The 62,998-nt window shown below is 51.0% G+C and overlaps 1 protein-coding gene across 3 annotated transcripts; it reads right to left on the bottom strand.

Moving 5' to 3' along the window:
• Nucleotides 1–7,954: 7,954 nt before the first annotated feature.
• On the bottom strand, nucleotides 7,955–39,254 carry LOC140393043 (interferon-induced protein with tetratricopeptide repeats 5-like). Of its 3 annotated transcripts, none has more exons than XM_072478991.1 (2): nucleotides 39,115–39,254; nucleotides 7,955–11,095 (listed from the first exon to the last, which is right to left on the bottom strand). In XM_072478991.1, the coding sequence occupies exon 2, from the start codon at nucleotides 11,083–11,085 to the stop codon at nucleotides 9,649–9,651; it is 1,437 nt and encodes a 478-aa protein (XP_072335092.1). In that variant the 5' UTR covers nucleotides 11,086–11,095; nucleotides 39,115–39,254; the 3' UTR covers nucleotides 7,955–9,648. The 3 variants fall into 3 exon arrangements, with proteins under 3 accessions (XP_072335092.1, XP_072335090.1, XP_072335091.1); XM_072478989.1 differs by lacking the exon at nucleotides 39,115–39,254 and adding an exon at nucleotides 36,047–36,148; XM_072478990.1 differs by lacking the exon at nucleotides 39,115–39,254 and adding an exon at nucleotides 11,521–11,631.
• Between the last annotated feature and the right edge of the window lie 23,744 nt (nucleotides 39,255–62,998).

Raw genomic sequence — 62,998 nt, 5'->3', positions numbered from 1 at the left:
GCTTAATAAAACCTCGATTATTCTCTACTGTCGTCGTAATTGATAGTGCATCAATTTATTAAGCAGAGATATTACAGCGATGGAACTTCATGTCAAGCCTGATCGCCTACAGTTGCACCCCCAAGCAGCCAATGCCACGTTGGTCTTCGACCACTGGCTAGCTTGCTTCGAAAGCTACCTCAGATCAGCGACTGAACAACCCTCGGACGCACAGAAGCTCCAAATCCTGTACTCACGGGTGAGCTCCGATATTTTTCCCCTTATCCGGGATGCACCCGCTTACACTGAAGCAATGGAGCTTCTGAAAGGACATTATATCTGGCCGATCAACAAACTCTACGCCAGGCACCTTCTGTCCCCGAGACAGCAACTCCCCGGTGAGTCATTAGACGATTTCTGGAGTGCCCTGCACATCCTGGCGAGGAACTGCGATTGAAAGGCAGTCTCGGCTGTCGAACATACGGAACTCTTAATTAGCGACGCTTTTGTTACGGGCATGGGGTCGGCGTACATCCGCCAGCATCTATTAGAAGGGAGTACACCCGACCTTGCGGTGACCAGGCAGCTCGCCAACTCGCCAATGGTAGCCTCCCGTAACGTACAGTCATACGCCCCCGACCGCTCGGCGCCCTCATGGACATCGTGGGCCCCACCAGCTATCCCCCCCCAGCCCACCTGCACCATGCGGCAGCCAGCCAACCCCGGGGGGCCCAAATGCTATTTCTGCGGGCAGACCAAACACCCCCGGCAGCGCTACCCGGCGCGGAGTGCAATCTTCAAGACCTATGGAAAGAAGGGACATTTTGCTGCTGTGTGCCAGGCCCGGTCGATCAATGCAGTTTCTAGGCCCAGCATTCCTGCACCCCCCATGTGCGACCCGTGGGCGCCGCCATTTTCGGCCCCGCAACCCACGTGTGGCCCGTGGGCGCCGCCATCTTGTTTGCCTCAGGTCACGTGCGGCACGTGGGCGCTGCCATCTTCGCCCCATCAGGCCTCATGCAACCCATGGCGCCGCCATCTTTAACGCCGCTCGCCACGTGCGCCCCGTGTGCGCTGCCATCTTCCCCGCCTCAAGACCCCTGCTCATCGGGCACCTCATCCGGCCGATCATCGCCTGCCGACCAGCCAGGGGCCTTCCAACACCAGCTACAGCTCGCCTCCATCACGATCGACCAGTCCCGGCCACACAACTTCGCAACCGCGTCGACGATGGTAAAGGTCGATGGGCACAAGACATAATGCCTTCTTGACTCCAGGAGCACAGAGAGCTTCATCCACCCTGATACGGTAAGGCGCTGCTCCCTCGCGGTACACCCCATTAACCAGAGAATCTCCCTGGCCTCCGGATCCCACTCCGTGGAGATCCGGGGGTACTGCACCGCCACCCTCACCATCCAGGGCGTAGAGTTCAGTGGCTTCCGGCTCTACGTCCTCCCCAATCACTGCGCTGCCTTGCTACTCGGCCTGGACTTCCAGTGCAACCTCCAAAGTCTAACCCTGAAATTCGGCAGGCCCTGCCACCCCTTACTGTATGTGGTCTCACAACCCTTAAGGTCGACCCGCCTTCTCTGTTTGCAAACCTCACCCCGGATTGCAAACATGTCGCCACCAGGAGCAGACGGTACAGTGCCCAGGACAGGACCTTCATCAGGGTCCGAGGTCCAGCGGCTGCTGCGGGAAGGCATTATCGAGGCCAGCAACAGCCCCTGGAGAGCCCAAGTGGCAGTTGTGAAAACTGCGGAGAAAAACAGGATGGGCGTTGACGACAGTCAGACCATCAATCGGTACACGCAGCTCCACGCTTACCCCCTCCCACGCATATCTGATATGGTCAATCAGATTGCACAGTACTGGATCTTCTCGACAGTGGACCTGAAATCTGCCTACCAGCAGCTCCCCATTCGCAAGACGGACAGCCCGTACACCGCGTTTGAAGCGGACGGCGGCCTTTACCACTTCCTTAGAGTTCCCTTCGGCGTCACTAATGGGGTCTCGGTCTTTCAACGGGAGATGGACCGAATGGTTGACCGGTATGGACTGCGGGTCACCTTCCCGTACCTGGATAACATCACCATCTGCGGCCACGACCAGCAGGACCACGACGCTAACCTTTCCAAATTTCTCCACACCGCCAAACTCCTCAACCTAACGTACAACAAGGAGAAGTGCGTGTTCAGCACCAACCGCTTCGCCATCCTCGGCTATGTGGTGCAAAATGGAGTTTTAGGGCCCGACCCCGATCACATGCACCCCTTCATGGAACTCCCCCAAGGCCCTCAAACGATGCCTGGGATTCTTCTCATACTACGCCCAGTGGGTCCCTAACTATGCTGACAAGGCCCACCCACTCATTCACTCCACCGTTTTCCCCCTAATGGCCGAGGCACACCAGGCCTTCCACCGTACCAAGGCTGACATCGCCAAGGCCGCAATGCACGCGGTCGATGAGACGCTCCCTTTCCAAGTCGAGAGCGATGCATCAGACATCGCTCTGGCTGCCACCCTCAACCAGGCAGGCAGGCCCATGGCATTCTTTTCACGCACCCTCCATGCCTCCGAAATTTGGGACTCCTCCATCGAGAAGGAGACCCAAGCAATCGTAGAAGCTGTGCGGCATTGGAGGCATTACCCGGCCGGCAGGAGATTCACTCTCCTCACTGACCAACGGTCGGTAGCCTTCATGTTCAATAACACACAGCGGGGCAAGATCAAAATGATAAAAACTTGAGGTGGAGGATCGAGCTCTCCACCTACAATTATGAGATTTTGTATCGCCCCGGTAAGCTCAACAAGTCCCCCGATGCCCTATCCTGAGGTACATGTGCCAGCGCACAAGTGGACCGACTCCGGACCCTACACGACCCAGGGGTCACCCGGTTCTTTCACTTCATCAAGGCCCGCAATCTGCCCTACTCCATTGAGGAGGCCAGGGCTATCACCAGAGACTGCCAGGTCTGCGCGGAGTGCAAACCGCACTTCTACCTGCCAGACCGTGCGCATCTAGTGAAGGCATCCCGCCCCTTTGAATGCCTTAGTGTGGATTTCAAAGGGCCCCTCCCCTCCACCGACCAAAAGACGTACTTCCTTAACGTAGTCGATGAATTCCCAGATTCCCCTTCGCCGTCCCAATCCCCGATATGACGTCTGTCACTGTCATCAAAGCACTCAACACCATCTTCGCCCTGTTCGGTTTCCCCGCCTACATCCACAGCGACCGGGGATCCTCCTTTATGAGTGATGAGCTGCATCAGTACCTGCTCAGCAAGGGCATCGCCTAGAGCAGGACCACCAGCTATAACCCCCGGGGAAACGGACAGGTGGAGCGGGAGAATGGGATGGTCTGGAAGGCCGTTCAGCTGGCCCTATGGTCCAAATATCTCCCAGTCTCCCGCTGACAGGAGGTCCTCCCCGACGCCCTTCACTCCATCTGATCACTACTTTGCACGGCGACTAACGAAACCCCCATGAACGTCTCCTTTCTTTCCCCAGGAAGGCCACCTCTGGGGTTTCGCTCCCAACGTGGCTGGCAGCTCCAGGACCCGTTCTCCTCCGCAAGCACGTGCGGCTCCACAAGGCGGACCGTTGGTCGAGAGGGTACAGCTACTCCATGCGAACCCGCAGTACGCCTATGAAAACCCGACGGCCGCCAAGACGCAGTCTCCCTCAGGGACCTGGCACCAGCTGCCCCCCTGCCCCGGTGCCACCCTTCCCCCCTGCAGCGCACCTCACCACAGCCCCCGCTCCATTGCGATCCGTCCTCCTCTTGGTCCCACCCGGGGATGAAGATGAGGTCTACACGCTCCCGGAGTCATCGGCAACAGAGCCGAAACCTGCATCGCCACCGGGACTGCGGCGCTCACAACGGAGGATCAAGGCACCCGATCGGCTGAATTTGTGAACTTTCCCCAAAATGTTAACCTTAAAATGCATGTAAATAGTTTTCCACCAGCCCCGCTAGACTCTTTTTTAACAGGGGGTGAATGTAGTCGTCGTCACTGTTGTATATATCACATACAAGATGTAATACGGTAAGGCTCCTGTACTACAGGTACGGGGGTAGATCCCTGCCTGCTGGCTCCGCCCAGTAGGCGGAGTATAAATGTGTGTGCTCACCGAACTGCTGCCATTTCGGTAGCAGCTGCAGGAGGCTACACATCTCTGCTTAATAAAGCCTCGATTACACTCTACTCTCGTCTCATCGTAATTGATAGTGCATCAACACGTACTTCCTGAACGTGGTCGATGAGTACTCCCAATTCCCCTTTGCCATCCCATGCTCCGATATGACGTCTGCCACAGTCATTAAAGCACTCAGCAGCATCTTCCCCCTGTTCGGTTTCCCCGCTTACGTCCACAGCGACCGGGGATCCTCCTTTATGAGTGATGAGCTGCGTCAGTTCCTGCTCAGCAAGGGCACTGCCTCGAGCAGGACGACCAGCTACAACCCCCGGGGAAACGGGCAGGTGGAGAGGGAGAATGGGACGTTCTGGAAGGCCATCCTGCTGGCCCTGCCGTCTAAAAATCTCCCGGTCTCCCGCTGGCAGGAGGTCCTCCCCGATGCTCTCCACTCCATTCAATCACTACTCTGCACTGCAACTAATAAAACCCCCCATGAATGTCTCTTTGCCTTCCCCAGGAAGTCCACATCCGGGGTTTCGTTCCCAACATGGCTGGCAGCTTCTGGACCCGTCCTCCTCCGCAAACACCTGCGGATCCACAAGGCTGACCCGTTGGTCGAAAGGGTACAACTACTGTACGCGAACCCGCAGTATGCCTACGTGGAGTACCCCGACGGGCACCACGACACAGTCTCCCTCCGGGACCTGGCACCAGCTGGATCCCCACCCTCGGCCCACCACCCGACACCCCCCCTCCGATTGGCCCGGCGCCACCCACCCTCCCCCAGTGCACCTCACTACAGCCCCTGTCCCAGGACGATCCGTCCTCCCACCAATTCCACCTAGGGATGAAGATGAGGACAACACGCTCCCGGAGTATCAGGCGACCAAGTTGGCGCCTGCATCACCACCGGGACCGAGGCGCTCACAGTGGAGGATCAAGGCACCCGACCGGCTGGATTTGTAAATGACACCAAACTGTAAACTTTAATTTTTCACCAAACTGTAAATTTTTCCACCACCCCGCTGGACTCTTTTTTTAACAGGGGGTAAATATGGTAGTCACCACTGATTGTATAATAGTTGTAATGCTGATTATTAGAGGTAATACGGTAAGGCTCCTGTACTCCTGTACTGCAGGGTAAATCCCTGCCTGCTGGCTCCACCCAGTAGGCGGAGTATAAATGTGTGTGCACACCCAAGTTATTTCCATTCTGGTAGCAGCTGCAGGAGGCCACACATCTCTGCTTAATAAAGCCTCGATTACTCTCTACTCTTGTTTCGTCGTAATTGATAGTGCATCAGGGCTGAAATTCCAAACCAGAGAAAACGAAAGCGACAGATAGGAAAGAGAGAGAGTGAAAGAGTCTTCCGAAGAGGAAAGGAAGAACCAGAGGAGTACTTCTTAACTGGACAGCAAGAAATGGAGAAAGAAGCAGCCACGGCTGGCTAGTAAACTGTTCTCCCACTGCATCCGGGATAGTGCAGAGAGGCTGGAGAGTTAAGCTCTGCAAGAGCAGCCCTGCCCCACAGTCAAAAACATTTGCATGATGGGAGTAGTTCTGCTGAGCAGTCTGTGGGTGGAGCCAGTGGCAGCTGCAGAATCTCCCCATTTCCACAGGCGATCATCCACTTGGGTTGTTATTAACAAACTGGCTGCGAGTTTAGACGACATGTTATCAACATTTGAGGAAGGGAACAGACATTGTTCCGAAACGAATATCTTTCTTTATGCCTGTCTGTCTTGCCGCACCCCTCCCCCTCCCCCAAACAAAAATTCTCTTAAGGCAAGAACATTTTTTAAAAAATGAAGTTAAACTTTGACTCACCTGAAAAGAAAAATAAGCAATGCACAAGCAGGTTACCCAGAGTCTAATGCAGTTTAAGGTCATCTGCGTCTCAAAACAGTATAGCAGAGTGGATGTGATTTTTTTTAATGCTTTCAGGGGATGTTGCTTTGTTACTTAGGCCAGCAATATCATTGTCATTCATAATTGTCCTTGAGATGGTGGGGGTGATCTATCTTCTTGAACAGCTGCAGTCCATGTGGTGTAAGTACACCCAGAGTGCTGAGGGGGGCTAGGAGTTTTGACAGTGAAGGAATGGTGATATATTTCCAAGTTAGGATGGTGTGTGGCTTGGAGGAGAACTTGAAGCTGGAGGTGTTTCTATGCATCTGCTATCTTTGCCCCTCCGGCTGATAGAGATTGAGGGTTTGGAAGGAGCCTTGGTGCGCTGCTGCAGTACATCTTGGATTTGGCACACACGACTGCCATTGTGTGTTGGTAGTGGAGGAAGTGGAAGTTGGAGGTGGTGGATTGGGTGTCAATCAAACAGGCTGCTTTGTCCCAGATGGTGTCGAACCTTGAGTGTTGTTGGAGCTGCACTCAACCGGGCAAGTGAAGAGTATTTCATCACACTCCTGATTTGTGCCTTGTAAATGGTGGACAGATTTTGGGGAGTCTGGAGGTGAGTTACTCACCACAGGATTCCTAGCCTCTGACCTGCTGGGAGTTCAGCTGTTTTGTCCATTTTTGAACTAAGGTTGTAATGAGGCCAGGTGCTGAGTGATCTCAGCGGAACCCAAACTAAGCATTATTGAGCAGGTTGTTTCTAAGTTCATGTCATTTATAATAATAATCTTTATTATTGTCACAAGTAGGCTTACATTAATACTGCAACAAAGTTACTGTGAAAATCCCCCAGTTTCCACACTCTGCCGCCTGTTTGGGTACACTGAGGGAGAGTTTGGAATGTCCAATTCACCTAATAAGCATGTCCTTCGGGACTTGTGGGAGGAAATCCAAGCACCTGGAGGAAACCCACGCAGACACAGGAACAAAGTGCAGTCTCTGCACGGACAGTGACGCAAGCTGGGAATCGAACCCGGGTCCCTGGCGCTGGGAAGCAATAGTGCTAACCAGTGTGTTACTGTGCCATACTGCTCTGTATTTGATGGCAATGTTGATGACCCCACCATTACTTTGCTGATATCATAATTGAGAGGAGGCTGATGGGGTGGTAATTGGCTGGGTTGGATTTGTCATGATTCACGTTGACAGCGCACACCTGGACAACTTTCCACATTACTGGGTAGATGCTAGTATTCCAGCTATACTGGAACAACCTGACTAAGGATATAACTAGTTCTGGAGCACCAGTCTTCAGTACTCTTTGCCAGAATGTTGTCAGTGCAAATGCCTGGGGTTATTCCGTGCTGTCACATGGAGTGAATCGAATTGGCTGAAAACTGGCATCTGTGATGCTAGGGAACTCATAAGAAGGTTGATAAATGGGTATGTCTGTTATTTTTTATTCTCTTAATATTTGTAAATCTGTAATGAAACGAACATTGAAATTTGAGTTTCATTCCTCTGATGTGGAGGTGTCATGATGATGGGAATTGTGACTGACTTATATCAGCCCTTAACCTATCCAGCGAACCAAACTGTTTAAAAATGACTTTTTAAAGACAAGAAAAAACACTGACAAAGATAACTGCCACAATGCGCCTGATGGCTGGTATTGTAACTGGTATTGACCAGTTTTCTGGAAGGGTGCATTCGCTTTGAACGCCACCATGAGCACCGAGTATGCATCGTCAATTCTGCTGCTCCCCAGTGAGTGACAGTCAGCAGCAGTCGGGACCAAAAATGGCACCTGTCAAATAATCAGAGCAATGTTTTCTCTCCTATTTAAGCGTCAGTCAAAACCATCCCCTTTTTAAACATGTTACAATTCTCAGTTCAGAACGGCAGTTAATTAAATAATTAATTCTGAATAGTGACTTCAATTTTAAAAAGAATGATAGAAATCTCAAACCGTATCCTCTTTATTTTAAACCTGGTTTCAACGTTAAATGTGCCACACAGACATGTCCAGTTCATCGTGGTTTGTAAAGGTAAAGTTGGCATAGTCCCAGATGACCAGAGTCTGCTTTCTCCTTTGAGGGGGCGAGCTGACTGGTGGTGATTTAACCTGAGGATCATCACACCTCAGGTGAGGGGCAAGGTTGAGAAGGCAAGCCTCATCATGGTTTGTATCGGCCACTTAAAATGCTGTTTTTAATACCTTTGAATGCCAGCCTGTGGAATCTGAATTTAAGGAACTATCAGGTGTGTACATACAGGAACCTAAAAATACAAACTGTGATTTGCACAAAAACAGCCCATGCCATCTGCAACTGAATACTAGCACAGTACTCTAATGCTCTTTCCCAAGTTCACCTATTAAAGTAATTTCACACAACAGTCCATTCAGCTCGAGGCAGAAAATATCAGTGCAACCATGGAAAAACTGTACATCTGGAACTTGATCTTTTCTTTTCAGATTCCAACAGACTTGTGTTTTTAATATTTTGGATTTCTTATTTGCAATTTTTCATATTTGAGTTGGCAGCAGACCGTAAAGTGGTCAGAAAAAGGAACTGGCTACATTTGCTTTAGTATTTTATCTTTAAACTAAGCATATAATTTCATGGAAATGTAATCTAAACACACCATTTAACAGCAGGCTTGAGGTCCAGTCAAGAACTGAGGGGGGGAGGGGGGGTCGTCACAAAGTATTTTACTGGTTCTTGTTAAGTGAAACCATTTTCAAAGTCCTCAATGTGTCACAGAGATAATGGGCTGGGTACTCCGCCCCGCCGCACCAGGGGCGTCATTCTCCGACCCCCCGCCGGGTCGGAGAATCGCCGGGGGCTGCCGTGAATTCCGCCCCCGCCGGTTGCCGAAGTCTCCGGCACCGGAGATTCGGCGGGGGCGGGAATCACGCCGCGCCGGTTGGCGGGCCCCCCCGCTCGATTCTCACTCGGCTCTCCCGAGTTCGAGAGAGAACATTGGGCAGCATGGCGGCACAGTGATTAGCACTGCTGCTTCACCTTGCCATGGACCCGGGTTCAATTCCAACCTAGAGTAACTGTGTCAAGTTTGCACATTCATCTTGGGTCTGCATGGGTTTCCTCCGGTGCTCCGGTTTTCTCCCACAGTCCAAAGATGTGCAGATTAGGTGGATTGGTCATGATAAATTGTCCCTAGGGATAGGGTGGGGGAGTCTGCCTCTTTCAGAGGGTCGGTGTAGACTAGATGGGCCAAATGGCCTCCTTCTGCACCGCAGAGATTCTATGATTATTTGGAGAACTTGAATCCTATGCAACCTTCAAGAAAGCAGAGAACACGGTAAGGGAGATTGGTTAAAATACCACAACTCTTACCTCTGTGAACCAGGGATGGATGCAAAGCCTCCAGAGGGACATTTAGTGTGATGTAAATTATGTATTTAATTAATAGGCGTGAGGGGGAGATGTAGTACAGAAGGTTAATGTTAAATACATCATCAGTGATGTGAGATCACATGGCAACAGAGCTAGTAATACGTGAAGTCTTGTGCTACACCTGATAGAATATCCAATAAATGTTAAAGTTCACCAATATGCTAGCTTCTCAATCAATGCAAGTGAAGGGTAACAGATGTACCATGTAGAAACGGTTTACAGGTTAAAGTGGTAATCGTTCATACACCCTGCTTAGGTTTAGTTGGGTAGGTCATTGTCGGCCTGGAGAGAAAGGCGTAATTCAAAAATAGCACTTAGATATTCTTCATTGTCAGGATCAAACTCTAAGGCCATTTTAAAGGAGCTGATAGCTTCACATCTCTCACCATCCAGCTGGTGCAGGAACCCAAGAAGACCGTGGATCTTGCTGTCACTTGGATACTTGCGAAGTCGTCTTTGTATTATCTTGTCTAAGTTTTCACGACACAAGCCCCGTGATTTTGAGACATAGTTTATTTTATATCCTTCCAGAAAATGACTGATGGCATTGGATTCTGATTTCCTGTGATGCAGTTCAAATAATCCAGTCTGTAAACGTATTGACTGCTTATCTTCTTGACGAAGATCTTCCAATTTCAGTAGATTTCTGTAAATCTCCTCTGCTTTGTGATATTCTTTATTTTCTGAAAATATGAATGCAAGATCTACCTGTGCATGAGCAAATGGTTCTTTGAGCTCGATCGCTTTTTTAAAATGATATTTGCATAGATTGACCAATTGATCTTTCCATCGAGTGTTTCTCCAGCTTGTACTTTTGAGTTTGTTTCTGTAACACAAACCTATTTGGTGATGTAGGAAGGCAGAGTTTGGGGTAATTTCCAATGCTTTCTTCAACAGTTCAATAGATTTTTCCACAGCTCCTTCTCTTCTCAAAAATTTTGCTGCGTAGCGAAGCACATATGGGAGATCAGGGGATTTGTGCAACGCTTGTTCAACCAATGTGAATGCTTCCTCGTTTTGATTGCAGTCTTGTAGTTTCAGAGCTAACTGCACCATGGCTTCAGTGTGATCTGGATCAAGCTCCAGCACACGTCTAAACTGCTTCATTGATTGAGTGGGTTCACAATTCTCTGGGGTACCAGAAATTATTTCAAGACGAGACAGGGCCGTCGCATAGCCGAGATTCCATTCAATATTATCCGGATCTTCCTCCAGAGCCTTTTTGAAACATTCCTTTGCTTCTTCATAATATTGAGATGAAGAACTCAGCAGTGCCCAACCCTTCTCCCCGTATACTTCAGGTATCATTGCGGTGTACCGAGAGGCATCAGGAAATGGTTTACAGATCCTCTCCAGTTTGTCGAGGTAGGACTGAGCCTCTGTCAGTTGTCCCATGTGATAATATACCCAGGCATAGTTTCCATAGGTGACGATGATTCTTTTATCAAATTCATCTTCATGATTCTCCCTCAGAATCTTTTCAGCTTCCTTTAAGTTTTGAACCGCCTCCTCACAGTTTCCTTGCAGACAGTTTACAAAAGCGAGTTGGTTGTAAAACCTGCCTTGATATTTCACATTCGTCTGAATTGAATCTTCAAATCTTTGCTTCTTGTCGTCCAAGACAATGTTTTCTTTCTGTAGCCCCCACGTGAAGTGACATTGAAGCTGTTCAAGCTTCACTTTCAACGAAACCATCTCTTGGTCACTGCAGGAGAGAAAAACAAACCCATCAAAATCCATCTCGGATTAACTGAACTATTTTCCAGTCCCTCTATCCAGTTTTATTATCTAACAGCTGTTCCTGACTCTAGGACTCAATGATCCTGAAACCTCTGGTCACACAATGATTATCTCAGCAAAACCTCCCAGCAAAATAAAGGGATTTACTTCATAACCTTGTCTGTTCTTCCACTTGTCTCCTTTCTGCTGATTGATGTATCATCTGGTGGACACTTAACCTTCTCACCAAATCAAGCTCCACTCTCAATAAATCCTTCTGTGTATTGTTGCAAGAGAACAAATCTTTCATAGTCCACCTGAACTGCATATTTGATCATTAAAATTAATCAAAACAATAAAAACCGTGATTTGATGGTCCAAAAGAGATACATATCAATGATATATTACTACCTGTAAGAAAAGCAGTTTTGACTTCGCCTCTGATTAAGATGTTCTGTTGAATTTTGTCCGCCTTGTTAGTAAAATATCAGCAGGCATTGTCTAACCTTTTTTGGAGAATTTGTCTCTGATGAAATCAAATAATTGCCACCAGGGCAAATTTTTAGTTGCAAAGGGGCAGCTGTGCATGCATGTGGTTGGTTAACAGTCCAAATTTGCTTGGATGTTTTGAAGACGGCTGAACCCGCTGCCTTCCACATTTCACCAGTGCTGTTTTGGAGGCATACGGGACAGTCCAAAGCAACAGCCGGGTCAGTGACTGAATGATAATAAAGATCAGTTTACTGCAGATGTAATCGTGCACCCTACCTTTAGCTGTTAGCGAATGATTCCCTGAGCTGTGTGGGTGGGGGGAGGAGAAGACGGAGGGGAATTGGCAGGGTGGTTAATTGGACAGGGTGGAAAGCCTTTACACAATGTTCCAGGACAGTTCTCCCTTTCCCTCAGCGATAGGATTTTGTGCACAGGACTTGTGCTGAGAGTTTGCTTTCACTATTTTGCTGGTAATTTCCAGAATTTTGAGGACATGTCTGCCTCTTCAGACTTTTCTCACTTTACTCTATATTTCTGCAGTTTATGTGACTCTATATTTGTAACACTAATTAGGAGCAGCAGCAACAACACAAGCAGCAGCAGGAGGAACAATGTAAACAGCAGCAGTTGCCTTCTCCTCAGCCACAGAGTGGATAAGGATAGAGCTCCTGCTCATCAGAGGAGATTTCCCCCCCCCCCCCCCCCCCCCCCCCCCCCGCTCCACCAATCTGCACAACACAGCGTAAGGACCCTTCCTGTTGATTCCCATATTTCCCATTTCTTTATTTTTGCTGATATCATTTTGATGCACAGATGCTTAATGGGCATAAATCTTTAAGTCGCGCAGGAGAAGTGAGGAACTCAAAGTTACAAAGAAGTACAATGTGCTAGCCTATGGACAGCAGGACTCAGACTTACAGCAAGACTTTTAGGCCCAACAGATCGATGGGACTCGGTTCAGCCATGGTATGCTGATGGAGAAAGTGAGGTCTCATGGGGTTCAGGGTGTACTAGCTAGATGGATAAAGAACTGGCTGGGCAACAGGAGACAGAGAGTAATAGTGGAAGGGAGTTTCTCAAAATGGAGAACTGTGACCAGTAGTGTTCCGCAGGGATCCGTGCTGGGACCACTGTTGTCTGTGATATACATAAATGATCTGGAGGAAAGTATAGGTGGTCTGATTAGCAAGTTTGCAGATGACACTAAGATTGGTGGAGTAGCAGATAGTGAAGTGGATTGTCAGAGAATACAGCAGAATTATAAATAGATTGGAGAGTTGGGCAGAGAAATGGCAGATGGAGTTCATTCAGGGCAAATGCGAGGTAATGCATTTTGGAAGATCCAATTCAAGAGCGAACTATATGGTAAGTGAAAAAGCCGTGGGGAAAATTGATGTACAGAGATCTGGGTGCTCAGGTCCATTGTACCCTGAAGGTGGTTGCGCAGGTCGATATAGTGGTCAAGAAAACATACGGTATGCTTTCGTTCAGCGGAAGGAGTATTGAGTACAAGAGTTGGCATGTCATGTTACAGTTTTTAAGACTTTGGTTCGGCCACATTTGGAATACTGCGTACAGTTCTGGTCGCCACATTGCCAAAAAGGATGTGGATGCGTTGGAGAAGGTGCAGAGGAGGCTCACCAGGATGTTGCCTGGTATGGAGGGCGCGAGCTATGAAGAGAGGTTGAGTAGATTAGGATTATTTTCATTAGAAAGACGGAGGTTGAGGGGGGACCCCATTGAGGTCTACAAAATCATGAGAGGTATAGACAGGGTGGATAGCAAGAGTTCAATGTGAGAGGGGAAAGTTTAAGGGAGATATGCGTGAAAAGTTCTTTACGCATAAGGTGGTGGGTGCCTGGAACGCATTGCCGGCGGAGGTGCTAGAGGCAAGCATGACAGCGTCATTTAAGATGTTTAGAGGGGTATCTAAGATCGTAGAGTACTATATTTAGCTTTCGCATTTCTATTAGAAATCTAATGCTAGATAGTTAGCAGTAACTTTGAAATTTTTTTGTATATAAAAAATTTTTTTTTTTTATTTTTATTTTAATTTTAATTAATTGACGCAATGTCAGTTAGAGGGGTGCAGTGCTTTGACTGTGAGATGTGGCAGGTCCGGGAGGCTTCCAGCGTCCCGGATGGCTTCATCTGCAGAAAGTGCACCCAACTGGAGCTCCTCACAGACCGCATGGTTCGGTTGGAGCAGCAATTGGATGCACTTAGGAGCATGCAGGTGGCGGAAAGCGTCTTAGATCGCAGTTATATAAATTTGGTCACACCCAAGGTGCAGGCAGAGAAATGGGTGACCACCAGAAAGGGCAGGCAGTCAGTGCAGGAATCCCCTGTGGTTGTCCCCCTCTCGAACAGGTATACCCCTTTGGATACTGTCGGGGGGGGATAGCCTATCAGGGGAAAACAGCAGCAGCCAGAGCAGTGGCACCACGGCTGGCTCTGATGTTCAGAAGGGAGGGTCAAAGCGCAGAAGAGCAATAGTCATAGGGGACTCTATAGTCAGGGGCACAGATAGGCGCTTGTGGACGTGAAAGAGACTCCAGGATGGTATGTTGCCTCCCTGGTGCCAGGGTCCAGGATGTCTCCGAACGGGTAGAGGGCATCCTGAAGGGGGAGGGCAAACAGGCAGAGGTCGTTGTACATATTGGTACTAACGACATAGGCAGGAAGGGGCATGAGGTCCTGCAGCAGGAGTTCAGGGAGCTAGGCAGAAAGTTAAAAGACAGGACCTCTAGGGTTGTAATCTTGGGATTACTCCCTGTGCCACGTGCCAGTGAGGCTAGAAATAGGAAGATAGAGCAGCTAAACACGTGGCTAAACAGCTGGTGTAGGAGGGAGGGTTTCGGTTATCTGGACCACTGGGAGCTCTTCCGGGGCAGGTGTGACCTATATAAGAAGGACGGGTTGCATCTAAACCTGAGAGGCATAAATATCCTGGCCGCGAGGTTTGCTAGTGTCACACGGGAGGGTTTAAGCTAGTATGGCAGGGGGGTGGGCACGGGAGCAATAGGTCAGAAGGTGAGAGCATTGAGGGAGAACTAGGGAATAGGGACAGTGGGGCTCTGAGGCAGAGCAGACAGGGAGAAGTTGCTGAACACAGCGGGTCTGGTGGCCTGAAGTGCATATGTTTTAATGCAAGAAATGTTACGGGTAAGGCAGATGAACTTAGAGCTTGGATTAGTACTTGGAACTATGATGTTGTTGCCATTACAGAGACCTGGTTGAGGGAAGGGCAGGATTGGCAGCTAAACGCTCCAGGATTTAGATGTTTCAGGCGGGATAGAGGGGGATGTAAAAGGGGAGGCGGAGTTGCGCTACTGGTTCGGGAGAATATCACCGCTGTACTGCGGGATGACACCTCAGAGGGAAGTGAGGCTATATGGGTAGCGATCAGGAATAAGAAGGGTGCAGTCACAATGTTGGGGGTTTACTACAGGCCTCCCAACAGCCAGCGGGAGATAGAGGAGCAGATAAGTAGACAGATTTTGGAAAAGAGTAAAAACAACAGGGTTGTGGTGATGGGAGACTTCAACTTGCCCAATATTGACTGGGACTCACTTAGTGCCAGGGGCTTAGACGGGGCGGAGTTTGTAAGGAGCATCCAGGAGGGCTTCTTAAAACAATATGTAGACAGTCCAACTAGGGAAGGGGCGGTACTGGACCTGGTATTGGGGAATGAGCCCGGTCAGGTGGTAGATGTTTCAGTAGGGGAGCATTTCGGTAACAGTGACCACAATTCAGTAAGTTTTAAAGTACTGGTGGACAAGGATAAGAGTGGTCCTAGGATGAATGTGCTAAATTGGGGGAAGGCTAATTATAACAATATTAGGCGGGAACTGAAGAACATAGATTGGGGGCGGATGTTTGAGGGCAAATCAACATCTGACATGTGGGAGGCTTTCAAATGTCAGTTGAAAGGAATTCAGGACCGGCATGTTCCTGTGAGGAAGAAGGATAAATACGGCAATTTTCGGGAACCTTGGATAACGAGAGATATTGTAGGCCTCGTCAAAAAGAAAAAGGAGGCATTTGTAAGGGCTAAAAGGCTGGGAACAGACGAAGCCTGCGTGGAATATAAGGAAAGTAGGAAGGAACTTAAGCAAGGAGTCAGGAGGGCTAGAAGGGGTCACGATAAGTCATTGGCAAATAGGGTTAAGGAAAATCCCAAGGCTTTTTACACATACATAAAAAGCAAGAGGGTAGCCAGGGAAAGGGTTGGCCCACTGAAGGATAGGCAAGGGAATCTATGTGTGGAGCCAGAGGAAATGGGCGAGGTACTAAATGAATACTTTGCATCAGTATTCACCAAAGAGAAGACATTTTTAGATGTTGAGTCTGGAGAAGGGGGTGTAGATAGCCTGGGTCGCATTGAGATCCAAAAAGACGAGGTGTTGGGTATCTTAAAAAATATTAAGGTAGATAAGTCCCCAGGGCCTGATGGGATCTACCCCAGAATACTGAAGGACGCTGGAGAGGAAATTGCTGAGACTTTGACAGAAATCTTTGGATCCTCACTGTCTTCCGGTGATGTCCCGGAGGACTGGAGAATAGCCAATGTTGTTCCTCTGTTTAAGAAGGGTAGCAAGGATAATCCAAGGAACTACAGGCCGGTGAGCCTTACTTCAGTGGTAGGGAAATTACTGGAGAGAATTCTTTGAGACAGGATATACTCCCATTTGGAAGCAAATGGACGTATTAGTGAGAGGCAGCATGGTTTTGTGAAGGAGAGGTCGTGTCTCACTAACTTGATAGAGTTTTTCGAGGAGGTCACTAAGATGATTGATGCAGGTAGGGCAGTGGATGTTGTCTATATGGACTTCAGTAAGGCCTTTGACAAGGTCCCTCATGGTAGACTAGTACAAAAGGTGAAGTTACACGGGATCAGGGGTGAGCTGGCAAGGTGGATACAGAACTGGCTAGGTCATAGAAGGCAGAGAGTAGCAATGGAAGGATGCTTTTCTAATTGGAGGGCTGTGACCAGTGGTGTTCCACAGGGATCAGTGCTGGGACCTTTGCTCTTTGTAGTATAGAAAAATGATTTGGAGGAAAATGTAACTGGTCTGATTAGTAAGTTTGCAGACGACACAAAGGTTGGTGGAATTGCGGATAGCGATGAGGACTGTCAGAGGATACAGCAGGATTTAGATTGTTTGGAGACTTGGGCGGAGAGATGGCAGATGGAGTTTAATCCGGACAAATGTGAGGTAATGCATTTTGGAAGGTCTAATGCAGGTAGGGAATATACAGTGAATGGTAGAACCCTCAAGAGTATTGAAAGTCAAAGAGATCTAGGAGTACAGGTCCACAGGTCATTGAAAGGGGCAACACAGGTGGAGAAGGTAGTCAAGAAGGCATACGGCATGCTTGCCTTCATTGGCCGGGGCATTGAGTATAAGAATTGGCAAGTCATGTTGCAGCTGTATAGAACCTTAGTTAGGCCACACTTGGAGTATAGTGTTCAATTCTGGTCGCCACACTACCAGAAGGATGTGGAGGCTTTAGAGAGGGTGCAGAAGAGATTTACCAGAATGTTGCCTGGTATGGAGGGCATTAGCTATGAGTGAGGAGCGGTTGAATAAACTCGGTTTGTTCTCACTGGAACGAAGGAGGTTGAGGGAGACCTGATAGAGGTCTACAAAATTATGAGGGGCATAGACAGAGTGGATAGTCAGAGGCTTTTCCCCAGGGTAGAGGGGTCAATTACTAGGGGGCATAGGTTTAAGATGAGAGGGGCAAGGTTTAGAGTAGATGTACGAGGCAAGTTTTTTTACGCAGAGGGTAGTGGGTGCCTGGAACTCGCTACCGGAGGAGGTGGTGGAAGCAGGGACGATAGTGACATTTAAGGGGCATCTTGACAAATACATGAATAGGATGGGAATAGAGGGATACGGACCCAGGAAGTGTAGAAGATTGTAGTTTAGTCGGTCAGCATGGTCGGCACGGGCTTGGAGGGCCGAAGGGCCTGTTCCTGTGCTGTACATTTCTTTGTTCTTTGTTCTAGACAGATACATGAATGGACAGGAAGCAGAGGGATACAGATCCTTAAAAACAGTTTTAGATAGAGAATCTGGATCGTCGCAGGCTTGGAGGGCCGAAGGGCCTGTTCCTGTGCTGTAAATGTTCTTTGTTCTTTGATTGGTTGGCTGGTGGCCAATGAATTGGCCAAAACACCATATGCTGCCTGGTAACAGGCAGTGATTGGATCCTATCCAAGTGGGATGATTTTTCAGAGAACAAAGAAAAGCACAGTTGCCTCCTGGATGCTCAAGAGGAAAGAACCTTCTCTCTCTCTATCTCTCTTTCTCCAGAAAAGCTGAATAGCTGCACAGAGACCTGAATTAATCTACAGTGAAAGTCATTACCAATTGGAAGCAGAAACCTCGAACTGTAAGTCTAATTTGAAGGAAGGTGGGCTAGATAGGAGTTAGGAGGTTCATGAGGTCACAGAGTGAGGGGTCTTGATGAAGACACAGAGTGAGGAGGGGGGGTTGATGAGGTCATGGCGTGGGGAGGGGGCTGATGAGGTCACAGCGTGGGGAGAGGGCTGATGAGGTCACAGCATGGAGAGGGTGGGCTGATGAGGTCACAGCGCAGCGAGGGGGGTTGATGAGGTCACAGCGTGGGGAGGTGGGTTGATGAGGTCACAGCATGGAGAGGGTGGGTTGATGAGGTCACAGCATGGCTAGGGGGGGTTGATGAGGTCAGTGTGGGGGCGAGGGGTTGATGAGGTCATGATACTGGTGCCTGAGATGTGTAAAAGGTGCAATTGGATTTGTTTATTGTCACGTGTACCGAGGTACACATTTTTCACTGTACCTCGGTACACGTGATAATAAACAAATCCAATCCAATCCAATCCAATTCTCTCAGGCACTATTTTACACTCAGTAACAAGGTGAACTGTGTAACGTGGCACAGATAAAACTCCTGCAGTCTATAGTTTTACCCTGATGATTATGTTGTGTTAATACTAATCCTGCTCAGAATGAGGGGAATAGCATGTTCAGACATTCGACTTAAGAGCAAATGATGTGAAGCTCCATCTGGGACTATGACTGAGCAGTTCTCAGTCAGAATGACCCCTAAACATGTAACAGTGCTGGATTAGATAGAGAGACAACAGACAAATGGTGTCACCTTTGGATGTTCCGGAGAACCAAAATCACTTGAGTCATTGCTGATTTACAGCGTACATAACACTGGTGAGAGTCCGGCCTGATTTTAATCATTGCAAGATTTTATGGGCCTGTCAGCAGCTGGCATTGTCACAGTGGGATGGGAAAATTTAGAGAGCAGCAAGGCTGCTGGCAGGTCTGGAAAATCCCAGGATTCTGTAGCTCAAAGTTGCCTAAACAGGAAATAAACATGATAATGCTTTCCTGGTTGTGTAGTTCAGTTATTTCCATTTCATTAAAAATGTTATCAAAGGATTACTATTAGAGCAGGAAACAGCTTTCAAATGACCATCAAAAAAATGGAGCAATCCATTACCGTAATCCAGTGTTTTTCAAACTTTTTTTCTGGGGTTCCATTTTTACCAACCTGCCAACCTTCGGGACCCAACCCAGCCGACCTTCGCGACCCATCCGGCCGACCTTCGCAGCCGACGCCGGCTGACCTGCGTGACCCACCATTTTCTCTTACCTTGTTTGCTGCTGACAAAAAAATGGTTGTGGGTCCCTTTGGCCCTCGTACACGCTCCTCCAATTAAACCTGTTGGGTAAAGGTGAAGCCTTCCGGTGTCGGTAAGTATGGAGTCTCCATCTGTCCAAATTTCTGCATTTTTTTCCTGTAAAATTTTTTCCTCCTGACACCCACCCACTACCCATCCGCGGGTCGCACCCCTGAGTTTGACTATGCCTGCCATAATCCATCTGTTGCCGTATCCAATTGTTTCTCGATAGTTTTATCAAGCTATCAGATTTCTGCTTTACAATATTGTTAGTATGTGCTTTCAACCACTTTGGAGAGGGTCTGCGATCAGACAGGGTCGATGGGAATCTAGAGGATACAGTGAGAAGGTCAAACTATTTCCAGGCTAATTTTTTTTTTCCCATTTCTAATTAAGGGGCAATTTTGTGAGGCCAAACCACACACTCTGCACATCTTTGGGTTCTGGGGGTGAGACCCATACAGACACGGGGAGAATGTACAAATTCCACACGGACTGTGACCCGGGACCAGGGTTGAATCCGCGGCACCGTGCTGTGTGGTTAGCACTGCTGCCGCAACAACGACAAAATAAACAATGTACACGAGTCTATAAACATAGTGGAAAAAACCTGCTTCCTCCCTCACAGGTCCCACCTTTATTAACCCCCTACTCTAAGCTAAACTAATGCCACCCCCCTTTTCTGCTGACGATTAATTTTCTGCAAAGAAGTCGACGAACGGATGCCACCTCCGGGCGAACCCTAACAGTGACCCTCTGAAATCAAACTTGATTTTCTCCAAACAGAGAAAGCTGGCCATGTCCGATAGCCAGGTCTCCGACTTCGGGGGCTTTGAGTCCCTCCATGCTAATAGTATCTGTCTCCGGGCTACCAGGGAAGCAAAGGCCAGAACGTCCGCCTCTTTCTCCTCCTGGATTCCCGGATCTTCCGACACCCCGAAAATCGCCACCTCCGGACTCGGTGCCACCCTTTTTTTTAACATCGTGGACATGGCATCTGCAAACCCCTGCCAGAATCCCCTAAGCTTTGGACATGTCCAAAACATGTAGACATGGTTCGCTGGCCCTCCCGCACACCTTGCGCATCTATCTTCTACCCCAAAGACCCTGCTCATTCTGGCCACTGTCATGTGAGCCTGGTGCATGACCTTAAACTGTATCAGGCTGAGCCTGGCGCATGTTGTGGACGCGTTGACCCTATTCAACGCATCCGCCCAGAGACCATCCTCTATCTCTCCTCCTAACTCCTCTTCTCATTTGCGCTTCAGCTCCTCGGTCTGCATGTCCTCTGACCCCATGAGTTCCTTATAGATGTCAGACACCTTGCCTCCTCCCACCCACCCTCAGGAAACTACCCTGCCCTGTATCCCCCTTAGTGGTAGGAGCGGGAAGGTTGAGACCTGCCTACTTAGGAAGTCCCGCACCTGCAGGTACCTAAATTCATTTCCCCTCACCAATCCAAATTTCTCCTCCAGCTCCCTGAAGCTAGGAAATCTCCCCTCTAGAAACATATCCTCCATCCTCTCAATTCTTGCCCTCTGCCATCTCCAAAAGCCCCTGTGCATCCTTCCCGGGGCAAACCGGTGATTATTACAAATTGGAGACCAGACCGATGCTCCCTCCACTCCCACATGCTTCCTCCATTGCCCTCAGACTCTCAGGACCGCTACCACCACGGGGCTGGTGGAGTACCGTGCCGGAGGGAACAGCAGAGGTGCCGTTATCAACTCCCCCAAGCTGGTGCCCTTACATGAGGCCGCCTCCATACGTTCCCACGCCGACCCCCCCCCCCACCCCCAACCCCCCCCCCCCCAACCACTTCCTAATCGGCTATATTCGCTGCCCAATAATAGTTACTGAAGTTTGGCAGCACCAGCCCACCCGCCCCCCGGCTCCGCTCAAGCATCCCCTTTTTTACTCGCGGGGCTTGCCCGCCCATAAAAAGCCGGTGATAACTTTGTTAACCCGTTTAAAAAAGCACCGCGGAATAAAGATGGGGAGACACTGGAACACAAACAGGAATCTCGGAAGGACTGTCATCTTCACCGTCTGGACCCTCCCAGCTAATGACAATGGGAGCACGTCCCACCTCCGAAAATCGTCCTTCATTTGATCTACTAGTCGGGCCAGATTAAGTTTGTGCAACCGTTCCCATTCACGCGCCACTTGGATGCCTAAATACCTAAAGCTTCCCCCTAACACTCTAAACGGCAGTTCCCCCAGTCGCCATTTCCTGTTCCCTTGCCTGGATCGCAAACATCTCGCTTTTCCCCATATTTAGTTTGTACCCCGAAAACCGGTCAAATTCCCCCACAATGCTCATGATTTCTTCCATCCCCTCTACTGGGTCCGATACATACAGGAGCAGGTCATCTGCGTAAAGCAAGACTCTTGTGTTCCACTACCCCTCCGGTCCAGCCCCTTCCAGCCCCTCGAGGGAAGATAGAGGGAAGATAGAGGCTCAGTGCAATTGCCAATGGCTCTATAGCTAACATGACCAACAGTGGGGAGAGGGGGCATCCCTGTCTCATCCCCCGATGTAGCCTAAAATAATCCGATGTTGCCCTGTTTGTCCGTACGCTCGCCACAGGAGCCTGATACAGCAGCCTGACGCAGTCGATAAAGCCCCGCCCAAATCCGAATCATCCCAGTACCTCCCACAGATATTCCCATTCTACTCGATCAAAAGCCTTCCCTGCGTCCATTACGACCACTACCTCCACCTCCCTACCTTCTGGGGGCATCATGATTGCATTTAGCAGTCTTCTTACATTGGCCACCAACTGCCTTCCCTCAAAAAACCCTGTCTGGTCCTCCCGAATCACGCCCGGAACACAGTCTTCAATCCTAGAGGACAAAATTTTGGCAAGTAGTTTGGCGTCCATGTTCAATAGGGATATCGGCCTGCAGGACCCACACAGCTCTGGATTCTTCTCCCGCTTCAGGATCAGCAAGACCGTGGCCTGTGAATCGTCAGGGGAAGCACACCTCTCTCCCTAGCTTCATTGAATGTCCTCATCAGCAGCGGCCCCAATATCCCAGAGAACTTTTTATAGAACTCCACTGGGTACCCATCCGGCTCCGGGGCTTTACCCGACTGCATGGCGTTCAGCCCCTCCGCTATCCCTTCGACTCCGATCAGCCCTCCTACCAGTTCCCCGTCCACCTTCGGGAAATTCAGCCCCCCTCGGAAGTGCCTCATCCCCTCCGGCCCAGATGGGGGTTCCGACCCGTAGAGCCTACTATAAAACTCCTTAAACGCCTTATTCACCCCTGCTGAGTCTCCCACCAGGTTCCCCTCTCCATACTTTACCTTCCCTATCTCCCTGGCTGCCTCCCTCTTTCTAAGCTGCTGTGCAAGCATTCTGCTGGCCTTCTCTCCATGCTCATAGATCGCCCCCCTTGCCTTTCTCAGCTGCTCTACCACCTTCCCTGTGGTTAACAAGCCAAACTCCGCCTGTAGCCTCTGCCATTCCCTTAAAAGTTCTGCCTCTGGGGTCTCCGCATACCTCCTATCGACCTGTAGTATCTCATTTACCAGTCGGTCCATCTCTGCCCTATCTACCTTCTCCCTGTGGGCCCGTAGCGAGATCAGCTCCCCTCTAACCACCGCCTTCAGTGCTTCCCACACCACCGCTGCTGAAATTTCCCCCGTATCATTGACCTCCAGGTAGTTCTGAATACATTTCATCAACGCCCGCCCACCTCTTATCATAGATAATTATCATAGAATTTTCAGTGCAGAAGGCGGCCATTCGGCCCATCGAGTCTGCACCGGCTCTTGGAAAGAGCACCCTACCCAAGGTCAACACCTTCACCCTATCCCCATAACCCAGGAACCCCACCCAACACTAAGGGCAATTGTGGACACTAAGGGCAATTTAGCAAGGCCAATCCACCTAACCTGCACATCTTTAGACACTAAGGGGTAATTTATCGTGGCCAATCCACCTAACCTGCACATCTTTGGACTGTGGGAGGAGACCGAAGCACCCAGAGGAAACCCACGCAGACACGGGGAGGATGTGCAGACTCCGCACAGACAGTGACCCAAGCCGGAATCGAACCTGGGACCCTGGAGCTGGGACCCTGGAGCTATCCACAATGCTACCGTGCTGCCCGCTAAAAGTCAATCATCTAACCTCCAGTGCGGGTGCTGGTTACTGTCTTTACTAACCTGTAGGTCAACCCAGTGCGGGCATGGTCTGAGATTGTGATCGCCGAGTACCCCGTGTCCACCACCCCCATCAGTAGAAATCAATCTGGGAGTACCCTTTATGCACGTGTGAGTAGAAGGAGAACTCCTTCACTCCTGGCTGCCTAAATCTCCATGGATGCAACCCCACCCCCCATCTGCTGCATGAACCGTTTTAGCTCCTTAGCCATTGCTGGCACCCTGCCCATTTTTGAGCTTGACCGGTCTTAACCAGGGTCAGTAACTGTGTTGAAGTCCCCTCCCATGACCAGCTTATGCAAATCCAGGTTCGGTATCTTACAAAGAACAAAGAAATGTACAGCACAGGAACAGGCCCTTCGGCCCTCCAAGCCCGTGCCGACCATGCTGCCCGACTAAATTACAATCTTCTACACTTCCTGGGTCCGTATCCCTCTATTCCCATCCTATTCATGTATTTGTCAAGATGCCCCTTAAATGTCACTATCGTCCCTCCTTCCACCACCTCCTCCGGCAGCGAGTTCCAGGCACCCACTACCCTCTGTGTAAAAAACTTGCCTCGTACATCTACTCTAAACCTTGCCCCTCTCACCTTAAACCTATGCCCCCTAGTAATTGACCCCTCTACCCTGGGGAAAAGCCTCTGACTATCCACTGTCTATGCCCCTCATAATTTTGTAGACCTCTATCAGGTCGCCCCTCAACCTCCGTCGTTCCAGTGAGAACAAACCGAGTTTATTCAACCACTCCTCATAGCTAATGCCCTCCATACCAGGCAACATTCTGGTAAATCTCTTCTGCACCCTCTCTAAAGCCTCCACATCCTTCTGGTAGTGTGGCGACCAGAATTGAACACTATACTCCAAGTGTGGCCTAACTAAGGTTCTATACAGCTGCAACATGACTTGCCAATTCTTATACTCAGTGCCCCGGCCAATGAAGGCAAGCATGCCGTATGCCTTCTTGACTACCTTCTCCACCTGTGTTGCCCCTTTCAATGACCTGTGGACCTGTACTCCTAGATCTCTTTGACTTTCAATACTCTTGAGGGTTCTACCATTCACTGTATATTCCCTACTTGTATTAGACCTTCCAAAATGCATTACCTCACATTTGTCCGGATTAAACTCCATCTGCCATCTCTCCGCCCAAGTCTTCAAACAATCTAAATCCTGTTGTATCCTCTGACAGTCCTCATCGCTATCCGCAATTCCACTAACCTTTGTGCCGTCTGCAAACTTACTAATCAGACCAGTTACATTTTCCTCCAAATCATTTTTCTATACTACAAACAGCAAAGGTCCCAGCACTGATCCCTGCGGAACACCATTGGTCACAGCCCTCCAATTAGAAAAGCATCCTTCCATTGCTACTCTCTGCATTCTATGACCTAGCCAGTTCTGTATCCACCTTGCCAGCTCACCCCTGATCCTGTGTGACTTCACCTTTTGTACTAGTCTACTATGAGGGACCTTGTCAAAGGCCTTACTGAAGTCCATATAGACAACCTCCACTGCCCTACCTGCATCAATCATCTTTGTGACCTCCTCTAAAAACTCTATCAAGTTAGTGAGACACAACCTCCCCTTCACAAAACCATGCTGCCTCTCACTAATACGTCCATTTGCTTCCAAATGGGAGTAGATCCTGTCTCAAAGAATTCTCTCCAGTAATTTCCCTACCACTGAAGTAAGGCTCACCGGCCTGTAGTTCCCTGGATTATCCTTGCTACCCTTCTTAAACAGAGGAACAACATTGGCTATTCTCCAGTCCTCTGGGACATCACCTGAAGACAGCGAGGATCCAAAGATTTCTGTCAAGGCCTCAGCAATTTCCTCTCCCGCCTCCTTCAGTATTCTGGGGTAGATCCCATCAGGCCCTGGGGACTTAGCTACCTTAATATTTTTTAAGATGCACAAACTCCCCAAAAATCGTCTTTATAAACTCCACATCATCCCAGTTTGGTGCATATACATTTACTGGTACCACCTGCACCCCCTCCAATTTCCAACTGACCATAATGTACAGGCCTCCCACATCCAAAACTATTCTTGCCGCCTCAAACGCCACTTACTTGTTGATCAGGATCGTGATCCCTCTAGTCTTCGAGTCCAGTCCCGAGTGAAAAACCTGTCTGACCCAACCTTTCCTTAATCTAATCTGGTCAGCTACTCTAAGGTGCGTCTCCTGCAGCATTATCACATCCGCCTTCAGTCCTCCCAAGTGCACGAACTCGCGTGCCCTCTTGACCGGCCCATTGAACCCTCTTACATTCCAGGTGATCAGTCTAGTTGGGGGTTCATCGCCCCCTCCCCTTCGCCGATCAGCCATCCCCTCTCTTGGGCCAGTCGCCTGCCCGCACCCCATGCCTCCACCGGTCTGCCCCCAGGCAGCCCCCGCCCCCCAACCTCCTCTCTGTCCCTCAACAAAAGTCCCTCCCTCATCAGCAGAACATTTTTCCCCCCTCCCCACCCCCCCAGTAACAGCACAAAATAAATCAACTCCTTTGATAAGCCTAACATCTCCAGACCCCCCCCCCCACTACGCTTCCATAAGCTAGCCTGTCCAGCAATTTGGTAGCCCTTGCCCCTGGCGCCAGACATTCTCCCACCTATTGTTTCCTCCCCACTCTGCACCCCGCTCATACAACCCTGCTTCTGTGGGCACTCTGAAATGAAGTTGGAGACGTTAATATTTCAGTTCAAACATAAAATCCTCAGAATCACACAGCCCCACACTGAGGTCACAGCCAAAAGCCTATTAGGGACAATCCCGGCTGGGGGTGGGCTGGAATATCCCAAGAGTTTACAGCGACAACTTGCATTTATGTAGCATCGTTAGTATAAATAAATGGATGTTTTCAAACAAAGTCCGACAGCGAACCCGCAATAAGATATTCGGGCACGTGTTCAAAGAGGAGAGCATGAGGGAAGCAGTGAGGTTGAGGCAGGTGATTCCAGAGCTTGGAGCCTGGGCAGCTGAAGAGATGACCACCAGCGGTGGGTGAAGGAATTGGAGATGTACAAGAGGCTGGGGATTGAGGAAATCACCATCAACATTGTCACAATAATTATAAACAAAATACTGCGGATGCTGGAATCTCAAACTAAAACACAGAATGCCAGAAAAACTCAGGAGGTCTGGCAGCAGCTGGAGGGAGAGGAATCAGAGTTAACGTTTCGAGTCCACTTCACTCTTCATCGGAACTAAAAGGGGAATGTGTCAGCTATCAAACTGTAGCCGGGAGAGATTGTAGCAAAAATGTAGAAAACATAAGAACAAGAGACAGATGACCAGGTGTGGGAGGGTGGGGGAGAATGGGGCGAGGGGGGGGGATTTGTATTGAGACCAAAAATGTATGGGATATGAAAACAGAAGGGGTTAAGATGGAGGAGAAAAGTCACAGTCTAAAGTTGTTGACCTGAGTATTGAGTCCTGAAGGCTGGAACATTGTCATGGTGGCTTGAAGTCTGCTGCTACCATAAATGTTGAGGGTCTTGATGTGGACCTCAATGGATCTGGTCTGTCTGCGACGTATCCTAAGTGAGATATTGAGAATGACACGGTTTCCTATGCTACAGATGCTGCCAGATCTGCTGAGCTATTCCAGCATTCTCTGTTCTTGTTTCAGATTCCAGCATCTGCAGTATTTTGCTTATATTTTTCTGGCAATATTCATGATGATTTTCTCCAGGAATTATATGAAGTTTATTGCTAGCAACAGCCACATACACAACTCTGCAGATCTTGATTCAGACCAGGTTCGAACAGTTAAATAGGTGAATCAGCTTTAACAAAGAGGCATTCAGACTCGAAACGTTAGCTCAATTCTCCCTCCAGGTGCTGTCAGACCTGCTGCAATTGTCCAGTATTTTCTCTTTTTGTTGTGTTGTGTTAAATAGGTTAATTATCAGACTATATGCAAGACTCATAAGGTATACTTATTGAGTTTTACTGATATAGAGTCACAGACAGTAAGAATCATAGATAATAGTGAACATCTAATATGGAGACTGCACTATTTATCCTCCAGCCTTACACATAGTGATATCCTAGTGTTGACACTATGCAGCTTCTTAAAGCTACTTTAAAAACCCTTACCTTTGCAGGAGCAGCCCTTTGAATTTCGGTGGGAGCGGAGCGCAGGGGCCTTCTGGGAGGTAAGTTTTTGCTTTAAAAACCCTTACCTTTGCAGGAGCAGCCCTTTGAATTTCGGCGGGAGCGGTGCGCAGGGGCCTTCTGGGAGGTGAGTATTTACTTTAAAAACCCTTACCTTTGCAGGAGCAGCCCTTTGAATTTCGGCGGGAGCGGAGCGCAGGGGCCTTCTGGGAGTTGAGTATTTACATTAAAAACCCTTACCTTTGCAGGAGCAGCCCTTTGAATTTCGGCGGGAGCGGTGCGCAGGGGCCTTCTGCGAGGTGAGTATTTACTTTAAAAACCCTTACCTTTGCAGGAGCAGCCCTTTGAATTTCGGCGGGAGCGGAGCGCAGGGGCCTTCTGGGAGGTAAGGTTTTGCTTTAAAAACCCTTACCTGGTCCCGTTTCTGTTTTATTTTTTATATAAGGCGGGAACCGGAAGTTCGACCCGTGGACTTCTGGGAAGGTTCCCCACCCCCAACTAATATATTCTGGTGGAGAGGAAACCCGAGACACTACACGTGTAGTGTCTCCCACCCGCCCTCCTCCTCTAACCTAATAATAAGACCCCTTGGTGTGAGGTAAGTGCCATATTATATTATTATATTTCTTATTTATTTATTTATTAACCAGATCTTGGTTGGAGGTTAGAGGGATGGCAGGGAAGGGAGTGCAATGTTCCTCCTGCAGGATGTTTGAGGTGAGGGATGCCGTTAGTGTCCCTGCTGATTTTACCTGCAGGAAGTGCAGCCATCTCCAGCTCCTCCAAGTCCGAGTTAGGGAACTGGAGCTGGAGTTGGATGAACTTCGGATCATTCGGGAGGCAGAGGGGGTCATAGATAGCAGCTTCAGGGAATTAGTTACACCAAAGATTGGAGATAGATGGGTAACTGTAAGAGGGACTGGGAAGAAGCAGTCAAGTGCAGGGATCCCCTGCGGTTGGTCCCCTGAGTAACAAGTATACCGCTTTGGATACTTGTGGGAGGGACGACATACCAGGGGTAAGCCATGGGGTACGGGCCTCTGGCACGGAGTTTGTCCCTGTTGCTCAGAAGGGAAGGGGGGAGAGGAGCAGAGCATTAGTAATTGGGGACTTGATAGTCAGGGGCACAGACAGGAGATTTTGTGGGAGCGAGAGAGACTCACGTTTGGTATGTTGCCTCCCAGGTGCAAGGGTACGTGATGTCTTGGATCGTGTTTTCCGGGTCCTTAAGGGGGAGGGGGAGCAGCCCCAAGTCGTGGTCCGCATGGGCACTAACGACATAGGTAGGAAAGGGGACAAGGATGTCAGGCAGGCTTTCAGGGAGCTAGGATGGAAGCTCAGAACGAGAACAAACAGAGTTGTTATCTCTGGGTTGTTGCCCGTGCCACGTGATAATGAGATGAGGAATAGGGAGAGAGAGCAATTAAACACGTGGCTACAGGGATGGTGCAGGCGGGAGGGATTCAGATTTCTGGATAACTGGGCCTCTTTCTGAGGAAGGTGGGACCTCTACAGACAGGATGGTCTACATCTGAACCAGAGGGGCACAAATATCCTGGGGGGGGAGATTTGCTAGTGCTCTTTGTGGGGGTTTAAACTAATGCAGCAGGGGCATGGGAACCTGGATTGTAGTTTTAGGGTACGAGAGATTGAGAGTATAGAGGTCAGGAGCACAGATTTGACTTCGCAGGAGGGGGCCAGTGTTCAGGTAGGTGGTTTGAAGTGTGTCTACTTCAATGCCAGGAGTATACGAAATAAGGTAGGGGAACTGGCAGCATGGGTTGGTACCTGGGACTTCGATGTTGTGGCCATTTCGGAGACATGGATAGAGCAGGGACAGGAATGGTTGTTGCAGGTTCCGGGGTTTAGGTGTTTTAGTAAGCTCAGAGAAGGAGGCAAAAGAGGGGGAGGTGTGGCGCTGCTAGTCAAAAACAGTATTACGGTGGCAGAGAGGATGCTAGATGGGGACTCTTCTTCCGAGGTAGTATGGGCTGAGATAAGAAACAGGAAAGGAGAGGTCACCCTGTTGGGAGTTTTCTATAGGCCTCCAAATAGTTCTAGGGATGTAGAGGAAAGGATGGCGAAGATGATTCTGGATAAGAGCGAAAGTAACAGGGTAGTTATTATGGGAGACTTTAACTTTCCAAATATTGACTGGAAAAGATATGGTTGTCGTTTTTTGTACAATGTGTGCAGGAGGGTTTCCTGACACAATATGTTGACAGGCCAACAAGAGGAGAGGCCACATTGGATTTGGTTTTGGGTAATGAATCAGGCCAGGTGTTAGATTTGGAGGTAGGTGAGCACTTTGGGGACAGTGACCACAATTCGGTGACGTTTACGTTAGTGATGGAAAGGGATAAGTATACCCCGCAGGGCAAGAGTTATAGCTGGGGGAAGGGCAATTATGATGCCATTAGACATGACTTGGGGGGCATAGGTTGGAGAAGTAGGCTGCAAGTGTTTCTATAGGTATGTCAGGAATAAAAGAATGACTAGGGTAAGAGTAGGGCCAGTCAAGGACAGGGATGGGAAGTTGTGTGTGGAGTCTGAAGAGATAGGCGAGATACTGAATGAATATTTTTCGTCAGTATTCACTCAGGAAAAAGAGAATGTTGTGGAGGAGAATGCTGAGACCCAGGCTATTAGAATAGATGGCATTGAGGTACGTAGGGAAGAGGTGTTGGCAATTCTGAAATTTGCAGATTGTAAAATAGATAAGTCCCCGGGGCCTGATGTGATTTATCCTAGGATTCTCTGGGAAGCCAGGGAAGAGATTGCTGAGCCTTTGGCTTTGATTTTTATGTCATCATTGGCTACAGGAATAGTGCCAGAGGACTGGAGGATAGCAAACGTGGTTCCTTTGTTCAAGAAGGGGAGTAGAGACAACCCTGGCAACTATAGACCGGTGAGCCTCACGTCTGTTGTGGGTAAAGTCTTGGAGGGGATTATAAGAGACAAGATTTATAATCATCTAGATAGGAATAATATGATTAGGGATAGTCAGCATGGCTTTGTGAAGGGTAGGTCATGCCTCCAAACCTTATCGAGTTCTTTGAGAAGGTGACTGAACAGGTAGACGAGGGTAGAGCAGTTGATGTGGTGTATATGGATTTCAGTAAAGCGTTTGATAAGGTTCCCCACGGTAGGCTATTGCAGAAAATACAGAGGCTGGGGATTGAGGGTGATTTAGAGATGTGGATCAGAAATTGGCTAGCTGAAAGAAGACAGAGGGTGGTGGTTGATGGGAAATGTTCAGAATGGAGTTCAGTTACAAGTGGCGTACCACAAGGATCTGTTCTGGGGCCGTTGCTGTTTGTCATTTTTATAAATGACCTAGAGGAGGGCGCAGAAGGGTGGGTGAGTAAATTTGCAGACAACACTAAAGTCGGTGGTGTTGTCGACAGTGCGGAAGGATGTTGCAGGTTACAGAGGGACATAGATAAGCTGCAGAGCTGGGCTGAGAGGTGGCAAATGGAGTTTAATGCAGAGAAGTGTGAGGTGATTCGCTTTGGAAGGAATAACAGGAATGCGGAATATTTGGCTAATGGTAAAGTCCTTGGAAGTGTGGATGAGCAGAGGGATCTCGGTGTCCATGTACATAGATCCCTGAAAGTTGCCACCCAGGTTGATAGGGTTGTGAAGAAGGCCTATGGAGTGTTGGCCTTTATTGGTAGAGGGATTGAGTTCCGGAGTCATGAGGTCATGTTGCAGCTGTACAAAACTCTGGTACGGCCGCATTTGGAGTATTGCGTACAGTTCTGGTCACCTCATTATAGGAAGGACGTGGAAGCTTTGGAGCGGGTGCAGAGGAGATTTACCAGGATGTTGCCTGGTATGGAGGGAAAATCTTATGAGGAAAGGCTGATGGACTTGAGGTTGTTTTCGTTAGAGAGAAGAAGGTTAAGAGGAGACTTAATAGAGGCATACAAAATGATCAGGGGGTTAGATAGGGTGGACAGTGAGAGCCTTCTCCCGCGGATGGAAATGGCTAGCACGAGGGGACATAGCCTTAAACTGAGGGGTAATAGATACAGGACAGAGGTCAGAGGTAGGTTCTTTACGCAAAAAGTGGTGAGGCCGTGGAATGCCCTACCTGCAACAGTAGTGAACTCGCCAACATTGAGGGCATTTAAAAGTTTATTGGATAAACATATGGATGATAATGGCATAGTGTAGGTTAGATGGCTTTTGTTTTTTGACTTCCCATGTCGGTGCAACATAGTTGGCCGAAGGGCCTGTCCTGCGCTGTATCGTTCTATGTTCTATGTACATGCCATTGCCTACAACACCGTACATACAATATCACTACAAACACTGAAAACATTTTCAAGTTATCCAGCCCATGGGGCGGGATTCTCCACTCCCGCGCCGAAGTGGCCGCGCCGTCGTAAACGCCGTTGAGGTTCACGACGGCCGAAACGGCCCCGATCCCGACCAATTCAGGCCCTGACAATGGACTAGGATCGGGGCCGCGTCATCTACACGCGCCAGGCCTTGTCGCTCGTGTAAAGGCGGCGCCGCATAGATGACGCGGCCAGCGCCGCATAACTGGCGTCATCCGCGCATGGCGGGTTGGCCAGCGCCAACCCGCGCATGCATGGTTGCCGGCCTCTCTAAGTCCGCCCCGCAAGAAGATGGCGGGCGGATCTTGCGGGGCCGCGGAAGGAAGAAGATCCTCCTTCAGAGAGGACGGCCCAACGATCGGTGGGCACCGATCGCGGGCCATGCCACATTTAAGGTACCCCCCCCCGGTGCAGGATCTCCCCTCCCCCCCCCCCCCCCCCCGCAGGCCGCCCCCCCAGCGTTCACGCACCGTTCACGACGGCAGTGACCAGGTGTGGACGGCGCCGGAGGGGAGCCCGCCATTTTGGCCTGGCCGCTCGGCCCATCCGGGCCTGAGAATAGCGGGGGTGCCGGAGAATCGCCATTTTGGGTGTCTCCGGCGATTCTCCGGCCCGCGGAACTCGACGGGGCCGTTCCCGCCGCTTGGGAGAATCGCGGGAGGGCATCGGACCGGCGTCCCAGGAAATCTTGCCGGCCCAGGCGATTCTCTCAACCGGCGCGGGAGTGGAGAATCGCGCCCATGGTATCCCATGCTGTGTTTCCTTTGCATTATAGACTACCCCCAATTCATCTCAATTGGCTCGAAAGCTGGCTCGTGATGCAGAGAGAGGCCAACAGCATGGGTTCAATTCCCATACCGGCTGAGGTTATTCATGAATAACCCTAAATGGGCAGCACAGTGGCACAGTGGTTAGCACTTCTGCCTCACAGTGCCAGAGACCCGGGTTCAATTCCGTGTGGAGTTTGTACTTTCTCCCCGTGTCTGTGTGGGTTTCCTCGGGGCGATCCATCTTCCTCCCACAGTCCAAGGATGTGAACTTAGGTGGACCAATCAGGCTAAAAATTGCCCTTTAGTGTCCAGAGATGTGCAGGTTAGGTGGGGTATGGGGATAGGTTGAGGGAGTGGGCCTAGGTAGAGTGCTCTTCCCGAGGGTTGGTGCAGACTCGATGGGCCAAATGGCATCCTACTGCAATGTCGGAATTCCATGATTGTCTGAAGGCCTGCCTTCTCAACCTTGCTCCTCGCCTCACGTAAATCACCAGCAGTCAACTCTCCCCCTCAAAGGGAAAAACAGCCTATGGTTATCTGGAACTGTGGCAACTTTACTTTGCTTTTCCAACTACCCAAAACCCTGATCAGAAATAATAACTGAAAGTGCAGAATAACCATAGGGCCTGTATTACTGGACTATGAAGTCTGGGAACAATATTCCCAACTGTTCTCAGCTGATCTTAGTCATCATTGCCCTCAGTGAGCTTGTATGTCTCAACTAGTCAAAAGGTTAGTAGCTCAATCGCCAACCTGTAGACTTGGCCACATAATTGAGTCTGACACTGCTGTGCCGCAATAAGGGAGGTGCTCTATGGTTGGAAGCACCATCTTTTGGATTAGACATTTAAAAAAGGCTCCCTCTAATCTCTCCAGTGAAAGGATCCCATGGTGTTATTGGCATAAGAGCAGATGAGTTAGACATAGACATAGAATTTACAGTACAGAAGGAGGCCATTTGGCCCACCAGGTCCGCACCGGAAAAATTGCCCCTTAGGTTTCCAGAGATGTGCAGGTTAGGTGGGGTTATGGGGATAAGGTGGGGGCAAATATTTATCCCTTCATCAACATCCCTAAAATAGATTACCTGGTTATTGTCACATTGTGCAGCTTGTTATGTGCAAACTGTCACCTGTGCTTCCCACAATGCGACAGTGTCAAAGACTTGGAAACACAGTTTGCTGCCTGTTAAACTCTTTGGATGTTCTGAGATTGGGCAGCATGTGATATAATTACAAATCTATCTTTTTATCTAATTGTTAATATCCTCAAACACTATCAGACATAAACCAGGAGATTAGGAACAAAATACTTTGGCTGGGATTCTCCGCTTGCCGACGTCGAAATCTTATTCGGCGATCGGGCGGAGAATCCCTTTTGACGCCAAAATCGGGGGCAGTGCCTGTTTTTAGATGCTCCGCCCCCTCCAAACCGGCATCATCGGTGAGTACGGCGCACACTGTTGGGACAGCCTCAGGACATCACCTGCATGGGTCTCGTCAACCTCGAGTGGTGGCTGCGGACTGTGTCCAGCGCCGTCACAGTTCATAGATTTTCATAGAATTTACAGTGCAGAAGGAGGCCATTCGGCCCATCGAGTCTGCACCGGCTCTTGGAAAGAGCACCCTACCCAAGGTCAACACCTACACCCAATCCCCATAACCCAGCAACCCCACTAAGGGAAATTTTGGACACTAAGGGCAATTTAGCATGGCCAATCCACCTAACCTGCACATCTTTGGACTGTGGGAGGAAACCGGAGCACCCGGAGGAAACCCACGCACACACGGGGAGGACGTGCAGACTCCGCACAGACAGTGACCCAAGCCGGAATTGAACCTGGGACCCTGGAGCTGTGAAGCAATTATGCTAACCACAATGCTACCGTGCTGCCCCAGTTGGGTGGGGGGAGCCCTTCTGCTGACCGGGGAGGCTCGGCGGGGTCTTCGGGGACTGGTGGGGGGTGGTTCAGTGGGTGGCGAGGGGGGTTACACTATCTGGCAGGCCGCATCCACACGCGGCTGACGCCATGTTGTACGGCGCGACCGCTGCAGGTCGTCGCCGTGCATGTGCGCGGCCATGGACCCGGCAATTCTCCGGCCATTTATGCCGGGGGTTTTGCGTGGCGCAGCTGCTAACCCCCCACCGGGCGGAGCATCGGTGTAGCGGCGCCGCCGACTTTTGCATCGTAAAACTGGACACTTCCTCTGGACATAGCCTCAAAATCGGAAAATCCAGCCCTTTGTATTTTAAAAGGGCATTTGTTTCACAGATAGTTACATTGCTTCACTAATATTTTCTGTTGCTTAAAGCACTTGCTAATAAAGAGATGGTGATTACAAGTCTATCTTTTTTATCTAATTGTTAATATCCTCAAACACTATCAGACATAAACCAGGAGATTAGGAACAAAGGTATTTGTTTCCAGATGAATAATATTTACTGTTGTTTATAGCACTTGCTAATGAAGAGAGGGTGGGAGACAAGGAGACTAAAGCAGCAGAACAGTCACTGGAGCAGAGAGCAGGACTCTCCGGCAGCAGAGTATTGGAAACAGGCAACAGTAACTTCCGCTTCCCGGGCTTTTGGCGAAGATCAAACATTGGATCAAGTGGGAGGTCAGGTGCAATGCCTGTCCTGGTCAGTGTGCATCTAGTCTGTCCCTTTCTGGGGGAGCATGAATTGGACTGAATCTGAATTAGTTTTAGGAGCAATCACGGTTTTGGATTAGGGACTTGCCCCATCCAGTCTGTACAATGGCTTTGTAACTCTTAAAGAACAAGAACTGCAGAAGGTTTCCAACACCAGCATCAGCTGACCAGCTGAGTGACCTCTGGAGCCAAATTCAGAATCAGAGATGGTCAATTGAATCCTGCAGTCTAATGTATTCTCTGTTGCTCTGGGAATTATAGTTCTGACGATTTAGTCAGCTCATCAAGATGAGCTGCCAACAGTTCTCCATTAGTTAATAATTCCAGATAGCTATTATCCATAATATCTGCCTGAGGTTATTTACAGGATGCTTGAATCCACAGTGTGAGAGTTTAGAATTGAAGTTTATCTTTGTATTTTCTGTAAAATCTGCTGGGAAAATAAGGCTTATTTTATTTAAAATATCACCTGATACAATATTATAAATAGATCCGCCTTTTGTGTCTAATTTCTTCTGACAATCATTTGTCTCAGTGCGACAGTATACACATATCTGTATGACTCACTGTGACAAATAATCCCACTCTCGTGTTTCAACTCCCGTGTAATTTATACTATTGTATTTCAGAAAACAAGCTCCTTGTCTGCTAGTCTACATGCCTAATCGTCTAACACACAGAATGCCAATGAAATTTACCTCATAACGTTGATCGAAAGCCAAATTCCTTCTTCAACTTTAGCTCCACCGGCGAGTTGTCGATGAACAGTGCTCGATGTGTTCTCATTTCCAGATAATTTATATCCTGAGTGTGAGAATAGAAACTGAATCTAACCTTCATTGTTTTACTCCAGGGAAAATGGTGCCAAAACAAGAGTTGTTTATAACGTCCCAGATCTCCATGGAGATTATATGATACTATATATATGATCTTATTGACAACATGGACCTGCTCACAAACACAGAAACAATCAACAAGCCCAACCTGTTTGATTAATCTCACCTTTGCCTCTTTACCACATTCCCCATATTCTCACCAGGAATCCACTGGCAGGAGATGCTTCAATTACTTTTCCAGGATAAATTGATCCCGGTGTCGGTAACACCAACATCTGGAAATTCGAGTCAGGCTGCTCAGTCGCTGGAATGGGGCTGGGGTAGCACACTCTACCCACCATGCCTGAGCACTGGCACCATTCCCAATCCCAGGGTCAGCGACATCAGTGTGAAGGGGGTGGACACTTTCAGAATACCCACCCCTCCATGTCCCTCATTAAGACCAACGATCTGGGTTCCATCTGGCTGTATTCAAAAATTAAACATACTAAATAATGTTTACACGGTGAGGAGGGCAGGGAACACAAAAGCAGAAACATTAAATTGTCAGCAACGACACTTGCAGCCCCAGACTGGTGAGTTCGAGGTATTGTCAGGGCCACTAACAAGGAATCAGAGTGACTTTCATTAAAACAAGAAAAATAACGGTCTCACATTTGTCCCTTCTAAACCATCATAGCAGCAAAATATGCCAGTCCCATAGGACCTTATGTGAACACTGCTGCAAGTCACACCTTGCAGTGTGCAATGTATTTTCACCCCATTTCAATAAACATACGGTACAATGATTTTTTAAAAATTTAGTTTGGATCAAGTATCAACACATGTGCCTTTGGCAAAGCTTAGAGCACAGAATAAGAATTGTACCGCGTGCCACTGGCTACAGTTCCAGAAAGAAACTTTCACCCAACCTGGTGCACATCTTCCAGCAGTCGCCGTGTCTCAGAGTAACTGATCATCCTATTGATCAAAAGAAAACCCTCCAAAAGCAATTTCACAAGTTGAATGGATTGTATGTAATCATGACAATTAATACTGGCAACCAAACAAGCCATACACAGAGCTACTTTACTCCTGCATCCAACATTTATCTCCTGTTTGTTGTGTCATGTGAGAGTACCTTTAAGAAATGGATGTTTATCAGTGATGTCAGAATGTGGGTGGAGCTGGGTGTCTGTCAGCTTTTTACTTTTGTTTTAGGTTGTTTGCTGCAGGGTGTGTTTTAGTTTCGTTTATCAGAGCTGGATAGCTGCAGTCACAGCCAGAACGTGTATTAGTCACTCTCTCTGTAATCTAAAGACTGTAATCGATTCTTTGGTAATTTACAACTAATAACTGCTTCAATAGTGAATTTAAACCTGATCTTTGTGTTTTAAATGTTTTTATGGATGTTTAAAGGACAGTTTAAGGATTACTTAGTGTTGTATTCTTTGGGGGTTGTATTTGAATTAATGATTGCTAAGATGTTCACTGTATGTTTTAAAAAGATTAACTTGAGTTCATAGAATAAACATTGTTTTGCTTTAAAAAAATACTTTTCCATTTCTGCTGCACCACGCCTGTAGAGTGGGCCGTGTGCTCCCCATACCATAATCTATTAAAAGTTGTTGGTCAGGTGAACTCCGTGATACAATTTGGGGTTCTCTAAACCCTGGCCCATAACAGTTGGCCTTAACTTTACTCTGCCTGATTAGCTCATTGGATTCATGTGACCCACAAAACTGTTCCTCTTTAACAAGAAACAAAATATTGGGGAAGAACAAGAAATTGGGACTAACTGGACTGCTCTGGTGCAATCTTGGTGGGTCAAATAACCTCCTTTTGTGCTGTGACATCAATTATGTTACGCCTGTCAGTTTCGTTGGGCGATAGAATCATTTGACCACAAACCCTTATTACTGCACGAGGGATGTGATTGGTCTGTGGGAAACGGAGCCAAGAGTGGATCAGTGGCTAGATTCTTTATTTGTTTATTATTGTCACATGTATTAGTATACAGTGAAAAGTATTGTTTCTTTATCTGCCAGCAGGGAGTCCACCTTACTCCAGGTTCCACTCCACCTTAAGTGTCACGAATTAGAGAGTGCACGTATTTTCCTCAAGGATCCCGTGCTGCCAGATTCTCTGCCGTGTGAACATAGAACATCTACAGTGAAGAAAGAGCCCCCTACCTAGGCCCACAGCGCAGCCTTATACCCGTAATCCCACCTAACCAGGTCAACGTTTTGACACTAACGGGCAATACACAGCTGTATTGAGAAGGTCACAATGGATCAAGAACTCATGCCTCCTGTTCTCTGTGTCCTCCATCTTGCTCCCCTGCTGTCACCATGGCAACACCTCTGTTCAACCCCAATGCAACTGCTTCACCCAATACTATCCCCCCTGACCATCCTTCCTGACCTATCAGCTACTACACCTCAGTCAGTGTGGCTGTGCCGATGCTGCTGTCATTGGGTTGCATTAAGTAGTTGGTTTGACAACTGTAGTTCCAGTATCTATAAAACCTCCTCGAAGTGCGAGGATTGCTCATCACCATCACTGGCTTGTCTGCTGATACTTTCTGTGACATTAAGGAAAAAATGTTTGCTTAACCTCAAGCACAGGGACATTTCCCTTGAAGTAATAACTGTGCAGTGTGCGGTGATTCTTTGAGAAAGCAATAAAATGATTGAGCATTCGCCATCTCTTACCAGACTCTTCTTTTATAAAGCTTGAGAACCCAGTTCATTTTTTCCAATTAAAAGGCAATTTAGCATGGCCAATCCACCTACCTAATCTTTGGGTTGTGGGGGTGAGACCCACACAGACACAGGGAGAATGTGCAAACTCCACACGGACTGTGACTCAGGGCCGGGATTGGAACCCGGGTCCTTGATGCCATGAGGCAGCAGTGCTAACCACTGCACCACCGTGCCACCCTGACTTACCAGATGTTTCTTATTTTAATTACAGTTTCAACCTCTGGCTCTCCTGTCTGCTGCACATGGTGTCAGGGATCTTCTCTTCCTGAGTTTTCAGGATCTTTTGCTGCTTCCATCGGCCCTATTTCTTTGATTGTATTTCCAACAATGATAAGGAAATAGGGATGGTGGGCATGCAGTCCTTGACTTTACGATATTCAAAATACAATGAACTGCTTTTTCGACCATACAACATTGGTGTTGACCTTCCAATGCCCTGCCAGTGAACAAGCTCAAACATTCAGACATTCACTTCGATGTTCTGTGATGCCCATCACCCTGACTCAAGATGCTCAGTTGCTGCTCCATTTTAACTTGATGAGTCTAAGTGCTTCCAAACATTTTCTTAAAGTTAATATTTCAGCATAATTTATTGCTATGTTACGTTTTATAGTTGATTGAGGACAGAATTCTGGGTTATATGTCCACATTAGCTACAAGAACGAGAAAACACAGATTAAAATTTTGGGCAAGGTGTGCAGGGGGGTTTGTGAGGAAGAATGTTTTTATGCAGGGAGTGGTAATGACCTGGAATGTGCTGCCTCTGGAAGCGGAGACGATGAATGACTTGAAAGGAAAATGAGAAAGGAATTTGAGAAAAACAAACTTGTAGGGTGATAGTGAATGGGACTGATTGGATTTCTCTACAAATAGCCAGCATGGGCTCAATGGGACGAATGGCATCCTGTGCTGTAATGACTCAATGATGTTATCAGATTTCAATGGCTGCTGTGTCAACATACAAGTATTGTCAGTCGCATGCTTATGTGATAATTAACAGATCCACAAATCTCCACACTCAATGACCAGGCATGCCAAGAATTGGCTTATCTTCAATGCCCTCTCTCTGAAACTGTCATTGTGAAGATGGCTGGAGAACCATTTCCAGATCTTCATCGCTACCTTGTGCTCTCTGTTCTCTTTTCCTGTAAGGAGAGGAAGAAGAGACCAGTAGGTGTGAGAAATAGAACACACTGAGAAGATATCCTTTGTGGAGGGACACTGTAAGGGAAGGTGTGACATTGAATTAAGATGATGGCCAATGTCAATTGTGGATGCTCAGATGGGGATGTGAGTAAATGCCCAGAGAGTGAGGATAGGTGCATGTGCAGGTGTGTTGGCTTGAGGAGTGATGTGAAGCAGCTGACCTGGGTAGACAGGGTGATGAGGGTTGGGGTAAGATACATATCAAGATACACTTCATTGTCCCAGTTCACCAGGGGCAAACAGTGCCAACATAGCCAACATGATACATAATTAGATTGTGACGGGGGGGTGTCATGAGATGAGACCCCTTAAAACGGAATAGCTAGGATAACACTAGAATAGTTCTACATAAGTTTGTTTATTAAGGATTAGATTAATCATAGAAAGTATACCCAGTAATCATTATTAACCATTAAACATGTATTTTTAGGACATAGCAGTAATAAGCATGCAAACTCTTGCTTTCAGCAGTGGCCGCAATGCATGATGGGATGTAAGCTAGCTAACTTGCCCAAGTTTTTGAGATAAACAGGGTTAGACAGAAGTAGTACAGTCAGCAGTAACACAGTCTGATCAGTAAATAGTTCTTATCAGCGCCCCCAACATCCTGTCTTAGACAATGCATGGTGCAAAGAGGAACCAACTTTGGCATCCTGCCCCGAGATAGGCAGAACAGTGGCAAATGGAATTTAGCCCTGTAAAATGTGAAGTGATGCATTTTGGGAAGACTAACAATGAAAGGGAATACACAATGAAAGCTGGGAAATACAGAGGGCCAGGGGACTGTGGCATCGGCAAAACCTCAGATACTTTCGACCGGTTCACTTACTCAAAGGTTTTACCCAGGTGTCTTTAATCACGAGAACAAACCACAAACACAAATTCAAGTTCACCAATATTGATTTCTCACCCAATTTACCCATATACTACCCACAAATATAATCTAAAGGTACCCAAGATTGATTTATATCCCCCGTAAGGATGGCTTGGTACGTTGTGGATCTGATCCGTGAGCCCCTCTGGTTCGTCGTCACGCAGGTGGTTCTCTCACGTGTTTCTTTCTTCCTTCCTTCTCTGGTCAGCCATCTTGATGGCCTCTGCATGGAGTCTCCGCTCCTAATGTGCTGTGGGTGCGTGTTTTCCTTCCCCCTTGCTTCATGCCTTTTTGCCATTTCCTCGGGCTTTCTGCCAATGATGCCTCAGGAGGAGATCTCAGCACCCAATGTTCCGGTCAATACCCGTTTGACAGGCCACCTGAGCCTGCCTCAGGTGTCCATCTCTGGTGGTGTGGACTACACATAACCTGTTCCCATATAAGGTAACAGCAGAGGGATAGAAAGTCTGGCCAGATCTGGGCAACTGACAATAGACCTGTGCATATGAATAAGGTGCGTTGATCTCCTGATTGTTGATTGAGGGGGCAGGTCCAGACAGGTTCTGCCAGCTTGTCTATTGGTTGTGTATTCGAACTTGGCCATTTTAAATTTCCATGGTGCTGAGTGTCTGTGGCTTGACTTAAAATGCCCAATTCTTTCATTTAAAAACCCAATTTTAATCAGGCCGAAATCTAGCGTTGCTAGATTACCACAGGACTTTGGGATCCATGTCCAAAGATCCCTGAAGACAGCAAGACAGGTAGATAATGTGGTTAGGAAGGCATGCAGGATACATACCTTTATTAGCCAAGGTGCAGCAAGGAGGTTATAATGGACCCGTATAAAATACTGGTTTGACCACAGCTGGAATATTATGTGCAGTTCTGGCCACCACACTATAGGAAGGATGTGATGCACTAAAAAGGGTGCAGTGGAGATTCACCTAGATGCTTTGACAAAGAGTCATTGGACTCGAAACATCAGCTCTTTTCTCTCCCTACAGATGCTGCCAGACCTGCTGAGATTTTCCAGCATTTTCTCTTTCGTTTCAGATTCCAGCATCCGCAATAATTTGCTTTTTACCTGGATGCTGCCTGGGCTGGAGGTTTTCAACGATGAAGAGAGGCTGGCGAGGCTGGGGCTGCTTTCCTTAGAGCACAGAACACTGAGGGAGGACCTGGTTGAGGTGTACAAAATTGTGAGAGACATATTAATATTATTAATAATCTTTATTGTCACAAGTAGGCTGACATTAACACTGCAATGAAGTTCCTGTGAAAATCCCCCTGTCTCCTCATTCTGGTGCCTGTTTGGGTACAGAGGGAGAATTCAGAATGTCCAATTCACCTAACAACACATCTTTCGGGACTTGTGGGAGGAAACGGAGCACCCGGAGGAAACCCACGCAGACACAGGGAGAACATGCAGACTCCTGACTGAAGCAGGGAATCAAACCTGGGAACCCTGGAGCTGTGAAGCAACAGTGCTACCCACTGTGCTACCGGGCTGCCTTTCTCCTTTTCTATATGAAGTCTTATACTGTTCTTAATGATTCCAATAATTAGCATAGGTGAAAGAACCTTTTCCTCTTAGTAGAGGGGTCAATAACCTGGGGCATAAATTTAAGCGTAAGGTCAGGAGATTTAGAGGGGGTGGCAGGAATCTGGAACTCACTGCCTGAAAGGGTGGAGAGACGGGACTCCCAACATTTGAGAAACATTTAGATGTGCACTTGAAACAGCATAGCATACAAGGCCATGGGACAAGTGCTGGAAAATGGGATTAGAATCGAGACGTGTTTGATGGCCGGTGCAGACACGAAGGGCCTCTTTCTAAAAGCTCTTTGATTGGTGTGTGATCCACATTGTCCAGCGGCTCACCGTTGATCTTGATGGTTGGGGGACAGTTTTATGTGGCAGGAGTGGGACGGTAGAGAACCTTTGTTTTCCAGATGTTTAGTCTGGGGCCCATTCTCTCATATGCCTCGGTGAATGTGTCGGTGATGGTTTGTAGCTCGGTCTCTGAATGTGCACACAATCAGCTGGTCGTCAGCGTACTGCAGCCTGATGACAGAGGTTGGGGTGGTCTTGGTTCTGGCCTGGAGGTATCGGAAGTTGAACAGTTTCCTGCTTTTCCGGGAGGTTATCCCCCCTCCAGCGGGGAGCTTCAGGGTGACAGGGAGGAGTGTGGCTGAGGGGAAGATGGAGAAGACGATGGTGCGATGATGCCAGTTAACACCCGTATTGGGTCTGTGATGGTTCTGTTGGTGAGGATGATGGTATGAATGTCATCGTGGAGCAGGCGGAGAATGATGACAAATTTCTGTGGGCAGCCGACTTTGAGATGTCGCCATGACATCAAAATAGCCATCCGACTGTTGAAGAACAACAGGGCCTCTATCGCAGCTGAAGAAGGCGTTTGCGAGATCGAAGGAGCCCATGCACAGAGGTTGATGCTGTTTCCTGCACCTTTCCTAGATTTTTCACACGCTAAAGATCATGTCCATTGAGCATCTTGATGGGCGGAAGCCGCACTGAGACCCAGGGAGGAGCTCTTCAGTCACTGGGAGGAGGCGGTTGAGGAGTATGCTCACGATGACCTTTCCCTGGCGGAGAGTGGAGAAGTCCCTCTGTAAATTCCACAGTCGGACCTGTCTCCTTTCTTGAAGATGGTCACAATTAAGGCGTCTCTGAGATCATTTGGCATGCTCTCTTCCTTCTAGACAAGGATGGTGAAGCTGTGGATCCTTGTCAAGAGAGCATCTCGCCGTATTTTAATACTTCTGCGGGCATTCCGTCTGCGATAGAGGCCATGTTGTTCTTCAGCAGTCGGATGGCTATTTTGATGTCATGGCGAGCTGGGGTTACGCTGAGATGGTGGTGGGTAGTGTGTAGCGGGATGATGTTGAGAACGCTTGTGTCGAAGGCTATGTCTTGGTTGAGAAGTGCCTCGAAGTGCTCACTCTAGCGGGTGTTGACTGCCTCTCTGTCTTTAATGAGCACCTCTCTGCTTTTGGCTCTCAGTGGGGTGGGCATCTGGGTACTCTGGCCCCTGGGTACTCACATCTTGGTTGTTGGCAAGTTGCTGAGTTTCTTTCCACACACCATCTGTTCTTTAGGTCATGAGTTCTTTGTTGCATCTCAGCCTTCAGTTGCTTGTGGGCTTGTTTCCTCTCGCTCGGGTTTTGGTGGAGCTGCCAGTTCAGGAACACCTTGCGTTTGATCCTTGATCTCCTGCTCGTTCTCCAAGGGACTGATTAAGAATGGGAAAATAGATCACAAGAGGAAACTTGCAGGGAACATTAAAACTGACTGTAAAAGCTTCTATGGGTATGTGAAGAGAAAAGGATTGGTGAAGACAAATTTCCCTTCCAGTCAGAAAGCGGGGAATCTATAATGGGGAACAAAGAAATGCCTGACCAACTAATTACGCACTTTGGTTCTGTCTTCAAAAAGGACACAAATAACAGAAATGTTGAGGAACATAGGGTTTAGTGAGAGAGTTGAAATGAAGGAGGTCAGTATCAGAAGAGAAATGGTGGGCATGATTCGACCAAAAATTTTCTAAATGTCATTTTGGGCAAGTTTAGTGGGCCCACACTTCGGGCGCGATTTACCGGCAGCATCTCGCCCAAACCGGGAGATGACGGGAGAGGCCTCTTCCGGGATTTACCCTGCTCACTGAGTCTCGTAAGATCGAACGGAATCTCGTGAAAAAACGTGCTCTGGGTCCCACCCATTATGTGTGGGATCAGTATTTGACAAATCTGCATATTAGAGTGTGTAGCTACACTCACTCTAATATGCACTTTCCTGATCTACCTGAGGCTTTTGGATCTAACCCTTTTGCCTCGGAGACCTTCGATGAGACAATTGTGGATCAGGTGGAATAGCACTTGAAGGGGGTCTCCTGGGGGATTGGAGGCCCCCGTGAACTTGGCCTCTGAGTAGGGTGACACCCTGGCACAGTTGGTGCCACCTTGGCTCTGTCTGCCTGGCATCCTGGCAAGGGTGATGCGAGGATGATAGTGCCAGCCAGGCATTTTGCCTGTGCTGGGAATCGGATCTGGGTGTTCCTTGCCTGTGTGATGTAGGTTACGGGAGGGGGGGCCCAAAGATCACCTTTTATGTGAGTTTTGTGAGGTCCAGGGGTCACGTTGGGGGGAGAGGGAGGGTGAGGGAGAGGGTGGGTCGAGAAATCGGAACACGATGAAAAATGGTGTCCTGATCTCTGCCTGTACTTAGGATGTCTGGCGGGCGGAACTCTTAAGTGCAGGAAATACGACTGAGTGTGGGCTCGGGCGGGCATTCTCTGCTGGGGCACCACAAAAACAGAGTGCTGTTAGACTGCGGGGTCGTTCCCATCACTTGTAGTGCCAGCAACAGCCCCTCGATTCTCACCCAGAACGGACTCTGTTTTTATTTAGTTATATCGCACCCTTTGTAATTTTTTGTGGCCTTGGGGAGTTTCTCCCTGCTCCAGCCACACTTTGAAATTTTTACATCCTCGGGGAATTGAACTTGCCGGCCAGACTGTCTCCTCAGAGATTGGGCCGTCATTTTGAAAGGATGCACCGATCTCTAAGTGAGCTTGAGGGTCCCCCATACCCCCATCCTTGGGCAATGTCACCCCCCATGCACATGGACATTTACCAACCGCCCCCAAATGAGGACACTCCACTATGGAATTGCTGAGAAGTCCTCCCTTTTAAGGCCTCCCAACCGCCATTTTAGAACCTTCACCCTCCCAAAAAAAATGTCTAATGACAACCATTAAAACATTGTTGATTGTTGTAGAAACCCATCTGGTTCCTTTAGGGAAGGAAATCTGCCAACCTTACCTGGTCTAACCGAGGTGTGACTCCAGACCCACAGCAATATGGTTGACTCTTAAATGCCCTCTGAAATGGCCTAGCAAGCCACTAACTTGTATTCCGTCGCTGTGAAAACACAAAAAAGGAATGAAATCGGATGGACCACCCGGGATGGAACCAGGCACCGGAAATAACAACGGCAAACCCAGCCTTGTCGGCCCTGCAAAGTCCTCCTTACTAACATTTGGGGGCTTGTGCCAAAGTTGGGAGAGCTGTCTCGCAGACTAGTCAAGCAACAGCCTGACATAGTCATACTCACAGAATCATATCTTACAGACACCGCTATCACCATTCCTGTCTCACCAGCAGGACAGACCCAGCAGAGTGGTATACAGTAGGGAAGGTGTTGCCCTGGGAGTCCTCAACATCGACTCTGGACCCCATGAAGTCTCATGGCTTCAGGTTAAACATGGGCAAGGAAACCCCCTGCTGATTACCACAGACCGGCCACCATCAACTGATCAATCAGTACTCCTCCATGTTGAACACCACTTGGAAGAAGCACTGTGGGTGGCAAGGGTGCAGAATATGCTCTGGGGTGGGGGACTTCAATGTCCATCGCCAAGAGTGACTCGGTAGTACCCTCACAGACCGAGCTGGCCAGTTCCTAAAGGACATACCTGCTAGACAGGGACTGCAGTAGACGGTGAGGGAAAAACATACTTGATCTGATCCTCATCAATCTGCCTGTTGCAGATGCATCTGTCCATGACAGTATCGGTCAAAGTGACAACTGCACAGTCCTTGTGGAGACAAAGCTCCATCTTGACTTTGAGGATATCCTTCATGCTATGTGGCAGAACCACCATGCTGAATGGGATGGACTTCAAACAGATATAGCAACTCAAGGCTGGACATCCAGAATAATCTTTATTAATGTCTTACATTAGCACAGCAATGAAGTTACTGTGAAAATCCCCTCAGGCCCATGAGGTGCTGTGGGCTATCAGCAGCAGCAGAATTGTATTCAACCACAATATGCAACCCCATGGCCCAGCATATCCCCCACTCTACCATTACCACCAAGCCAGGGGATCAACCTTGGTTGATTGAACAGTTCAAGAGAGCATGTCAGGAGCAACACCAGGCATACCGAAAAATGAGGTATCAACCTGGTGAAGCTACAACACAGGACTACTTGTGTGCCAAACAGCATAAGCAGCAAGCAATAGACAGAGCTAAGCTGTCCGCAACGAATGCATCAGATCTAAGCTCTGCAGTCCTGCTACATCCAGCCATGAATGGTGAGGGACAATTCAATAATTCACGGGAGGAGGAGGCTCCACAAATATCCCCATCCTCACTAATGGAGGCGGCCAGCAAAATGCCAAGGCTGAAGCTTTTGAAACAATCTACAGCCAGAAAGCCGAGTAGATGATCCATCTTGGTCTCCTCCGGAGGTCCCAGCATCACAGATTCACTCCACATGATATCAAGAAACGGCTGAAGACACTGGATATTGCAAAGGCTATGGGCCCTGACGACATCCCGGCAATAGTACTGAAGACTTGTGGTCCAGAACTTGCCGCACCCCTAGCCAAGCTGTTCCAGTACAGCTACAACTGGCATCTACCCAGCAATGTGGAAACTTCCCCAGGTATGTCCTGTACACAAGATACAGGACAAATACAACCCAGCTAATTACCACCCTACTCTCCATTATAAGAAAAATGATGGATGGAGTCATCAACAGTGCTATCAAGTGGCACTTACTCAGCGATAACCTGCTCACAGACGCTCAATTTGGGTTCCACCAGGGTCACTCAGCTCCTGAGCTAATTACAAACTTGGTTCAAACATGGACTAAAGAGCTGGATGCTAGAGGTGAGAGCGCCTGCACTTGACATCAAGGCAACATTTGACAGAGTATGGCATCAAGAAGCCTTAGCTAAACTGGAGTTAATAGGAATCAGGGGGGAAACTCTCTGCTGGTTGGAGTTATACCTGGCACAAAGGAAGATGGTTGTGGTGGTTGGAGGTCAAGCACCTCAGCTTCAGGGCATCACTGCAGGAGTTTCTCAGGATAGTGTCCTAGGCTCAACTATCTTCAGCTGCTTCATCAATGACCTCCGTTCCATCATAAGGTCATAAGTGGGGATGTTTGCGGATAACTCCACAATGTTCAGCAGCATTTACGACTCCTCAGACAATGAAGCAGTCCAAGTCCAATTGCAGCAAGACCTGGACAATACCCAGGCTTGGGCTGACAGATGGCAAATTACATTTGCGGCACACAAGTGCCAGGCAATGGACATCTCCTACAAGAGAGGATCTAATCATCGCCCCTTGACATTCAATGGCATTACCATCACTGAACCCCTCACAATCAACATCCTGGAGTTACCATTGATCAGAAACTGAACTGGACTTGCCATACTGTGACTACCAGGGCAAGTCAAAGGCTAGGAATCCTATGGTGAGTAACTCATCTCCTGATCCCCCCAAAGCCTGTATACCATCTACAAAGCCCAAGTCAAGTGTGTAATGGAATACTCTCCACTTGCCTGGATGAGTGCAGCTCCAGCAACACTCAAAGCAGCTTGACACCATCCAGGAAATAGCACTTGTTGATTGCTCCATCTTCCACAAACGTTCAAACCCTCCACCACCGATGAACAGTGACAACCATGTGTGCCATCTACAAGATACACTGCAGTAACTCACCAAGATTCCTTAAACAGCACCTTCCAAACTCACAACCACTACCATCTAGATGGACAAGAGCATCAGACACATGGGAACCCCACCACCTGGAGGTTCCCCTTTAAGTCACTCACCACCCTGACTTGGAAATATATTGCTGTTCCATCACTGTCGCTGGGGCAGTACTCTGGAGCTCCCTCCCGGACAGCACAGTGGGTGTACCTACACCTCAAAGACTGTAGTGGTTCAAGAAAGCCACTCACCACCTCCTCCTGAAGGGTAACTAGGGATGAACAATAAATGTTGGGCTGACCATCCTGTGAATGAATAAAAAAATCATCCCCCACTTTCATGGGCCTGGCCCCCTCGTGCCCCAACCCTTGGTTGTGTCACCCTGGAACCGGGGCACCCTGGCATTGTGGCCCTGGCACCCTGGAAGTGCCCCTGCCAATCTGGCAGTGTCATCCAGGTCTCCAATGGCCTGGGAGACCCCCCCGGTGCCATTACGACTGGTCCACATTTGTATGGATTGGTACTAAACGGCTAGCTAATGTAATCCATCTATTTAAAAAGGGAGTTAGGGTGAAAACAAGACATTATGGACTAGTAGTGGGGAAAAGTCGAGAATTCTTTATCAAAATTTTATAGCAGAGCACTTGGAAAACAGTGACAGAATCGGACAGAGTCAGCATGGATTTATGAAAGGGAAATTATGCCAGACAAATCTACTGGAATTCTTCGAGGATGTAACGAGCAGAGTTGATGAAGGGGAGCCTGTGGATGTCCACCCAATCCGTTTGCAGTCGCAGCGCAGGCGGCCCGGGTGTCCTGACACGTGCCAGACCCCCCCCCCCCCCACCCCTCCACCAAACTGGCAGCACCCACCAGCGGGTAGGTCCTGGGCGGTACACACGGCAGCCCCCCAGTGAGGGCAGTGCCACCAGATGGTGGCCCTGGCAGGCGGGACGGCAGACAGGTGTCAGGGCGCCGAGGGGGCAGGGGTGGGGCACGTGCTGGCAACCGGACTGGCCATGTAGCCCATGGCATCTGGTTGTGGAGGGGGGTATAACAATGCTGAAACCCTGTCTACTCCCACCCACTACTGAACACGAAAACCGAGCAGAATAGAAATCCATCAGGAGAAAACCAAAAGATAAAGAAGAGAGATTGTCAAGATAGACCTGAAGGTCTTTTCAACCAACCAGGAGAACCCGGGGCACCACCATCACCTGGTGCTGCCAGTAGTGGAGGCCCGCGCTGGTATCGAACAGGGTCTGGACGTTCGCAGCCATGGAGTTCAGGGAGTTCGCCGTCCCTGTCTGGCTCTGTACAACGCCGTCCATCACCCGGGCAATGGCGCTGATGCTCTCAGCAATGGCCTGCTGAGACCGGGCCAGGTTGTTGAACGCCTCTGCGATGTTCAGCTGGCCCTGGCTCATGGCTGCCTCTCAGACGGCAGCCATGTCCTGGGCCGTGGAGGCCGCGTGCACAGACAGCCCCTGGCCTTGCAAACTCAGTCTCGTGCCCGACACCATCGCCACCATTGTCTCCAGTGCAGATGCCACCTGTGCAGTGTTGGCCTGTGTGGCAATCATGACCTGCACCATTGCCTGCTCCTACACGCGGATGCACTTGCGTCTGCAGGTGCTGGAAACCAGCCGTCACCTTCTCACGCCCCTGGGCCCCTGACTGCATTGGGTCTCTGGGTGGGCGGGGGAACTCCAGGAACCCGGGACCCGTCTGGGCCGCAGGTGTTTGCCGGGGCTGGGCTGCCCGCCCACAGTCAGGCCCCTTGGCTGCTCCTACCTCCACTTGCTGTACCGGAGCGGCTGTGTGGTGCGCACCAGTTAGTGTCCCAGAAGCCTCACCACCAACATGGCCAACCGAGGTGAGAGTATCTGTGGTGACGGAGGGTGCAGGGGACAGCTGTGACGCAACTGTCATGATATTCAAACACACATCACAACACACACATCATGATAGACAGACCAACAGACCAATTAGCACACATAACACGACAGCCAATCACAGACAAGGGCAGACACAGTATAAGGCAAGAAACACGACACCTGCTGGCCAATCCATCTGGAGACAGCACAGGGCCAGGACCTCATTAGCAAGACACTCACACTTTCACCACGTGCTGAGTACCAAGTCAGATGTGTAAATAACTAGTTGGAATAAAACTGCGTTGTACCAATCGCAACCGTGTTGGTTCATCTGTACCTCAGAGCACCCAACACCACATGATACCAGTGAGTGGATCGATACTTACCGGCAAATCTGCCATCCTGAGCCATGGACACCCACAACAAACCGCAGCCGTTGCAAGTCGCTGGGAACCTGGGCACCAACTGGAAGCTCTTCAAGCAGCGATTCGAACTGTTCATGCGAGCCAACGAAAAACAGGGCGCCTCGGACGAAACGAAGATTGCCATGCTCCTCACTACTGCAGGTCACACGCCATCGATGTATACAACTCGTTGGTGTTCGCGGAAGACGAGAGCAAATCTAAATATGACACGGTCCTACTCAAGCTCGACCAGCACTTCAACGTTGAGGTCAATGAAAGCTTTGAGAGGTATATCTTCCAGCAGCGCCTACAAGATAAGGATGAGCTCTTTCAGTCCTTCCTGACGCACCTCCGCATACTCGCGCAGTCCTGCGGTTACAGCACCACCTCAGAGTCCATGATCCGGGACCAGATCGTTTTTGGCGTTGCCTCCAGTGGTCTACGCCAGCAGCTTCTAAAGATAAAAGGCCTGACCTTAGCATCTGCAGTGGAAGCCTGTGTCCTGCATGAAAATGCGACCAGCCACTATGCCCAATTTCAGGCGCCCGAATCAGCACGGAGGGGGTCCCAAGCGATCGAGTCAGCAAGCCAGGCCGCCCACGAGGCCGAACGCATCTCGGCAATCGAGTTTCTCCCGGACCGCGGCCCGGACGAGGGCGGCCGTTTTGCGCGCTTTATGAGGCCTCCCGCGCTTGTGCATGCCAAAACCAACGGGAACATTGAGGGACGCACTGCGCAGGCGCGCCCGACGCAAGACCGAACTGCGCATGTGCAGTGGCGTAACGAACGCCATGACGTCATGACATGCGGCAACTGTGGAGCTGCACATCTAAAAGGGCAATGTCCTGCAAAAACCCGACAATGCCTACGCTGTGGCAAGATGGGCCACTACGCTGCCCACTGTCGAGCAGCTCAACCTGTGGATCTTCCACGTCTCCGACAACCTCGCAGACACGTGCGGACCATCCAGCCTCCACATCACGACATCCAAACCGACGACACAGATGACCAAGATGCCTTCCGGGTTGCGGTCATTGATGTGAACCGGGTCAACACCATCAATCCGGGCGATGAATTGAGTGCCACCCTGAAGGTCAACCGATCGCCGATCACTTTCCGCCTGGACACTGGCGCATCCGCCAACCTCATAGCATGGTCAGCATTCTATGCCATGAAGGTCAGACCACCAATCCAGCCATCCCGGTGCAAGACGGTCAACTACAACGGGAACGTTATCCCGGCCATGGGATCCTGCCAGCTCCAGGTGACACACAAAACACACACAGCCACACTCTCGTTCGAGATAGTTGGCTCATCGAAGGACTCCCTGCTGGGCGCACAGGCATGTAAGGCTCTCCACCTTGTGCAACAAATTCTTTCTCTCTCTCCAGACGGCACGTCTGACTTCCCGGATGCTGAGTTCAACGCACAGCTCCAATCGCTCCTCACCCACAACCAGGAGGCATTCGAAGGCATGGGAACACTGCCATACACATACCGAATTCGCCTCAAACCGGACGCCATCCCGGTCGTTCACGCACCTCGCAGGGTTCCTGCGCCACTTAAAGACCGCCTCAAGCTGCAGCTGCAGGATCTCCAGGACCAAGGGGTCCTATCCAGGGTCACGGAGCCCACGCCATGGGTCAGCTCCATGGTGTGTGTCAAGAAGCCCTCTGGCGAGCTCCGCATCTGTATAGACCCCAAAGACCTCAATAACAATATTATGCGGGAACATTATCCCATACCCAAATGGGAGAAGATCACCAGTGAAATGGCCCAAGCGAAGATATTCACAAAACTGGATGCTTCTAAAGGATTTTGGCAAATCCAACTGGATCCGTCCAGCCGAAAGCTATGTACCTTCAACACCCCTTTCGGCAGATTCTGCTACAACCGGATGCCATTTGGCATCATCTCGGCATCCGAGGTCTTCCACAGAATCATGGAGCAGCTGATGGAAGGCATCGAAGGGGTGCGCGTATATGTGGACGGTGTCATCATCTGGTCCACCACACCGCAGGAGCACATACATCATCTCCAACGCGTTTTTGCCCGCAAACGGGAAAATGGCCTGCGCCTCAACCGAGCCAAGTGCGCCTTTGGCCAGACCGAATTGAAGTTCCTGGGGGACCACATCTCCCGGTCAGGGGTCCGTCCGGATGCAGACAAGGTGAGCGCCATCACAGCCATGCCGCAGCCGGCCGACAAGAAGGCTGTCCTACGATTCCTTGGCATGGTCAACTTCCTCGGGAAATACATTCCCAACCTTGCCTCCCACACAACGACTCTGCGCCACCTTGTCAAAAAATCTACAGAGTTCCAGTGGCAACACACACACCAGCTGGAATGGGAGGAGCTCAAACACAAACTCACCACGGCACCAGTGTTGGCGTTCTTCGACACGTCTCGTCCCACCAAAATCTCAACTGATGCCAGCCAATCCGGCATTGGAGCAGTGCTCCTGCAGAGGGATGACACGTCGTCATGGGCCCCAGTTGCCTATGCATCGCGGGCTATGACCCCCACAGAGCAGCGCTACGTACAAATCGAAAAAGAATGCCTGGGCTTGCTAACCGGTTTAGACAAGTTCCACGATTATGTCTATGGTCTTCTACGGTTCACGGTCAAAACTGACCACCGCCCCCTGGTCAGCATAATAAACAAGGACCTGAACGAGATGACCCCTCGCCTCCAGCGCATCCTACTTAAACTCAGGGGGTATGACTTCCAACTGGTCTACACTCCAGGGAAGGACCTCACCGTGGCGGATGCCCTATCCAGAGCAGTGAGCACGCCGCCAGATGCGGAGTGGTTCGTATGTCAGGTCGAGGCAGAGGTGGCCTTGACAGCGGCAAATCTGCCGGCTGACGACTCCAGTCTGATCCGCATACGCCGAGAGACAGCGGCCGACCCCCTTTTACAGCGAGTGATGAGCCACATGACGGGAGGATGGCTAAAAGGGCAGTGCCCACAGTTCTATAATGTACGAGACGACCTAGCCATCATTGATGGGATCCTTCTGAAGCTGGACAGGATTGTCATTCTGCACAGTATGCACCAGCTGGTTCTCGATCAAATACACAAAGGCCACTTGGGGGTCGAGAAGTGCAGACGGAGGGCCCGAGAGGCGGTATACTGGCCGGGCATCAGTGACGATATTGCCAACATGTTGATCAACTGTACAACCTGCCAAAGGTTTCAGCCGGCGCAACCTCCTGAGACGCTTCTGCCCCATGAGCTGGTGACGTCCCCCTGGGCGAAGGTGGGTGTCGACCTATTTCACGTGCTTGCCATGGACTATGTTAGCATCATGGACTACTTCTCCAATTACCCAGAAGTCATACGCCTACACGATCTGACGTCGTCTGCTGTCATCAGGGCCTGCAAAGACACCTTTGCTCGCCACGGCATTCCGATGACTGTCATGTCGGACAATGGGCCCTGTTTTGCCAGCCATGAATGGTCGTCCTTTGCAGCCTCGTATGTCTTGACACACGTGACTTCCAGCCCTCTGCATCCCCAGTCCAATGGAAAGGCGGAGAAGGGCATTCACATTGCCAAGCGGCTCCTCTGCAAGGCTGCTGCTGCTGGATCGGATTTTCACCTCACCCTGCTGGCCTATCGCTCGACCCCACTAGCCACGGGTCTCTCGCCAGCACAGCTGCTGATGGGTCACGCCCTCAGAACCACTGTGCCTTCCATCCTGGCACCAACAATAGACCATACTCCGGTACTGCACAGGATGCAACTGCAGCGCGATCGCCAGAAGAGATCGTATGACACAAGGGCAACTGATCTTCCCACCCTGGCCCCTGGAGACAACGTCCGCATTCATCTACCAGACGGTGGCTGGTCAGCACCTGCCAAAGTTCACCGACGCGTGGCTCCCCGCTCGTTCCTGGTACGCAGGCCGGATGGATCCGTGCGTAGGCGCAATCGGCGTGCCCTTCGCCTACTTCCACGCTCGCAATGGAACCATACACAGACGCCGTGTCCTCCACTGGTTCCTGATAGTGACTTCGTGGAGCTGCCATATACCATGCCCCTTCTGTTGCCGCCCGTGGCCAGGCCCGCACCTCAGCCAGTGGTTCTCGACCCACCCTTGAGGCGGCCAACCCGAATTTGTCGCCCACCTGCTAGACTGGACTTATGAGACTGTTCACATATCAAGTTTTAGCAACCACTGTATTGTAACATGTCACTGTTTTATCATTCCAGGTCTCGTTTGATCGGACCAAATTTCAACGTTCTTCTTCTTTTGTTGTGGTACAACTTCGTTAGCATGCCACACCTGACATCGCCCCTTGTATATAGTTACGCCACATGTACATGCTGTAAATATCACGCACACACACCTTTAGCTGCACTCAGGACACATTCATATTTATAACCACATAGGCACATAATCTTGTAAAAAAAGGGGGGATGTCATGATATTCAAACATCCATCACAACACACACGTCATGATAGACAGACCAACAGACCAATTAGCACACATAACACGACAGCCAATCACAGACAAGGGCAGACACAGTATAAGACAAGAAACACGACACCTGCTGGCCAGTCCATCTGGAGACAGGACAAGGCCAGGACCTCATTAACAAGACACTCACACAGTCACCACGTGCTGAGTACCAAGACAGATGTGTAAATAACTAGTTGGAATAAAACTGCGTTGTACCAATCGCAACCGTGTTGGTTCATCTGTACCTCAGAGCACCCAACACCACAGCAACCTCAGTGTCTTCATCGGACCTGTGGTCGGGGTCACCTGGGGACATATCCTGTCTATCCGTCCCCTCTATGGTGGTGTAGTGTTGTGTTCTTTCATGTCTGTCTGTCCCCTGTGTGCTAGTGTCTTTTGTCGTCATGTCGTGTCTGTTTGTCCCCCGTGTGCTAGTGTCCTGTGTCGTCGTGTCATCACTGGACTGGGCCAGAGGGCTGTTGTTGGAGCTGCCCTCCCCATCGCTGCTAAAGTCCCTGTGGGCTGGCCGCCCAGGCGCTGGCCGGGGGTGGTGTAAGCCTGATGCACCCGGTTGAGCTGCGTCGTCTAGTCGTCCAGGCGCTGGATGCGGACGGTGTCTGCCAGGTGCGCCCGGTTGATCTGCGTGGGCTGGCCGTCCAGGCACTTGATGCGAGTGGTGTCTGCCAGGTGCTCCGGGTCGGTCACCGCGTGGCCCTGCAACACACAATACACCGGCTTGGGTCACTGTCTGTACGGAGTCTGCACATCCTCCCCGTGTCTGCGTGGGTTTCCTCCGGGTGCTCCAGTTTCCTCCCACAGTCCAAAGATGTGCAGGTTAGGCGGATTGGCCATGATAAATTGCCCTTAGTGTCCAAAATTGCCCTTAGTGTTGGGTGGGGTTACTGGGTTATGGGGATAGGGTGGAGGTGTTGACCTTGGGTAGGGTGCTCTTTCCAAGAGCCGGTGCAGACTCGATGGGCCGAATGGCCTCCTTATGCACTGTAAATTCTGTGATAATCTGTGATAATCATAGTTAGGCAAGTGAAGGGGGGGTGTGGGTCATGGTATGGGGTGAGGGGGGAGTGCTGAGGGGAAAGGGCTGAGGGGAAAGGGCTGAGGGAAGAGTGCTGAGGGGAGAGTGCTGAGGGGAGAGGGCTGAGGGGAAAGGGCTGAGGGGAGAGTGCTGAGGGGAGAGGGCTGAGGGGAAAGGGCTGAGGGGAGAGTGCTGAGGGGAGAGTGCTGAGGGGAAACGGCTGAGGGGAGAGTGCTGAGGGGAGAGTGCTGAGGGGAAAGGGCTGAGGGGAAAGGGCTGAGGGGAGAGTGCTGAGGGGAGAGTGCTGAGGGGAAACGGCTGAGGTGAGAGTGCTGAGGGGAGAGGGCTGAGGGGAGAGTGCTGAGGGGAAATGGCTGAGGGGAAAGTGTTGAGAGGAGAGTGCTGAGGGGAGAGGGCTGAGGGGAGAGTGCTGAGGGGAGAGTGCTGAGGGGAGAGTGCTGAGGGGAGAGTGCTGAGGGGAAATGGCTGAGGGGAAAGTGTTGAGAGGAGAGTGCTGAGGGGAGAGGGCTGAGGGGAGAGTGCTGAAGGGAGAGGGCTGAGGGGAAAGGGCTGATGGGAAAGGGCTGAGGGGAGAGGGCTGAGGGGAGAGTGCTGAGGGGAGAGGGTGAGGGGAAAGGATTGAGGGGAGAGTGCTGAGGGGAAAGGGCTGAGGGGAGAGTGCTGAGGGGAGAGTGCTGAGGGGAAAGGGCTGAGGGGAGAGTGCTGAGGGGAGAGTCCTGGGGGGGGAGTGCTGAGGGGAGAGTGCTGAGGGGGGAGTGCTGAGGGGGGAGTGCTGAGGGGAGAGTGTTGAGGGGAGAGTGCTGAGGGGAGAGTGCTGAGGGGAGGGTGCTGAGGAGAAAGGGCTGAGGGGAGAGTGCTGAAGGGAGAGGGCTGAAGGGAGAGGGCTGAGGGGAAAGGGCTGAGGGGAGAGTGCTGAGGGGAAAGGGCTGAGGGGAGAGTGCTGAGGGGAGAGTGCTGAGGGGAAAGGGCTGAGGGGAAAGGGCTGAGGGGAAAGGGCTGAGGGGAAAGGGCTGAGGGGAAAGGGCTGAGGGGAGAGTGCTGAGGGGAGAGTGCTGAGGGGAAAGGGCTGAGGGGAGAGTGCTGAGGGGAAAGGGCTGAGGGGAGAGTGCTGAGGGGAGAGGGCTGAGGGGAGAGGGCTGAGGGGAGTGTGCTGAAGGGAGAGTGCTGAGGGGAAAGGGCTGAGGGGAGAGGGCTGAGGGGAGAGTGCTGAGGGGAGAGGGCTGAGGGGAAAGGATTGAGGGGAGAGTGCTGAGGGGAAAGGGCTGAGGGGAGAGTGCTGAGGGGAGAGTGCTGAGGGGAGAGGGCTGAGGGGAAAGGGCTGAGGGGAGAGGGCTGAGGGGAGAGTGCTGAGGGGAGAGTGCTGAGGGGAAAGTGTTGAGGGGAAAGGATTGAGGGGAGAGGGCTGAGGGGAAAGGATTGAGGGGAGAGTGCTGAGGGGAGAGTGCTGAGGGGAGTGTGCTGAGCGGAAATGGCTGAGGGGAGAGTGCTGAGGGGAGAGGGCTGAGGGGAAAGGGCTGAGGGGAGAGGGCTGAGGGGAGAGTGCTGAGGGGAGAGGGCTGACGGGAAAGGGCTGAGGGGGGAGGGCTGAGGGGAGAGTGCTGAGGGGAGGGTGCTGAGGGGAAAGGGCTGAGGGGAGAGTGCTGAGGGGAGAGGGCTGAGGGGAGAGTGCTGAGGGGAGAGTGCTGAGGGGAAAGGGCTGAGGGGAAAGGGCTGAGGGGAAAGTGCTGAGGGGGGAGTGCTGAGGGGAGAGTGCTGAGGGGAAAGGGCTGAGGGGAGAGTGTTGAGGGGAGAGTGCTGAGGGGAGAGGTCTGAGGGGAAAGGGCTGAGGGGAGAGTGCTGAGGGGAGAGTGTTGAGGGGAGAGGGCTGAGGGGAGAGTGTTGAGGGGAGAGGGCTGAGGGGAGAGTGCTGAGGGGGGAGTGCTGAGGGGAAAGGGCTGAGGGGAGAGGGCTGAGGGGAGAGTGCTGAGGGGAAAGGGCTGAGGGGAGAGTGTTGAGGGGAGAGGGCTGAGGGGAGAGTGTTGAGGGGAGAGGGCTGAGGGGAGAGTGCTGAGGGGAGAGGGCTGAGGGGAGAGTGCTGAGGGGAAAGGGCTGAGGGGAGAGTGTTGAGGGGAGAGTGCTGAGGGGAAAGGGCTGAGGGGAGAATGCTGAGGGGAAAGGGCTGAGGGGAGAGTGTTGAGGGGAGAGTGCTGAGGGGAGAGTGTTGAGGGGAGAGGGCTGAGGGGAGAGTGCTGAGGGGAGAGTGCTGAGGGGAGAGGGCTGAGGGGAGAGGGCTGAGGGGAGAGTGCTGAGGGGAAAGGGCTGAGGGGAAAGGGCTGAGGGGAGAGTGCTGAAGGGAGAGGGCTGAGGGGAGAGTGCTGAGGGGAGAGTGCTGAGGGGGGAGTGCTGAGGGGAGAGTGCTGAGGGGGGAGTGCTGAGGGGGGAGTGCTGAGGGGAGAGTGTTGAGGGGAGAGTGCTGAGGGGAGAGTGCTGAGGGGAGGGTGCTGAGGGGAAAGGGCTGAGGGGAGAGTGCTGAAGGGAGAGGGCTGAAGGGAGAGGGCTGAGGGGAGAGGTCTGAGGGGAGAGTGCTGAGGGGAGAGTGCTGAAGGGAGAGTGCTGAGGGGAAAGGGCTGAGGAAAAAGTGTTGAGGGGAGAGTGCTGAGGGGATAGTGCTGAGGGGAAAGGGCTGAGGGGAAAGGGCTGAGGGGAAAGGGCTGAGGGGAAAGGGCTGAGGGGCGAGGGCTGAGGGGAGAGGGCTGAGGGGAGAGGGCTGAGGGGAGAGGGCTGAGGGGAGTGTGCTGAAGGGAGAGTGCTGAGGGGAAAGGGCTGAGGGGAGAGGGCTGAGGGGAGAGTGCTGAGGGGAGAGGGCTGAGGGGAAAGGATTGAGGGGAGAGTGCTGAGGGGAAAGGGCTGAGGGGAGAGTGCTGAGGGGAGAGTGCTGAGGGGAGAGGGCTGAGGGGAAAGGGCTGAGGGGAGAGGGCTGAGGGGAGAGTGCTGAGGGGAGAGTGCTGAGGGGAAAGTGTTGAGGGGAAAGGATTGAGGGGAGAGGGCTGAGGGGAAAGGATTGAGGGGAGAGTGCTGAGGGGAGAGTGCTGAGGGGAGTGTGCTGAGCGGAAATGGCTGAGGGGAGAGTGCTGAGTGGAGAGGGCTGAGGGGAAAGGGCTGAGGGGAGAGGGCTGAGGGGAGAGTGCTGAGGGGAGAGGGCTGACGGGAAAGGGCTGAGGGGGGAGGGCTGAGGGGAGAGTGCTGAGGGGAGGGTGCTGAGGGGAAAGGGCTGAGGGGAGAGTGCTGAGGGGAGAGGGCTGAGGGGAGAGTGCTGAGGGGAGAGTGCTGAGGGGAAAGGGCTGAGGGGAAAGGGCTGAGGGGAAAGTGCTGAGGGGGGAGTGCTGAGGGGAGAGTGCTGAGGGGAAAGGGCTGAGGGGAGAGTGTTGAGGGGAGAGTGCTGAGGGGAGAGGTCTGAGGGGAAAGGGCTGAGGGGAGAGTGCTGAGGGGAGAGTGTTGAGGAGAGAGGGCTGAGGGGAGAGTGTTGAGGGGAGAGGGCTGAGGGGAGAGTGCTGAGGGGGGAGTGCTGAGGGGAAAGGGCTGAGGGGAGAGGGCTGAGGGGAGAGTGCTGAGGGGAAAGGGCTGAGGGGAGAGTGTTGAGGGGAGAGGGCTGAGGGGAGAGTGTTGAGGGGAGAGGGCTGAGGGGAGAGTGCTGAGGGGAGAGGGCTGAGGGGAGAGTGCTGAGGGGAAAGGGCTGAGGGGAGAGTGTTGAGGGGAGAGTGCTGAGGGGAAAGGGCTGAGGGGAGAATGCTGAGGGGAAAGGGCTGAGGGGAGAGTGTTGAGGGGAGAGTGCTGAGGGGAGAGTGTTGAGGGGAGAGGGCTGAGGGGAGAGTGCTGAGGGGAGAGTGCTGAGGGGAGAGGGCTGAGGGGAGAGGGCTGAGGGGAGAGTGCTGAGGGGAAAGGGCTGAGGGGAAAGGGCTGAGGGGAGAGTGCTGAAGGGAGAGGGCTGAGGGGAGAGTGCTGAGGGGAGAGTGCTGAGGGGGGAGTGCTGAGGGGAGAGTGCTGAGGGGGGAGTGCTGAGGGGGGAGTGCTGAGGGGAGAGTGTTGAGGGGAGAGTGCTGAGGGGAGAGTGCTGAGGGGAGGGTGCTGAGGGGAAAGGGCTGAGGGGAGAGTGCTGAAGGGAGAGGGCTGAAGGGAGAGGGCTGAGGGGAGAGGTCTGAGGGGAGAGTGCTGAGGGGAGAGTGCTGAAGGGAGAGTGCTGAGGGGAAAGGGCTGAGGAAAAAGTGTTGAGGGGAGAGTGCTGAGGGGATAGTGCTGAGGGGAAAGGGCTGAGGGGAAAGGGCTGAGGGGAAAGGGCTGAGGGGAAAGGGCTGAGGGGCGAGGGCTGAGGGGAGAGGGCTGAGGGGAAAGGGCTAAGGGGCGAGGGCTGAGGGGAAAGGGCTGAGGGGAAAGGGCTGAGGGGAAAGGGCTGAGGGGAGAGTGCTGAGGGGAAAGGGCTGAGGGGAAAGGGCTAAGGGGCGAGGGCTGAGGGGAGAGGGCTGAGGGGAGAGGGCTGAGGGGAGAGGGCTGAGGGGAGAGGGCTGAGGGGAGAGGGCTGAGGGGAGAATGCTGAGGGGAAAGGGCTGAGGGGAAAGGGCTGAGGGGAAAGTGCTGAGGGGAGAATGCTGAGGGGAGAGTGCTGAGGGGAAAGGGCTGAGGGGAAAGTGCTGAGGGGGGTGTGCTGAGGGGAGAGTGCTGAGGGGAGAGTGCTGAGGGGAGAGTGCTGAGGGGAGAGGGCTGAGGGGAGAGGGCTGAGGGGAGAGTGCTGAGGGGAGAGGGCTGAGGGGAAAGGATTGAGGGGAGAGTGCTGAGGGGAAAGGGCTGAGGGGAGAGTGCTGAGGGGAGAGTGCTGAGGGGAGACGGCTGAGGGGAAAGGGCTGAGGGGAGAGGGCTGAGGGGAGAGTGCTGAGGGGAGAGTGCTGAGGGGAAAGTGTTGAGGGGAAAGGATTGAGGGGAGAGGGCTGAGGGGAAAGGATTGAGGGGAGAGTGCTGAGGGGAGAGTGCTGAGGGGAGAGTGCTGAGGGGAGTGTGCTGAGCGGAAATGGCTGAGGGGAGAGTGCTGAGGGGAGAGGGCTGAGGGGAAAGGGCTGAGGGGAGAGGGCTGAGGGGAGAGTGCTGAGGGGAGAGGGCTGACGGGAAAGGGCTGAGGGGGGAGGGCTGAGGGGAGAGTGCTGAGGGGAGGGTGCTGAGGGGAAAGGGCTGAGGGGAGAGTGCTGAGGGGAGAGGGCTGAGGGGAGAGTGCTGAGGGGAGAGTGCTGAGGGGAAAGGGCTGAGGGGAAAGGGCTGAGGGGAAAGTGCTGAGGGGGGAGTGCTGAGGGGAGAGTGCTGAGGGGAAAGGGCTGAGGGGAGAGTGTTGAGGGGAGAGTGCTGAGGGGAGAGGTCTGAGGGGAAAGGGCTGAGGGGAGAGTGCTGAGGGGAGAGTGTTGAGGGGAGAGGGCTGAGGGGAGAGTGTTGAGGGGAGAGGGCTGAGGGGAGAGTGCTGAGGGGGGAGTGCTGAGGGGAAAGGGCTGAGGGGAGAGGGCTGAGGGGAGAGTGCTGAGGGGAAAGGGCTGAGGGGAGAGTGTTGAGGGGAGAGGGCTGAGGGGAGAGTGTTGAGGGGAGAGGGCTGAGGGGAGAGTGCTGAGGGGAGAGGGCTGAGGGGAGAGTGCTGAGGGGAAAGGGCTGAGGGGAGAGTGTTGAGGGGAGAGTGCTGAGGGGAAAGGGCTGAGGGGAGAATGCTGAGGGGAAAGGGCTGAGGGGAGAGTGTTGAGGGGAGAGTGCTGAGGGGAGAGTGTTGAGGGGAGAGGGCTGAGGGGAGAGTGCTGAGGGGAGAGTGCTGAGGGGAGAGGGCTGAGGGGAGAGGGCTGAGGGGAGAGTGCTGAGGGGAAAGGGCTGAGGGGAAAGGGCTGAGGGGAGAGTGCTGAAGGGAGAGGGCTGAGGGGAGAGTGCTGAGGGGAGAGTGCTGAGGGGGGAGTGCTGAGGGGAGAGTGCTGAGGGGGGAGTGCTGAGGGGGGAGTGCTGAGGGGAGAGTGTTGAGGGGAGAGTGCTGAGGGGAGAGTGCTGAGGGGAGGGTGCTGAGGGGAAAGGGCTGAGGGGAGAGTGCTGAAGGGAGAGGGCTGAAGGGAGAGGGCTGAGGGGAAAGGGCTGAGGGGAGAGGTCTGAGGGGAGAGTGCTGAGGGGAGAGTGCTGAAGGGAGAGTGCTGAGGGGAAAGGGCTGAGGAAAAAGTGTTGAGGGGAGAGTGCTGAGGGGATAGTGCTGAGGGGAAAGGGCTGAGGGGAAAGGGCTGAGGGGAAAGGGCTGAGGGGAAAGGGCTGAGGGGAAAGGGCTGAGGGGAAAGGGCTGAGGGGCGAGGGCTGAGGGGAGAGGGCTGAGGGGAAAGGGCTAAGGGGCGAGGGCTGAGGGGAAAGGGCTGAGGGGAAAGGGCTGAGGGGAAAGGGCTGAGGGGAGAGTGCTGAGGGGAAAGGGCTGAGGGGAAAGGGCTAAGGGGCGAGGGCTGAGGGGAGAGTGCTGAGGGAAGAGTGCTGAGGGGAAAGTGTTGAGGGGAGAGGGCTGAGGGGAGAGGGCTGAGGGGAGAGTGCTGAGGGGAGAGGGCTGAGGGGAGAGGGCTGAGGGGAGAGTGCTGAGGGGAGAGTGCTGAGGGGAAAGGGCTGAGGGGAGAGGGCTGAGGGGAGAGTGCTGAG

Source organism: Scyliorhinus torazame, chromosome 16 (assembly GCF_047496885.1).
Source record: "Scyliorhinus torazame isolate Kashiwa2021f chromosome 16, sScyTor2.1, whole genome shotgun sequence".
NCBI classification, from domain to species: domain Eukaryota; kingdom Metazoa; phylum Chordata; class Chondrichthyes; order Carcharhiniformes; family Scyliorhinidae; genus Scyliorhinus; species Scyliorhinus torazame.
The sequence above is the reverse complement of the archived record's forward strand: the minus strand, read 5'-3'. Positions and strand labels throughout refer to the sequence as shown.